Consider the following 72,089-nt stretch of genomic DNA (forward strand, 5'->3'; position numbering starts at 1 on the left):
GTGCCGTACGCGCACCCTCGCAAAAGTTATTTTGTATTTTCCCGACTTTGTGCCCCTCTGGTGGAGTCGACGGTGGTATCGATTCTCTTTGCCAGAGAGTAACTTGTCGTGTGAAGGTGGTCCGCTGGGCTGTGTTTGCGGGTCAGCGAAGAGGGTTTGCGTTAGCAGCGGTACAAGGAAAGTAGCGAGACAAGCCGGTGCTGGGAACAGACCCGTTTATCGGAAAACGTCTTTTCAGGACCTGGAGTGTGAGCACTGCCTTGTTGGGGTTGAAGGCCGTTTGTCTGGAAAGGCCAGCCGAAGTGGCCGTGCGGTTAAAGGCGCTCCAGTCTGGAACCGCGAGACCGCTACGGTCGCAGGTTCGAATCCTGCCTCGGGCATGGATGCTTGTGATGTCCTTAGGTTAGTTAGGTTTAACTAGTTCTAAGTTCTAGGGGACTAATGATCTCAGCAGTTGAGTCCCATAGTGCTCAGAGCCATTTGAACCATTTTTGTCTGGAAAGAACCACCGCTTCTGGATTCAAGTGTTCGGTGGTCGCACTGCGCTGGTGTTCGCAGACGAGTAGATAGTGAAGGGTGTCTACGCTTTGGGATCCTGTGTCGGTTGTCCGGAAAAGACGGTCGGTCAGAGCAAAACTGAAAGGTCTGCATTTACGAACGAGTACTTAATCACTCCATGCGAAGCTGAGTAGTTGTACTATTGCATAGCGGGTGATTTGTTTATTTTACCTGTTCTTGCTGCGAAAGTCATCATTGAGTCTGCCCTTGTGGCCTCCATTTGTGTTGTGTGTAAGTTGGGACCGGTAGTAATTGATTTATGTTACAGAGTTTATCATGTCAGTTTAATGGTCTGCACAACGTATCGCCAAGAAGTGGACGCAGGACTGAACTTTGAAATGAAATATGACTGCAGGCTTATGGCGCTGTATACTCACTGAGGTGGCCATGATGAATTCTAATACTGCGAATGAACCTTTAATTAAATGATCACATTTTGTAATTCATGAATTCGTGTGTGCTTATTTGGCGTTCATCTGATGCCACTCAGCGCCTAAACTTGTTTTGAAATTGTGTGGTACTTCCACACAGTGCTTGCGTAAATCTTAAATTGTGCGACGAGTGAAATTGGTGCGCGTAAAGCTTGTGAACGGGGGTCCCGCTGTAATTGTTATTGAGTATTTTAAGTTCTGTTGCCAAATTGATTCCATGCGAAGATTGTCCTGAAATTTCAATTGATGTCAATTTATCATAATGAATTTTGCTTAAGGATTGGTTCAAATGCCTCTGAGAACTATGGGTCTTAACTTCTGTGGTCATCGGTCCCTAGAACTTAGAACTACTTAAACCTAACTAACCTAAGGACATCACACACATCCATGCCCGAGGCAGAATTCGAACTAGTGACCGGAGCGGTCGCGCGGTTCCAGACTGTAGCACCTAGAACCGCTCGGCCACCCGGTCCGGCTTTGCTTAATGATGCGTTTTTAAGATAACTTTAGGGATTTAAATTTTAATGTCAGGTAGTTACTTAGTTTCATCTGAAACTTTCAGTTGATATCGTTGTAATTGTCTCGAGCTTAAATAAGACAAGATTATATCACCACTATTTGCTAGCACTATTGAATCAGGTTTAATATTAATAAAATGTGTTGTAATGGTTACCTATTAAAAAACAGGGGTTTGGGCAACATGTGTTTTCTGTAAACGTTGACCAGCATTTTCTTGTTGATGCATTTGTTTTAAAAACGTACCGGAATTAATGTTATCCCGGCACCTTACCACTTCCTACAGGTCCTGCCACGCCAGCAACCTGCCACGCTGGCAACGGACCTACGGCGGCTACGTTTAGCACAGGGTTCTTCACACTGTTGCTCCAATGGCGGCCTGACCACGTGGATGGGTTTTCAGACTGACAGGGAACGTTTGAGACACACGGAAGTGCACTTTCGCAAGCTGCAGTACCTGCTGTCAACTACAAATCCGACATCATTCGTGAGCCTGCAGATAGAACTGTAACTGAATAAGGGAAGACAGAAAAGAAACACTCACCCACACAAATAAACAATCGGCCAGATGGAGTAGAACTCGCGCACTAACGATTCCGTACAAATTTATATATGTGTATGGACAGTTTATACTTTCTTGGATTGAAGGGTATTCACGATTTTTGCCCGCTATTCACTTTGATGCTGGCAACATATCGGTTACAGGGATTCTAATGCTTTCCAAAATGTTTTAATTTCAAGTTTGAAGTCATTTGACAAAAGAATGTTGTGTGATGTAATTGCAAATTAACAATTTTCTGATACTTTTCCTTTACTTCTATTATGAAACCTTTCTTCTTGCCAAATTTCATTGTTCTACGTTAAAAAAAGGTTCCTTATACGTTTTGATGAGTGAGTTTTCGAGTATCAAAATACGCGAGTTATTGATTCCATTGACTTACAAGCTTAAAAGTTTTGCAACGCCAAGGAACCACAGACCTTAGTATGTGACATAAATTTGAACTTGATACTATTTCTTTCCCGAGAAAAACAACTAAGAGAACCTATAAGGATCCCATTTTTACAGATTGAGGTGCGGAACCAGAAAAGTAACATAAAGGCTATCTTTCCAGACGCAGTTCGAAACGACTGAAGGAAACAGAATTCCCTTCGTTTGCACGCTAGCATACCTATGGTCTGTAATGAAGGTGGGTGCACACGCACGTTGGATATCGTGTAAATTATAACGTTCCCAATGTTGAGGCACATTTGGTACTATTAGAGTTCTCAAATAAATTTTTCGGAAGAACGCCTTTAAGAGCTGTATTTCTCTGAAATACAGTTTATTGGACTTAATGGTGTCCGCTTCCGTAGCTCAGTGGTTATCGTATCTGGCTGTTATGTGGAGGACCCAATTTCTCTTCCCGGTACTGCCAGCTATGTTTCCTTGGTGGGATGACTGGAGCGGGGAAACGCTCTGCCTCGTGATGCCCGTTGACGAGCTACTTGAGTGAGAACCAGCGGCTACGAGGTCAAGGAAGCTGGCAACGACTGGGATAGCGGTGTGCTGATCCCATGTCTTTCCATACCACATCTGCATGACACCACTGGCAGAAGATGACATGGCGGTCGGTCGGACTCGATCGACTCATCAGAGTTACAACGCGTAGCTTTGCTTTTTGCTCTTGCTTGGGCTGTATTGTAAAACAATGTAGTAAAAAGTGATATAAACAAATTATTATTATATTGAAAAACATAAATTACTGAAACATTTAATGTATTTTTATTGTTATTACTATTTTAAGCATCTGTTCTACGTAAAATATGAGCATAATGGGAGATTACATTTCTGGGGCAGGATGGGGGGAGGATTACAGTAACAACAGGTGACCGTCCACTCTTTCCATCCAGAACCGAATCTTAGATTCACTCCTGTGTTCGCGATCGTACAACATCTCCAATACTTCTTAATAACATTCAATAACCCAAAAATAAAAATAAAACAAATTCTAAGCATAAGCTTTGACGAGTGACTAAATTAGGAATTGTGGCAGAATGGAGGAAATCTCTCTCTAGGCTACATGTTATCCAAAGATTTAGGAATTTAAATAAAAACTCGTCCAGTCTATAGGTCTAAAAAGCCTTTACTGCTGTGGTGATGTTCAGCGTGGTACAAACAGTGACAACTCCAGACTACTCGAGATGGCTGTGAATGTCTGTGTATGATGTGTGCGTACGCTCGGTTAATCCTTCCTGTGCCCCTCAAGGGACGCGCGTAACCTCGCACACTCAAAACCGCACGAAAATGCGTTATATTTTCTTTCTTTGCGTTACCAAAGTTCCTCTTTTAGTCCTCAAATGTTCAAATGTGTGTGAATTCCTAAGGGACCAAACTGCTCAGGTCATCGGTCCATAGACTTACACACTACTTTAACTAAGTTATGCTGAGAACAACACACACACACACCCATGCTTTAGTCCTCGAATAGATGATCATTCAAATGTCTTCAGCGGTATAGCGTGCAGTTTTTGGGTACGAATGGCGTGTACCACTATTTTTGGGGTGAGCTGTTTGCATTCTGAGCATATTTTCGTGCTGTTTTAAGCGTTCGAGGCCACGCAGTTCTCTTGTCAGTTATCCTGGACGTGACCTGACATCCACCGGCTTCGTTTATTTCATCGGTTTTTTCTTAGTCACTGGTGTTCTCAATAATTCTCCTCAAGTGATAAACACCTATCACAATTCCATAACTGCGACACCAGATGGGATTACTACAGCATGCGGTTTATACCTGTTGATAACACTAACTCTGTCTCCAACTGCTTCATCGTTTCACCAATACTCAGAAACTTGCGTCTTACCCAAACCACTGTGCCCTCCAGAGGGTTATCGACTAGCCTTCACAGCTGTTTCCCGCCAATGCAACAGGGAACCACTGCCTGTGTCACACGTAGACCATTCACACTTTCCTCATGCCTCCCCATTTCTCTATCCTTCCTTCCATCTCTCCTGTTACTCTTACGCTACACTGAGGTATCAAAGATCATTAGATACCCCCAAATATTGTGTCGGACCTCTTTTTCCCCGGTGCGGTGCAGCAACGCAACAAGTCGTTAGAAGTCCCCTGCAGAACTATTGAATCATGCTGCCTCTATAGCATTATATAATTGCTAAAGAGTTGTCAGTATAGGCTCAAATGGTTCAAATCGCTCTGAGCACTATGCGACTTAACTTCTGAGGTCATCAGTCGCCTAGAACTTAGAACTAATTAAACCTAACTAACCTAAGGACATCACACACATCCATGCCCGAGGCAGGATTCGAACCTGCGACCGTAGTGGTCGCTCGGTTCCAGACTGTAGCGCCTAGAACCGCACGGCCACTCCGGCCGGCTGTCAGTATAGGATTTTGTATACGAACTGGCCTCTATATTATGTCCCGTAAATATTCGATGGGATTCATGTCGGCCGAACTGTGTGGCCAAATCAATCTCTCGGATTGTCCCGAATGTTCTTCAGTTGCGAACAATTGTGGTGCAGTGACATGGGGGACTGCCATCCATGAAAATACCATCGTTCTTTGGGAACATTAAGTCCGTGAATCGCAGCAAATTGTACCTAAATATCCGGACATAACCATTTCTAGTCAGTCACCAATGTAAACACAGCCCACACCGTTATGGAGACACCCCAGTTTGCACGGTGTTTTGCTGGCAGCTTGAGTCCACGGCGTCGTGGGGTCTCCAGCACACTCAGGCCCTACTATCAGTTCTTACCAGCTGAATTTAGGACTCATCTACCCAACCTACTCTTTTCTAGTCATCTAGGATCAAACCAATAAAGTCAGGAGACCAGCAGAGGCGCTACTGCCGATATCGTGCTGTTAGAAAAGGCAATCGCGTTTTTCCTCTGTTGCCATATCCCATTAACGCCAAATATCGCGGCACTGTAGAAACGAATACTTTCGTCGTATGACCGACGTTGATTTCTGCTATCATTTCATGCACTGTTGCCTGTCTTGTATCACTGACAACTCATAATCATGTCGGAAAGCCTTTCATGAGTCACCTGAGGGCAAATAACAGGTCCGCAGATACACCGCCCTTTTATATGTTATGTACACGATACTGCCACCATATGTATATGTGTATATCGCTTTTCTCTCGCTAGTGTAGAACGCCAGCGCCAACGATGTATCGCAGTCTCTCGAGAAGTCCGCAATAAAGAACGTTGTGTTGCTAAAAGAGATAACACACAGGAGTATGTGTTTTATTAATCAAGTTGTCTGCCGAAGTAATTTTAATTGTCTTCTTATAAACACTGTTCCAAAACTGGACCGTGCCAACTATCAGGTTTCTTGCGAAATTTCATCCGTGTCCCTCACTGAACAATGTTCCGCTACCGCCAATTTTCAGACTGCTGTAACCTCATGTCAAGTATGTTCCACGCAACTGTCCTCAACTATGCGAATCGACCGGTCGATTTGGATATTCCCACTCTGACAGGGAATTTAGAATATCCCACATCATCCTTCACAGAGCCGGGTCGTGCCCTGATCTTCGCACGTTAGCGTAAAACACTCCTCATGTCAAATTTCCTCAGTGTCCTCCCCCAGCATAAGGAGTAAAGACCACAGATCTGCGGTCATCTTCATGCACTCCTAGGGGCGGTCCAGACTCTATAGCCCAACGAATCTGCTTCTCGGAATGATCATTTTCCTTACGCGCAGGTGTAAAATGCGTGCGCGGTTTCCTGTGTTAGGCTATCAGCATCGGAAATAACGTATGCTCTGTTTGATACGGCCCTAAGAATGCCACTGCGGTGGTTCGGTGGGTGGTAAGTGACAATTACCAAATTAAACACAGCAGAGCCGAGGCGCTTTTTCGAATACCCGAAAAAGTGAAATGTGTTACACGAGAGTTAATGACTCCAAAGGAAAGCCAAAACAAATTTTGAAGCAGGCGCAACATATTCGAGCTGGTTTACGCGCCACATATCACAGCGTTGTGCAGCGCTGCGTTGCAAATCACGCTGAGGAGCACGTTCCGTGGCATATGAGCTTGTTACTGAGCGTACACCAACTAAGTTGGGAACCTCGTGTGGCATGCTCCACAATGATAAACACGTTGCTTGTGAGGACGGCATAAGAGTGCGTGCATTTCTCTCGCAACCGTGACACCACGGAATCTCCAAAGACCGACGAGGAAAAACGTTACAGACTTCTTCGGTACAGCTGCCATCCTTTCCACTGGATTATGTTCTGCCAGTCTCTGTTTCATTTTCCATACAGCCATAAGTATGTTTTGTACTACTGTGTGTTCCTAGGTCAGTTTATTTACGTATTTGCTTTCCACTCTGTCCTAATCAGTCCCAGCATGCACCTCACCGTTGCCCGCCGAATGACCCCGCTCTTACACAATTTTCGCATTAGCTGTCCACATACCACAACCATCATTCAAAACAGTTAACACACAGGGAATATAAAGCTTACGTTTCAAATAAATTTCGGAATCTTAGTTTTGAAAACTCAGCTTACTAACGTATTGGTAATTCATACTTAAGGGTTCCTCCTCTAACTTAGTTCCAGACTTGCAAGTGGTCTTTACTGTTTTACCCACTTCTAAATACCGATAGTTCTTTTATCGTATTTGTAATCCAATGTATTTTCTATGCGTTTGGTGACATTTTAAGCGTCTACCTTGCACATTACGGATTGGAAGTTAACAGATCCATTGTTATTCACGTCTTATCTGTCTACTTTCCTGTGAGGGGTAACAGTTTCAGCATTGCTCCAGTTTTGCGGAAGTGATCTCTATCTCAGGCATTCTGTTAGTAGTTTTACGATTTTCTTTTCTTTTCAATATCTTCCAGGTGTAATGATTGCTCGACTAGTATTTTTAAACTTAGACGAATGAAAATAACTTCCTAAATGTTGAATCAGGAATAAAACTTGAACGTTACTGGCCAGAGCTGTACTCAATTAATTTGACTCATACAGAAAAAATTATTTAAGGGGGAACGTATGCGAAGTTGCAATACTTCGAAAAAGTCTTATAAAATCCTAATTTTTCAGGTCAGTGTAACTAAATGAGGCACAGTTTTAAGGAATGTTACAAGGATACACCCATAGATTTTCATGCTTATTGAATCTGTATGTTTTTAATTTTAATCAACTGAAATTTTGTGAACAGGTTGAATACAAATGTTCCTCTCCTGAAAAATCTGTCAGAACGAAATTAATGTATTTTCCTACAAAGTTTGATGTAACATAATTACAAACAACGGTGGAACAGAATATTGATACCTTCTTTTCCTTGATTTTTACAAATTTCTGTGAAAAAATATCAAATTTTAGCGCTTTTCTTTTACATGAGTTCCTTACTAGTGCAGTAAATGAGAATACCTTCCACAGCATGTTTCACTGTAGTATTCACTAATTTCGAGGCAAATTTGAGTACTATATTGTCAATGGTTTGTGAGGGAAAGGTACATAAAGTTGCCAAAATGCGAGTTACGAGAAACCTGAATCAAAGATTTGACAATGTTTGTATTAGTCCTTACCTTACTTGAGTGAACTAGTGCAAACCATAAGCATTCTCCTCTTAATCCTCAAGCAGTCTTTTATTTGCTTGTGCTCTTAGGTGACCCTGATTTTCAAACCGAGTAATAATGTCAGCTCCATAAATTCTCCTGTTATCGATTTCCTTCAAAATCGACAGTGTGAAAGCCCCTGTATCAAATCCTAGCCTCTGTAGTCGGTCAAGATTAACGCAGTTAAAAACGAAAAACGCGTCACACGCTGCAACTTCATCAGCGGTTGCGGAAATAAATGTTGCTGGGGAAATGGTTTTCCTATCAGAGGCATGTAACTTCTAGTAAGATTTTGAGTTTTTCCATGCACACATTTTTGCAGAAGTTCTAGATCTGCTTAACTCCGAAATATTCCTCACATTGTGACTGCGTAAAATAAGAAGAAAACACCGCTGGAATAAATAATATGAGGAAATACAGAACAACAAAGGGATTGCCCCCGTGCAAGCTTTTGTTAATTATTATTTTTATCTTGCTTAGAAGTGGAACTGGAACGTAATATTACGGAATTGAAATTTTAGTACCATGTAGTACATGAAGATCCCCCCTCAAAAAAAAAAAAAAAAAAAAAAAAAAAAATGACAGTTTTGGTCGCTTTCGCGTGCGTTCCCCCTTAAAAACGTGCACTTTATAACCTAATCCGACATGAACTCAGCATTATCTGGATTCACTGAACTCATTATCTAAAAGGGTTTCATTTTAACATTAATTTACTGACGAGTTAATTCTCCGAAACGGAAAGTCTTTCTTATTAGAGCTGTGATTGTGAGCAACGGACGAAGTCTTCGCTCTGTCTGTCCTGCACGTCGTAAACTCGTACAGCGACACATTTACTTCCTACTCTGAAAGCGAACACATTCGTATCCCATGCACACGGTTCTGCATGTTAAAAGAGCGGAGTTATGACCATGGGGAAAATATTCAAAGATATGGGTCTGGGTTTAAAAAACCACTAGAAGATGGGGTAAAAATCAGTTTCTATTGTATGTAAATCAAATTATTAATGGCAAATAGATTCTAATTATGGACAAATATACATTCTAATACTATAGGCACACAGTGTGTGTCAATATGTTACTGAAATTGTAGTCCTCGCGAACTCATATGCTAACAATAATTACAATAGCTACCGACAAAATATATATAGACAAAGCATGAGAGGCTGTAAAGAAATATTGCGAGAGCACACAACGTCCATTAGGGCCAGAACGTGTATTGTATTACGAACTGGCCTCTATACGCGTTAAGCGTCAAGTGCGAGACCCGAGAAAGCCAACTAATCGAAATTCCACGACCATAATACGTCCAGATTATGGTTTTAATTTAGTCTGACAGTTAACACAAATAATAGGGATGATCAAAACCTACGCTGAACCCACACAGGAGTTCCATAACGTGCTTCCCATAAAGCTGCTTACGACAAGTCTATTGCGGTAGTAAGTTGGTATCGTCAAAAAACTCGGCATTCACTCTCTCCTTTTACGTAACAGGTTCGCCTCTCGAAACGTGTACAAGAACAACGAAGGTTTTCGTTATCGATCCAAAGCACGGCCTATCTGAGGCGGCCGCAACCAGTCTACTGTATCTCAGTTCAGCAAACAAGTGTGCGCTGGCACGGAGAGCTATACATGCTTTTCCGCAACGGAAGATGAAGTCGCAATCCCCGACCAGTTTCACGGAGAAAACAAACAAACTAACGTACGTGTGTCTCTGGCGAAAGACTTTCCTGCCTCAGGTATGTCGATAGTGTTACGGTATCTTTGGTTCAACAAATACTTTGCGTGCTGAAGACTGGCGTAGTACTACCAGCATGATGAACATAGGAGTTATAAGTACTGTGTATGTAGGCAGCTCAGCCAACTTCCATCATTTCTGCTCAAATGTCCCTGCATTATTACCGGATTTCAACAAGAGTTTCCTTATATATAGTGTACACGTAGTCGAGAAGACTAACACGACTCACATGTATCATTTTTTGTATTTGAAGTTACATTATAGATCCAAAGGTGTTATATAGAGACAATCAAAGATATAACTTCCGTACTCCGATATAATGGAAATCATAATCCATAATACTTCACCGATTCCTTTCCTCCAGGTGCCTTTACTTTCTTCATACCTGGATTGGCTTTGCAAATATCATGTGGTATTCACAGCCGCATGTAATTATTATTTGTCTGCGTTTCTGATACATCGCTTGAACTACGTAAGCTTTTGAAGAAAATTCGAATTTTACTTACTGGGATCCTCCAAAGGAATAAACTGAAGATTTTAGGGTATAAACTGAAGGTTTTAGAGTATTAAGATGATATTGTGCTCATTGGAAAAACTAAAACAGAGATTTGACAGTTATTATTTGTGGAGCTCGTAGAAGCAGCGTCCAAACTCGGCCTGAAATTAAACGATCAGAAAAAAACACATGGCAGTTCAAAGACGCAGAGATGAACAAGACAACCAATCGTATCTAATAATCGAGAAACATAGATTCGAACGCGTCGAACAGTTCAAATTTCTGGTCGCAGGGATGGACGGACAAAATCAGAGCCAAGCAAAAGTGAAAATGAGACTCCAAAATGCTAACATAGCATATTAGTGCATACAAAAACTTCTAGGGTCTATAACACTGACAAGGAAAATTGAAATGAAGCTATATAGCACAATCGTCAGACCAGCCCTAACCTGTGGAGTTCAATTAAAATGTAAGAACACCAGTTAAAATTACTGGTATTCGAAAATAAAGTTTACAGGAAAATCTTTGGTCCATACTACGATTATGGATCGCAAAGCTGGAAGAGAAGACATAATACAAAAATCTGTAGGCTATCACAACAAGTAACAATAGTGGCCATAATAGATCCAGGAGGGTTCAGTGGGCAGGCCATCTGACGAGAATAAAAGAGGATCAGGTGGTTTCCAGAACGTTCGTGGATAATTTATTTGGTAAAAGATCAAGGACAAGACCGAGGAGTACATGGAAAAATGAAATTAATTTATTAATTAATGCAACAAGATGGCCGTAAGTAATGGACAGGAAGCAATGTAACGTAGAAGGATTTAAAGTAAATGTTGAGATCGGCGCGGGAGCCCCGAGTCCCTAAGAAGAAGAAGGTATTAATTATTGTGCCTTCTGTGCTGACGAAATGTAATGTCCACCTTCCATCGGCTCACGTTTAGTTTCCTTGGCAGTCTTGACCTAACCTTTTTTTTTCTCTTTTACCAATTTTTCACTGCGCTTTGTTACATCCTTTCGACAACATTCCGAATATTGTAGTTTAGTTTCATTCAACATATTCTGTTATCAGAAAGGCAAAGGTCCCGAGTTCGAGTCTCGGTCGGGCACACAGTTTTAATCTGCCAGGAAGTTTCATATCAGCGCACACTCCGCTGCAGAGTGAAAATCTCATTCTGGAAACATCCCCAGGCTGTGGCTAAGCCATGTCTCCGCAATATCCTTTCTTTCAGGAGTGCTAGTTCTGCAAGTTTCGCAGGAGAGCTTCTGTAAAGTTTGGAAGGTAGGAGACGAGGTACTGGCAGAAGTAAAGCTGTGAGTACCGGGCGTGAGTCGTGCTTCGGTAGCTCAGTTGGTAGAGCACTTGCCCGCGAATGGCAAAGGTCCCGAGTTCGAGTATCGGTCGGGCACACAGTTTTAATCTGCCAGGAAGTTTCATATTCTGTTATGTTCCTGTCTTCGATTTGTTGAAATTCTTCCCTTCTCCTTTGAAGTTGCCTTGCTCCATTTGAGATTTTCTTTTCTTTTGATTTCTTGGTATCTACCATATCTTTTATACTCTAAGACGCTTGGGAAGCAATTTTTACTGGGATAAATTATGTTGTAAAGCATATGTCAATAATTAATTTGAACAGTTCCATCATTCAAGAACACTGACCTTATACAAAAGCGACAATTAAGTTACTGAATCTTTCCATGGAGATGTTTACTACAGTGAATGTTACTCGTTTTATTGATCAACGTCCCCTATTGCCTCAGTATTTTTGTGTAATCATCAGTCCTACGCATCTTGTGAAGTAACTAACGATTGTAAAGCTCTGACTGTTGTATCCGCTTCGTAAGTCGACTCTTGCTTTATTTGCATAGCGGCAAGAAACTGTTCACAATCTGGCAGTGAGATCAGACTGTTACCATGTACAGTTACGTACGCACTCGCTGGCCAGGGAGCACGTTTCCCTTCGCGGCTAGCGTTCGTAACCTCGCGCCAGACTCCGGAGAACTCCGCTGCCGAAACGAGGTGTTCGGCGCTGCTCCCTGTAGCGTGCGCCGTGTTTTCGACGTGTTCGTGCGGTTGCGGCGGAAAATCGACCCGTGTTTTGCGCCCAGAACGAGGTATTCATTTCGCGGTAAGACGTGCGAAGGCAGAGGTTCCGTGTTCATCAGGCCAGAAAATTGGTTACCTTGTCCAAGTACGAAACTAATTTAGACGCCGAAAAAAGAAGAAAATGCGAACGCCAATGTGGTCCAGCGTACGCAGGTAGCAGGCCTGAGCGACGACGATCTGACCGGGTACTCAAATAGGAAATGAGAGGTCGTTTCTGGCGCGGGCGTCTGATCCTCCCCCTCTCTCCCCCGCACCCCCCCCCCCCTCCAATCCCCTGGAGTGGCGTGTCGTCACGTATCAACTGCTAGCAGATATAGTATCCACAGTAGCTGTCTTTCTGCAACATGTTTGCTGTCATGCATTTGTGATCATAAGAGCTTTCGTAACAACGACATTCCCTTTGCGGAGACGGTGACTGATTTATTTTTCATTTTTTTTAGACTCAGTCGATTTTTTGCCATACCGTCATAGCCTGTTTCGGCCTTCAAAAGCCGTCTTCAGATGCGATGGGCGGCATTTGATGAGCAAGTGTTCATGCATTGTCAACGTTGATATGGTCTTTGAAGGCCGAAACCGGTTATGATTGTATTACAAAAACGGGATTGGGTCAAAAATAAAAAATTAATGAAAGTTTTTGTTCTACGGATGTAAATGAGAAACAGGAGCCACTAATTACAGAATAGAAGGCAGCTGCAGCATTCAAAATATAGTTAAGAAAAACGTTGTGCATACTGAGATCTAAATCTGTTATAGAAGTTGAAGATGGGTCAACGCCTGAAACGCGTTCTTGCAGTTAATAAAGCTATCAAAAGAAAAAAAAGGTTGTGACAGTTCGAGTAGTCTAGAGCAAGCCCGGGTATGCAGAGCTCACCAGTGGGAGAAAGGGGGGGGGGGGGTGAGGCGATTGGAGAGGACAAAATGGTGACTATATTGAACAAAATAAGATGGATATTACATTTTTTCGGAAAATTCATTATAAACCTTATAAAATTTACAAAATGAAACCACTCCATAACATGAGACGAATTCATTGCGGTTTAAAGTGCGATTTTGAGATCAGTTTTAAGAATTTTAGAATTATTTGCAATTTTGAATAGTATTCTAGAAATCAGAGATTAATCAGAATTAAACCGTTAGAATGAACACATAATATGTGTTATCAAATTAAAGCTGACAACCTCATCAAACACTAAAACACTCTAAATTTCGACTCCTGCATCTGTATGAAAAGTTGCAAAGAATTTTATATAATATACACTACTGGCCATTGAAATTGCTACACCACGAAGATGATTTGCTACAGACGCGAAATTTAACCGACAGGAAGAAGATGCTGCGATATGCAAATGATTAGCTTTTGAGAGCATTCACACAAGGTTGGTGCCGGTGATGACACCTACAACGTGCTGACATGAGGAAAGTATCCAACCGATTTCTCATACACAAACAGCAGTTGACCGGCGTTGCCTGGTGAACATTGTTGTGATGCCTCGTGTAAGGAGCAGAAATGCGTACCATCACGTTTCCGACTTTGATAAAGGTCGGATTGTAGCCTATCGCGATTGCGGTTTATCGTATCGCGACATTGCTGCTCGCGTTGGTCGAGATCCAATGGCTGTTAGCAGAATATGGAATCGGTGGGTTCAGGACGGTAATACGGAACGTCGTGCTGGACCCCAACGGCCTCGTATCACTAGCAGTCGAGATGACAGGCGTATTATCCGCATGGCTGTAACGGATCGTGCAGCCACGTCTCGATCCCTCAGTCAACAGATAGGGACGTTTGCAAGACAACAACCATCTGCACGAACAGTTCGATGACATTTGCAGCAGCTTGGAGACCATGGCTGCGGTTCCCCTTGACGCAGCATTATAGACAGGAGCGCCTGCAATGGTGTACTCAACGACGAACCTGGGTACACGAATGGTAAAACGTCATTTTTTCGGATGAATCCAGATTCTGTTTACAGAATCATGATTGTCGCATCCGTGTTTCGCGATATCGCGGTGAACACACATTGGAAGCGTGTATTCGTCATCGCCATACTGGCTTATCACCCGGCGTGATTGTATGAGGTGCCACTGGTTACACGCCTCTGACACCTCTTGTTCGCATTGACGGCACTTTGAACAGTGGACGATACGTTTCAGATGTGTTACGACCCGTGGCTCTACCCTTCATTCGATCCCTGCGAAACCCTACATTTCAGCAGGATAATGCACGACTGCATGTTGCAGATCCTGTACGGGCCTTTCTGGATACAGAAAATGTTCAACTGCTGCCCCGGCCAGCACATTTTCCAGATCTATCACCAATTGAAAACTTCTGGTTAATAGTGGCCGAGCAACTGGCTCGTCACAATACGCTTGATGAACTGTGGTATCGTGTTGAATCTGCATGGGCAGCTGTACCTGTACACACCATCCGAGCTCTGTTTGACTCAATGCCCAGGCGTATCAAGGCCGTTGTATTAAATCTTAATGGACGTGCGAATAATAAAAAGTAAGACATTTGCATGGAGGAATATGTATTTAGAGGGTAGAAGGACGCAGTCTCGTAAAGCAGGCCCTACATATTTTCTGAATTTAACGTAACTATTTCAAATTATAATCCCTGATGTAAGGATGTTCAGGAAATTTTCTAATAACTTATATAATACTGTATTGGTTTTGCAATCAGAGGTAACAAAATGGTCGTAATACTTACTGGATTGCTTTAACATCTTGTGTGTGTGTGTGTGTGTGTGTGTGTGTGTGTGTGTGTGTTAATTTTGAATGGCGGTCATTGTTTCAGTATTTAACATGGATTCAATAATGTATGACGTCACAGAAAGTATTGAAGGGCTGGCAGCAATGCATACGCGGTGCTTGGTCTTTGGTTCCCAGTCCTTCGTCTGGGTAGGCTTTTGTCTTTTACGAGCGACATTGTGTCGGCGGCTGAGCTTGGTGCAGTCAAGACAGTCTGGGCGCTGAAGCAGCCGCGGCTAGCAAAAAAATCCTGTCTTGTTTCTGGTCCCGATCTTTGAAATAATTTTGGTGAATACAGGCTCATACTTTAAATTTTCCTTGGACTTCGTATATTTGACAATGATTTATAGTGATTATTTGGAATAAGAAGTTCTAGTATTTATGTTGTGGTTAATAGTGAAAGACTATGCTGTCGGATTTTGAGTATTTGGTTACAAATTTCATGATTAATGGGGTATTAAACGATATTTGTACGAATTTACGTTGCTCTGCTGCACTACTTTATAATTATTTGTCTATGTTTTCATTTGACTCCACAATAAACTGTGTCAGGGCACTATTTGCAGATGTCAGAATTATTTGCAATAAACATTTGTTAGTGTTAAATGATAATTATTGTGCTTCGACAACACTATTAATCACATGCAGCTTCGTTATTTTTAAATTAGTTTGTTAATCAGTGTACTACATTATAAGGGTCTAAGGGACAGATACTTTATAAATGCATTGGCCTTAAGCCGCTAGTGTACAGCCTACCTCTACGACAATGCAACAGCCGAAGCTAATAGACTTGGTTGTGCATTGACCACTGCAAAAGCGGATTATAAATCCCCCAGTGCAGTTGTAAGCCGATTGCTGTTTTACTTCAAGTATTTCAGAACTTTTCATTTGCCCCTGTGTGAGACGTTCGTGTATTTATGTTTTAATTAGTCTGTGTTCAAACTTGTTGGTGTGCACCTTACAACCTCTTTTCAAGACATTATCCACTCTAGTCAACTGTTCTTCCCTGTGTAACAGAATTACAGTGTAACTGGTAAATCTCATAGGTATTTATTTCTTCTTGCTAAACTTCAATTCCCTTTCCAAATTTAGTTTCTCTTACTGTTTGCTCAATATACAGATAAATGGTTCAAATGGCTCCAAGCACTATGAGACTTAACGTCTGAGGTCATCTCTCCCCTAGACATAGAACTGCTTAAACCTAGTTAACCTAAGGATATCACACACATCCATGCCCGAGGCAGGATTAGAACCTGCGACTGTATCAGCAGCGCTGTTCCGGACTGAAGTGCCTAGAACCGCTCAATATACAAATAAAATACATCTACTCTTACTATGAATGGTGTCCGAAACTCTTTAACGTCAAGCGTGTATGGAAGTTGAGGATTCAAAATTCAGTACTTTCAGACACGAAACTAGAGATCTAAAATTAATGTTGATTTTTTTTTTACTAGTGTAAACAATTTACACGTGTTGCGAAATGAACTCCAGTCAGGTCTTTGCAACCAAACAAGTGGTGACTGGTCCAGATACCGCGGTGATTCTGCATCTGGATGCTGGAAGACAGCTGGCACAGGACCTCGCGATGTGGCGTGCTGCTGTCAGCGGCTGACTGGGTCGCTGCACGGTGTAGCACAACGCGGAGTTTCCACAGCCAGCCGAGTGATGGGAGCCTTCCATCTGTCACAACACTGTTGGCTGTAGTGGATATAAATTCTTCCACCTCTGGTGGTAGCAGCATTCCTTTGGCGTCGTGCATTCGACCGACGCGGCCTCTGCGCCAGTCGTTGATCGAATGTATGACTAAGCTGCCGCAGCCTCAACGAGCAGCATACATCACGAGGTGAAGGCGCCGATTTACGAGCCGTCAGGCAGCTATTATGGTTCCGGGCTTCGAACTGGATCTGCTAAGGTGAGGCCCCCCACTGGGAACGTCAAGGGCTGCCTACTTGCCACGACTGGTCCCTGGGCCGCTAAAACGCAGTGATGGAAACAACCGAATGGAAACAGTCATTCGGTTGTTGGAAAATAATCGGAGTATTCGGCTGTAGTTTTACGAATCGGTCGAATTATTCATTGTTTTGAGTACAACCAGTCTGTGAGAGCAACCGAAGGAAAACAGTCGTTCAGTTGGTCGGACTACTCATTCTTTTGACTGAAACAAATCTGTGGGAGCAGCCAAACGAAAAGCATCGAGTAAGACGGTTGTAGTTTTACGTGTCAGGTGGATTACTATTCATTTACTTTTCGAGTGAAAGCAGTTGAATGAAAACATTGTAACCTCCCAACAGAAAAGTTCCGCAACCTCCCAACAGTAAAAAATATAATTATGACATTGACATTTAGTGTAACCACCCAACAGATAATTTCCGTAACCTACCAATAATGAAATGTGACTAATGTCTCAATAAAAGAATGTGACTCATAGATAACCTTTCAATAATTGACTGTGAATTTAAACTGGTGAATTTTGGACGTCGGCAGCGCTGCGCCATGGCCCTGAAAGATCATTCTGAATAAATTGAAAATTCTTACCTCAATATGGTCACCGAATAACGCGTATATATCTGCTCCTATAAGAAATTTTTTTTGCACAGCCCTTTGCAATGCTGGCCGATAGATTTGTCATGTATAAAAAGAAACAACTGATTTTTCTTTACAATAATCAGGATGACCATGGATTGGAGAAATTAGTAAATTCTTTAAATTGAAATGACTGATTGTCAAAAGTTACTTTTTATGAGAAAGATTATTATTAAGAGATTTTTTAAAACATTTACATGGGACTTAATATAACAATACTACATATGCGCGAGGCTGCTTTTATCTTATACTACAACGCTCAGGCTCCGCCATCGCTCCACCACGACCGGCCCAGCCAACACGATACACCAGACTGCTAGCTACTACTTACTCCTACTGCCACACAGTTCCTACTGCATACAACACTGCTCTCTGGTCTGACATTCTCTTATACCTTACATATCGCAGGCAGCGCATGAGCAGTCCATCGAAATTACATCTGCTCCAGTGCGCTAGCGACAAATTCTTTAATCATGGACCTCTTACATAACCCTCCACTGGGGGGGGGGGCAAAAATTTGGCAGCGATGGTGAGTCAATTGGACTTGCCATGAGCAACAAATTTTTCTGTAATCTATTTAGTTTTCTAAGTCTACAGTCACAAAATATATACATATATAAATATTATTGATAAATAATGTTAGTACAGAATATATTAAGAAATGAATTAGAGTGCACATGCACTGAGTACAGAATATATTAAGAAAGGACAAAGTGTATACGCAATGAGTACAAAACATATTAACAAATGACATAAAGTGCACACACACTGTGTATATTTTTACCATTTTACAAGAACTAGGATAGGGAAGGGAAGGATTGTATCATGGTTATAGCACAGTAGGTTGCACATAGCTGCACTGAAAGTCCGTATCTTTCTACAGAAGCACAACACCAACTGAGACAATCTGAAGTTCTCTTCCTGAAGTATTTATCAGTGTAGCAAAGACACTGAAATGTTGCATTAATATAGTATGTTATCATTTTGGTAGTACATTAGGTACACCAAACAGTAGGACCATAATAAAATCTCCATCGTTCAAGGTGGTGGACAGCTTGATATGTCAACACCACATTCTTGTAGAATCCATATTCTTACATCAACGTAGAATTAGTGCAAAAACCAAATATAGTGCTCCATGATCATGAGGATGGACAGGACATACGGATATTGCAGAAATTGCTGGTAATTAGGTCAGAAGGTGATGGATACGGTAAGCCTTATGCTAGTCATCATTCAGAATTACACTAGTGTATCAAACGATTTGATTTATTATTGGCACTCATTGGCTAGTTACTGAACATTTCTGTAATATGTATGGAGTATTACCGAACATTAATCATGAGTCATCTAATTACAGTAATTATTGGCATAGCATTTATGCATAAGTCATCTTATAACAGTAATCATTGGCATTCATTTATGCATAAGTCCTCTCATCACATAATCATTGGCATACATTTATGCAGTGTTACAAAACATCATTCATAAGTCATCTCATTACAGTAATCATTGGCATCATATGTCATCTCATTACAGTAATTATTGGCACTCATTGGCCAGTTACAAAGCAGTTTTATGCATTATTCAGAAGTCATCATTCAAAACAAGAGTTATTGTGTATAGCAACAAGCTGTTAGTGTTTATATATGATATCATGTAAGTGACATAAGACATATTTAAAATGAAAGACATTGTAACTATTACTCAAGGTCTGTAGTCCAATAACATAGACAGAATGGAATCAATATATCAGAAAAATTTGCATTAAATCTAGGAATAGAAATATATCTTTAACTGGTAGCATTATTTAGTTATGTACTGATAATAGAAGGGACTGGTAATAATTTTTTGTGTGCTAGCAATGCATTGTATTGGGAACTAGGGCATGAAAATATTTGTTTTTGACTTATTGCTGGAGATAAGGATTAATAACATCATTCGTCATGAGTCCACTGTAGCAAGATTATGAAACAGGTAGAGGATATGTTATCACATTCATGAATGATACACACAACTGGTTAAAAAAATGCAAGTATTAGAACAGGTTTCATAACTAAGTGCTTATAGAATATTAATATCATGAAAAGATTCTCCTGGAAAAAATAGAAAATGGATTATTGACCTGAAAGAAAAAATGTATATTATGCTGAAAAGTAGTGAACTTCGATTTAACAGGTAATGAAACGTGTACTCTAGGAGTCTTTCCCAAAACATTCAGTCATTATACTATGCGACATAAGACATACTGTCAAAAGGAACTGCAACAAATACTTAAATAACTACATAGCATTTCTTAACTAACAGAAATTATATAAACTCCATCATTATCATCATCTGCAAAGAAAAACTTTATTATTCATATTACCATAACATCATGATTACCATCATCTGCAAAGAAAAGCTTCATTATTCATATTACCATATTCTTCATATAGCTATTCATCATCATTTATTATCATCTGCAAAAAACAGACACTTCATTATTCATATTCATATTACCATTTACTTCATAGAACTATTCATTATCATTCATTACTTCCTATAGTATAGAGTTTCTTACTTCTAACATATTTCATCACTAAAATTAACATGTGTAGTTCTGTCTGACAGCCTGCAATAATCGCCTCGTATTCTGAAAGAAAAATAATTAGTCAAGAATGATATCATACGATGCGTATAGTATATTCTTGTTAATGCTTGTTAATTCTGATCCATGTACTCTTCATGACAAGTTATTGCATTTTCTTTCGTTCATTCCGAAAGTGAAATTCCCATTTCATAGTCAACCACTGTGGTTTCTTTAATTTATTTCTTTTACACGTCATTGCTTTCTGAAAATGATGAATATGGATTAATATCTTGCACTTAAATCATATACCCATTAAATGAAAACTTGTTTCTATTGATATAACTAAACACACAGCATAGCATGACAGAAAACATATTAGGTCAAAAACATAGACAGTTTTCAAGTGCAAAAATGTACACACGGTATCATAATGTAGTAGAAAAAAAATGTAGAATAGTCAAGAAATAGAGATATCATAAGGAAAAACGTCAAAGTCAACTGGTGTTTGTTACATCTTAAAGATTTCATAGTGAATACAGAGAAAAATTCTACTTTCGATAAGAAAATCATCATATATACATAAAAAATGGAAAATGTGCACTGTCTGATATATAACGACAAGAAAAGCGACCTGCTAACCTTACCTTGCCGGGCACTTTGCCAAGAAAAAAATATGATCATCATCAGTAAGTGGTCATATAAATATCTGGAAATGGCATTACAGTGTGATAAATCATAAAGTATGTTCACTCAATAAAGGATTTAATATTGGAGATATGGTGATTGCTCTTGCTTTTTCTGGTTCTCAAAGTTTCCACATGTACTACATTGGGGTGAGGAATGCTGCGAATTCGATATGGACCTGCGTATAGAAGCTCAAATATACTGCATCTACTCTTTCCTCTGTTGGATAAATAGTGTGTACGTACTAATATCTTCTGTCCTATGTGAAAGTCACGGGGTGTACAAACCTGTTTTTGCTGTCTTCTCCGGCGCTCTGCGGCACGTTTGATGTTGTTGAGTGCAATGTCAATTATTTCATGGTGGCGTAGTCGACGCGATGTAGGAAAGGATACTAATTCTTTAATTTTGTTAGGTGGTTCAACATTTTTCAATATAACAGTCGGAGATAACATAGTAGATTCATTTGGTATGGAGTTAATTACATCCCAGAATGAGAGTATGTGTGCGTCCCAATCAATATGTTTTTTATGGCAGTATATTCTACATAGTTTACCAATTTCTTTCATCATTCGTTCAGAAGGGTTCGAAGAAGCATGATACCTGGACGATCGGAGAAATGTTTCTAGCTCGTAACATACATGTCCATATCGCAGATCGAAGTTGTGGTCCATTGTCGGAAATTATTTTCAATACATGCCCTACATGAAATAAAAAAATGTTTTACAAATGCATTCGAAATAGATTTAGCAGTAGCTTTGCGCAACAGAGTGAAGGTAACAAATTTCGAAGTGAGTTCAACAGCGACAAAGATGTAGCAAAAACCTCTATTAGTTCTGGGAATCGGTCCAAAAATGTCTACAGCGGCCATGTGTCTCAATTTAACGGTTATAATGGTATGTAACGGAGGAATATGTGAAGTCGTGTCTGATTGAGCTTTCTGGCAGATTTTACAAGACGCTAAAACTCGTCGAAGACGTTTCTCCATGTTCGCAAAATATCAGTTCTGTCTCAGTATAAGAAAACATTTTCTGGCTCCGTAATGTGCGTAACTTAAATGAGTATACCAAATTAATTTGTTAACAAGTTCGTCAGGAATACATAGTAACCAGTTGTTGCTGTCAGGGTGAGAGCGGCGAAACAGAATGTTCTTGCGTACAGTATAATGGTTTCTAATGGTAACGTTATTCCTATCTTGCCAAAGGTGTTTAATTTCTTTCCATACGTTGTCTTTGCTCTGCTCTTGTGCGATGTCTCGTAATGATGACGAAATGAAATTTTCGAATACAACTTGTTGAATATACATGACGCTAAAATTTGCTTGGCAGAAGTTGGATCCGATGTCTTGCTGATTGTTGCTGAGAGAACGGGATAGTGCGTCTGCTACAACATTTTGTGTACCGGGAATGTGAACAATTTTAAAATTAAATTCCTGTAAATAAAGTTTCCATCTGCTTGATCTGTCATGTGTAAATTTAGCGGTAAGTAAAAACTGTATAGCTCTATGGTCTGTGTAAACGGTAGTATGTCTTCCATAAAGAAAATACCTAAATCTGGTAAATGCCCATACAACACATAATGTTTCAAGTTCTGTAACAGAATAATTGAGTTCAGCAGGTGACAGAATGCGACTTGCAAAGGCGATGTTTTTAATTACTGTATTACCGTCTTCTTCAATTTCCTGAAAAATTTGTACGCCTAAAGCTGTGTTAGAACTGTCGGTGGCAATGGAAAAATTTATGATAAGATCAGGGTGTGATAAAAGTGCTGCATTCAACAAAGCTTGTTTTAGATTGACAAATTCAGACTGTGCTTGGCTATCCCATGACCAAATAGCGTTTTTACCCGTCAACTGACATAATCTAGCGGTGTCTAAAGCAGAGTAATGAATAAATTTACGGAAAAAGTTAATTAAACCCAAAAAGCTGCGTAGTTGTTTCTTCGTCGTAGGAACGGTAATGTCACGTAAAGCCTGAAGTTTTTCCGGGTCAGGCGCCATGCCTTCTGCTGAAATTACATGTCCAAGAAATTTTATGGAAGTTTTGCCAAAGTGTGATTTGCTAAGATTAACTGTGAGTCCTTGTGCACGAAAAATTTGCAACAGTTGTTCAAGAATCAGATTGTGTTCAGACCAGTTAGCTTCTGCGATAAGGATGTCGTTTACATACGTTGTGATTCTGTCTTTAAGTTCTGTCGGAAGTATAGTATTTAAGCCGTGAATAAATGCTGCCGAAGAAATTGTTAAACCGAACGGTAATTTGCAAAATTGATAACAGTCACCAAAACAGAGAAATGCTGTGTACTTTCTGCAGTTCGGATGGAGCTGAATTTGCAAAAATCCCGATTTCAGATCTAATGTGGAATAAACAGCAGTACCATGAAATTTCTGTAGAAGTTCTCCTAGTGTCTGTGGGCGATCTGTTTCATTAATAATAATGTCGTTGACATGACGAGAATCACGTACGAGGCGAAGTGAGCCATCCTTTTTCTTAACAATATGGAGCGGGTTTATGTACGGACTAACTGCCGGTTCAATAATTCCTTGGTCTAGCATAGCTTATAATTCTTTCTTAATTTGTTCTCTGTAGATATACGGAATAGGATAATGTTTGGCTTTATACGTGTGATGCTGTTTCACTTGAAATTCATACATAAAACCGGACATAGTACCAGGGATGTTGTCAAAAACTGGAGCTTGCTGTAAAAGAATTTTGCGTAGTTGCGTACGTTCGTCGTCTGTATTTGCGCTGCTTTGTTTTACTTTATCAGAAATCATTTGCATAACGTCATAGTCAGCTTCGTCTGGTGTATTATAGTTGTGTACGTTCGTATCTGTGAACAATGTGGAATGACAGTCCGTGTTACGCGATGTAGAAATGACCTCTGTTCGATTAATTGCCTGTTCATCTGCAGATAAAGCGTGCTGAAATTCTAATGCTAGTTGTACATTCTCATCCTTTAGCATTAAATAGGAATTTTGAAAGTCAATAATTGCGTCATGTTGTACCAGAAAATTCGTACCTAAAATAACGTCTGTTGTCAATAAGGGAACAATCCAAAAATTTGAGTGGAACGTATGACCTGCAACACAAAATGATAAGTGTGTCTGTAATTTTATATCTACTCCTTTACTAGATACTACTCCTTTTACTTTAGTTTTGCCTAATGATAACGTAGGATAAATATTCTCTTTGTTACATTCGTTGAAGGTTTCTTCATTTATAACTGACACAGGTGATCCAGAATCTATTATTGCTGAAAATGTGGATGATCCAATCTTCGCTTGAATGACAGGATGGGAAATGGTTTTTTGAATAACTGGTTTTTCATGCAAAAGTGTGTCTCGGATGTCGTCAAAAGTAATAACATTTTCGTGAACAAGTGTCTGAGTATCAAAAGTATTGCTTACGTTGCTGGAAGATCCAATCTGTACTGTATCTAGTCAAATTCTATCTGACTTGCTGTTATTTGCAGGAGGATGCTGTGGCATTTCGACTATTTGTACTGTTCTGTTATTTCTTCCTGACGTATTAGGTTCGGGATGATACCTACTGTCTGGTTCATTCATGATAATCTGTTGTTGCGGATGATTCTGCTGCTGGTAAGACCTACTGTTATTACATGTACGCTGAAATCTGTGCTCATTACTTTTACGTCTGTCATGGTAGTCGTTGCTGTACGGCGCGTTGCGATAGGAGTTGAAATGATGTGTTTTCTGTACGTACTGATTTCCTTTTTGCGGTGCATTACTACTTGGTGGAGCCGACGCTATACGTGTAGGCGGCGAAACATTAAAGCTTGGTTGACCTTGCACATTACATTGTTGGTTAGGTATGCTAACCGGCTGGTTTTGTTGCTGTTGTGGGGAGAAACCTCTATTGTTACCAAAATGTGTTTCTTGTTGCTGATAATTTTGACGATACTGACAATTAAAATTTTGTCTGTTATTAAAGTTCTTCTGGTGGTTGTCGTTCCTGGAGCGTCTATTACCTTTGCTATTGAAACAGCGTGGCTGATCGTAATTACTGTATGTTGGTTGGCCTTGGTTATGATTCGAAAAATTTTTGTTTATGAAGGAATAATCTGATTGCTGAACTTCCAAAAGCTGTAACAGATCTCTAAATGCCGAAATATTTTCTTTCTGCTGTCCTGTTAAAAGTGATATTCTTAACGATCGTGGCAATTTAGAAATACATAATTGGATAAATGCTGATTCACTGTATGGCTCACTTAAGTATTGGTTTTGTTGTACCATGTGTTCAAAAAATTGCGTGACAGTGGGAAAATTTGAGTTCTTATAATTCGGTAAGCTAATTAATTGATCCTTGATTCCGCGCTGTGTCGTCTTCGACCAATACGCTGACAGAAAAGCATTCTGAAATTCTTCCACCGAGTAGCATTGTCTCGCGATCGGTCTCGTACGAGTTGCCAGTTCGCCTTCCAAAGAACTGCAAATAAATTCAAGTTTGTGTGTTACGGGTTAAGTTGGTGGAACAGCAAAGCTAAATTGTTGAATCCAATCCAAAGGGTGGATCTGTGTTCTGCCATTTTTAAATACCTTAAATTTCCTAACGTATAGAAAGTGCTTGTGATCAAAATTATCGTCTCGAAATGTCTGAACAGGTTCAGGATTGTATGATAATCTGTTTTCTGTGACTGTTCGGAATCTAAGTCACATATTCTCTGTAAATTACCTAAATTATACTGGCTGTATGAGTGTGAGAGATGTTCGGAGAGTGGCGTATGCTGTGTCGTGATAGAGGCTGAGACATTTTTTATCTCTGTCACTTCTTGCTGTAAAGATGACGATTTTCTACGTAATATATTATTGGACGAACCTATCTCACTGATTGTCTGCTGTATGTTCTGGAAATCGGGTGTTTGATTAAACGAAACTGGTGACTTATCGTCTGATTTGGTGTCATTGTTATTTTCGATAACCTCAATACGACTGGCCAATTCATCAAATTTTCAGTCAATGCTTTAACCTGATCATCACTTTTAGTGTCACAAGCATTAATTTGTTTTTGGATTTTACGTGTGGTTTTGCTGAATTTCTTAACGTCTGCTTTAATGGCATCGGGGTCCTGTATTAATTCCAATTGTTGAAGTCTGCTGGTCACTGTCTGAAAGTCTACTGTGTGTGTGTCTGTTTTTGTTTTAAGATCGGAGATTTCATCACGCAATTCGGTGTTCAACTGTTTGATTTCGTCTGATACTGTAGCAATATTGTTGTCTACGTATGTTTTTGCCTTCGTAAACATTTTACGCTTATCTTCCTGTCTCTGTGCAGTAATTGTTTCCATGACTTGTTTCTTTACTTTGTTCTGTTCCTGTATGAATTTACGGTCACGCGTTTCACTGTTTTGTAGGTGGTGATTAAAACGTTCGTCAATTAGGCTGTTTTGTTGTTCAAATTTCTTGACGACTTTCACATCCAGCGTGTGTGAAAGTGCTGCTGACATTAATTTAAACTCGTCGCGTAACTGTGTTGCGTTTTCAGAACATTGTTTAGCTACTGCACTAATTTCATCTCTAAGTAATTTAGTTGTGGCAGCATGTGTATTGCGTATCTCTTCACTATTATTCCTGGCACAGGCCTTAATTTCCTCACGTAATTGTTTTCTAGTTTCATTACATTGCTCCACTACGGCTGTAATCTGTTCAGTAAGCTGTTCAATAGATGTGTCAAGTTTTTCATTAATTTGTTTGAACGACCTGTCGTGGTTTCATTCGTCTGTTTGAAATTTTCATTAATTTCTTGTTTGAGATTTTCATTAAGTTGTAGCAATAGTGCCATAATTTGATCCATGCCAAAATTAGCGACTCTATTTTCTGTGCTGTGTGATGGTGTATCTGCAAGTGTCACGTTTTGTGTAACCATTTGGTCATTGTCTGATTCACGAAAAGGTTTGCTAATTGGATGTGCACTGTTGGTCACTACATCGGAATCAAACAATTCTGACGTATTTTGAGTACATTGTTCATCTTCGCTAGAAACATTTATGTGCTTACTGTGTAAATTCTGCAAATCAGGTTTGTTAAACTGGGCAGCGTTCATTGTAGCGGAAAGTGCGGCGTCAACAATTATCTTTAAATTTAGTGTGGACATAACTGAATTTGTTTGTTCATCATTTGGATTAAAATCATTACTGGTGGTCGGCACACACTGATTGTATGTAACTCGAGGACTATCATTAAGACACTGAGTGTCGTTAGTATTATCAGTCAAATTATTCAAGTCGGCTTTTTCACTCATTACGGATCGCGATGTACTGTTAGCAGTTTTTCGCGGCATTTTCACAAGTCAACGATAAGCACAAAATCAAACAAAGACAAAGCCAAAAATGGAACAAATACAGTGACAACAAAGAGCAATAAATTGCCGATGATCTGTGAAAGAAATGGTGACAAATTAGTAAATGCGTTGCGCCAGATGCAAACTACATTTAACAATAGTGTAAATAAGAGCAGACATATGACTACTTCTCAGAAATTCACAAGAAATACGATCCTGGCCGGTTGTCGACAAGTGTAACCTCCCAACAGAAAAGTTCCGCAACCTCCCAACAGTAAAAAATATAACTATAACATTGACATTTAGTGTAACCACCCAACAGATAATTTCCGTAACCTACCAAAAATAAAATGTGACTAATGTCTCAATAAAGGATGTGACTCATAGATAACCTTTCAATAATTGACTGTGAATTTAAACGTGAATTTTGGACGTCAGCAGCGCTGCGTCATGGCCCTGAAATAAACTGAAAATTCTTACCTCAATATGGTCGTCGGATGACGCGTATATATCTGCTCCTATAAGAAATTTTTTTTGCACAGCCCTGTGCAATGCTGGCCGATAGATTTGTCATGTATAAGAAGAAACAACTGATTTTTCTTTACAATAATCAGGATGACCATGGATTGGAGGCCGAGCGAGGTGGCGCAGTGGTTCGACACTGGACTCGCATTCGGGAGGACGACGGTTCAATCCCGCGTCCGGCCATCCTGATTTAGGTTTTCCATGATTTCCCTAAATCATTGCAGGCAAATGCCGGGATGGTTCCTCTGAAAAGGCACGGCCGACTTCCTTCCCCATCCTTCCCTAATCCGATGAGACCGATGACCACGCTGTCTGGTCTCCTTCCCCAAGCAACCAACCAACCATGGATTGGAGAAATTAGTAAATTCTTTAAATTGAAATGAATGATTGTCAAAAGTTACTTTTTATGAGAAAGATTATTATTAAGAGATTTTTTTAAACATTTACATGGGACTTGATTAACAACAGTACATATGCGCGAGGCTGCTTTTACCTTATACTACAACGCTCAGGCTCCGCCATCGCTCCACCACGACCGGCCCACCCAACACGATACACCAGACTGCTACACAGTTCCTACTGCTGACAACACTGCTCTCTGGTCTGAGATTCTCTTATACCTTACATATCGCAGGCAGCGCATGAGCAATCCATCGAAATTACATCTGCTCCAGTGCGCTAGCAACAAATTCCTTAATCATGGACCTCTTACAACATTCGTCACCGTCGCAGCTTTGCATATTGACTGAATTACTCCTTCTTTCTTTTCAAAGGGAAGATGTATAACATTAAAACATTTTCTTTATTCAAATAGTTGTTTTCTGCTTTTTAGCCTTGTGTCTGTGAAATTTTTCAATTGATTTCAAACATTTTGATGCCATCACAACAGACACTTGTGGTAAATTTCAGGTTTATTTCAGTTTCTCTTCAAATGATTCAACCAATTTATTGCTTCCTCCTAAGAATATCTCGCTAAAGGAGAGAATCGAGCTCACACGAGAGCTTAGCAGCTGTCGTTTTCATCTGCGAAACATTCGCGACAGGACCAGTTAAACAGGGAAACAGCAGTGCTACACCACGTGCTCTCCGCCACACACCAGAAAAGAAAACGATTTAATACTGCATTGTCTTTCGGTTATGAGCCAAGTTGATAGTTTAATTTCCTTAGCTTATTGGGAAGGTAGTGTACAAACAGTTGCAAAATTTGTGCCGAACCGAAAACCAAAGTACCCTCCGCCACACACCAGACCCTAAAGCGACTTCGCATTGTAGTGTCATCCCTTTTTGAGCTACGTTGAAAGTTTAAAGTCTTTAGCTTATCTGGAAGTTAGTTTAAAATCAACTACAAAAAAGAGACAAGAAACAAAAATGTGTTAAAATTGATTGTTCATTTTTTACAGTGCAGCACGGGGTCAGTAACTTTCGAAACAAACCAGAAATTGATTTTTAATGCCACAAGTACGAAAATTCGTATTTGAGCAAGTAAATACTTACATTTTGAAAATACTTTATTTTTAGAAAACATTATTAATTCACATGTCCCTGAAATAAATTACTTAATTTACCTCTAAAAAAAAGTTGTCAGCCCCAGTCACGGTTTACGTATAACCAAAAAGGCTGAAAAAGTGTATAAATAAAATCACTCAACCCAGAAGACTGAGTGAAAACATTCATATAACGGCCGCAACCGGCAATTAATCGCTGGCCGGAGTGGCCGAGCGGTTCTAGGTGCTACAGTCTGGAACCAAGCGACCGCTACGGTCGTAGGTTCGAATCCTGCCTCGGGTATGGATGAGTGTGATGTCCTTAGGTTAGTTAGGTTTAAGTAGTTCTAAGTTCTAGGGGACTGATGACTCTTTCAAGTAAAAATTTCTCTTCAAGTGCTTTATATCCAACCAACAGTGTGTAATAATCGGAGGAAAAAGATCAAAATTTACCTGCAGTTTCAAGGACACCCAAGGATCAGTACTTGATCTATTACTGCCGGCTACTGTGGACGAGCGGTTCTAGGCGCTTCAGTCCGGAACCACGCTGCTGCTAGGTCGCAGGTTCGAATCCTGCCTCAGGCATGGATGTGCGTGATGTCCTTAGGTTAGTAAGGTTTAAGTAGTTCTAAGTTCTAGGGGACTGATGTCCTCAGATGTTAGGTCCCATAGTGCTTAGTGCCATTTTTTAATCTATTACTTTTCTCATTATATGTTAATGATACTTCAAAAGTTCTATCATATGGCAACTGTGACCTACATGCTGACGCACTTCAGATCCATCTAAGCGAAAATCCTGCAAATCTGTGCACAACCATCAACTGTGTAAAGGATGAGTTACTTGCTTTCTCAGGATGGCAAATTCATCTAAAACGCAAGCAATTTTAGTCGGTCACAAAAGAAGTACTACCCCTTTGTGCCGAGAGTCACTTCCAACGCTAATTCTACACGTTACGCAATTAACGTTTTCTTCTTTAGCATATATGCTGGGCGTACTTATGGGCCATTACTTAGACTGGGCTGAACAGACCATTACAGTCTGTACGAAAGTGTCTCATTCTCTTCACGCACTTCAGAAATATAAAAAAAAAGTTTCGTTTGGTTACTAAAAGAAACCACAGTACTTCCAATTCTTGATTACGGTTAATATTCAAACCGTTTCATATGAGAGCTCGTGGCGGATGAAACTGACGATTAACGATTGTGTGATGTTCGTTTTTTCGATCGTGTAGCTTCTGTTTACGAACAACACCCATCTCTTCCACGTACTTGTCTGCAAGCTCACTTTAGTTAATTCTACCTGATCGTCTCTATACAGACAGTCTACTTTTTTTGGGAACTATTTCAGTCTTGTTCCCTGCCTGTTTATCATTATGTTAAAAATAGCTTCAAACGTGCTAAGCCCGTTAACATTTTTATTGCTCTTAACGTTTTTTTATACAGGGTGTTCCATATAACAGATGACCGCCTGTGCGGCGCAGTAGATGCCGGGCAGCAAGCGCTCCGTTGGCCGGCGATCACACGCCGCGTGGCCCGTCTACTGCCGAAGTACATGAATGCATTTAAAATACAAGCAAATAAATTTCATACTCACCCATGTCACTCAAAGGAGATGCTGCAACTGCCTGCCATTATTTTCGACGCATTTCTGACATCTACCCAAGAAATTATTAATCACACGATGTAATTCTCTCTGAGATATTGAATTAATTGATTCACGGGTATTGTGCTTGAGCTCCTCTGTTGTGTGGGGATTTGTTGTGTACACTTAATCCTTCGGTGCACACCACAAATAAAAATAGCACGGAGCTAAATCACGACATCTAGCGGGCCAGATATTGTTACCAATCACTCTTTCATCGAACACATCATGAATTGCCTGAAAAGAAACATTGGCCGTGTGAGCCCTAGCCGAATCCTGTTGAAAATGCGAAGCTTCGTTCTCTTTGACTCAGTTTATTAGAAAACGGTCGCAAAATGTTTTGCACGTATGTTTCACTTGTAACTGTGTGATTAAAAAAGTTGAGCGTATTATTTTGTCACCACTAACTGCTCACCACATCCCTATTTTCTGATCATGAGGCCGGCCGGTGTGGCCGTGCGGTTCTAGTCGCTTCAGTCTGGAACCGCGTGACCGCTACGGTCGCAGGTTCTAATCCTGCCTCGGGCATAGATGTGTGTGATGTCATTAGGTTAGTTAGATTTAAGTAGTTCTAAGTTCTAGGGGACTGATGACCACAGATGTTAAGTCCCATAGTGCTCCGAGCCATTTGAACCATTTGAATCTGATCATGAAGGGGTTCCTCATGAAGCACAGCAGGTCTGTGTGCACTCCAATGTCGACAGTTTTGGGAATTAACACACCCGTGTAAATGGAACCAAGCCTCGTCGGTAAACAGAATGAGGTAAGGATCCATTTCACCATCATGCACTTGTTTCATTCGCAAAACGTAACGTGTGCACTGGATCATGAGGTGGAAGTTCTTGTACTACGGATACTTAGCACAAGCAGTTTAGCACCTCTTTGATCAGAGGTGCACGATATTTGTGCGAAAGACGTCAGATAGACTTTTTAGGGGAATTTTCCAGGCAGTATGCATTGTCACGCAGACGGGCTTCTGTGGACACTGTACGTCGCTGATTTCGCTTCTTGTGTTGAACACTTCCCGTTTCACGAAATTTATTCACTAATTTGTGAACTGCATCACGACTCGGAACTCGAATACCTGGAAACTTCTGTTCAATCTCCGAACAGTACGTGCGGACTCTGTACGCCCATAAGAATCTTAAATAAACACTCATTGTAGAATTCGCTCTTGCCGGTTGCGTTCGCAAACTTCACTGTTACGCTCGTGATGCTTGTTTCACTGCTCAAATGACGCTAGCCGACAAGGCGCGTATGTCTGTACGGCCTTCAGTCTAAAACCCACAAAATAGAGAAAAAAGAATGAAATGGGGGAGCTAAATTACGGTCGTGCGGGACCCATGCAACCAGCAGTCGCGGCATCCTTGGCTGGCCCGCAATACCCGGGGCAAGCAGTCATCAGAGAAATATTTGTCCGAGAGAACTGACACCATTTTGATTCAGGAGCCTCTATGAATTGAGACACAAAGGAATTACAGACATCGGCTGCAACTAGGTATTGATTTATATCAGTGGGAAAGCTGAAATTTTGTGCCAGACCGGGATTCGAACACAGTTCTCTTGCTTACAAGCAGATGCGCTGACCACTGCACCATGCAGCTGCTGAGATTACCTTAGCACGCCTCCCGCCAGACCCAATTTCTCAAGTTGTCCATACAGTACTAACGTACTGCCCCTTGCCCATTATCCTCATTAGTCGCGGCAGTTCGCAGATTCCCGTAAGTGGGCAGCGCATCTGCAAAGTAAGCGGGAGACTCTTGTTCGATTCCCACTTCGGCACAAATTTTCAACTTTATCTACATCTTCATCTACATTTATATTCCGCAAGCCACCCAACGGTGTGTGGCGGAGGGCACTGTACGTGCCACTATCATTACCTCCCTTTCCAGTTCCAGTCGCGTATGGTTCGCGGGAAGAACGACTGCCGGAAAGCCTCCGTGCGTGCTCGAATCTCTCTAATTTTACATTCGTAATCTCCTCGGGTGGTATAAGTAGGGGGAAGCAATATATTCGATACCTCATCCAGAAACGCACCCTCTCGAAACCTGGACAGAGCGCCTACACCGCGATGCAGAGCGCCTCTCTTGCAGAGTCTGCCACTTGAGTTTGCTAAGCATCTCTGTAACGCTATCACGCTTACCAAATAAGCCTGTAACGAAACGCGCCGCTCTTCTTTGGATCTTCTCTATCTCCTCTGTCAACCCGACCTGGCACGGATCCCACACTCATGAGTAATACTCAAGTATAGGTCGAACGAGTGTTTTGTAAGACACCTCCTTTGTTTATGGACTACATTTTCTAAGGACTATACCAATGAATCTCAACCTGGCATCCGCCTTACCAACAATTAATTTTATATGATCATTCCACTTCAAATCGTTCCGCACCGTTACCCCCAGACATTTTACAGAAGTAACTGCTGCCAGTGTTTGTTCCGCTATCATATAATTATACAATAAAGGATCCTTTTTTCTATGTATTCGCAATACATTACATTTGTTTATGTTAAGGGTCAGTTGCCACTCCCTGCACCAAGTGCCTATCTGCTGCAGATCTTCCTGCATTTCGCTGCAATTTTCTAATGCTGCAACTTCTCTGTATATTACTCTGTATACTTATCAGTACCCATTGATTTAAATCAATGCCCAATCGCAGCCAGTGTGTCTAATTCCTTTGTGTATAATTATAATTTTTATTGATATTGTTGGTCACTGTTAGTATCTGTGTCGCTAAACTAACAATGATATCACAGATTTACTTAACTGGGGTTCAAGTACATATAGAAATTTAGACTGGTAAGTAATTTTTTGTATGAGGAACCTGTATTGGTACTTCAATTACGTAACCACTACGGCACCTCAACTTGAAACGTCCCCTTTGAGCAATTATACGTGACTGTGCTTAACCTGTCACACAATATTTTTAGCGCAACGCAATCTGACTTTCAAAATTCCCTACAAAAGAATGGCCCTGACTATCATTAAACTATACCTTTCACAAATCACTTACCTCACAAAAATCTTCGCTGCTCAAGCTACTGCAATACAGCGAGTGCCACTACTGCCAGCTAAATAAAAGAATCAAACTATGGAAGGCACTAACTACTGATAGGGATAGTTAGCAAATGAAAGATATTAATAGAGAACAAACAATGTATTTACCTTGATATCATCATATATAAATATAGCAGTTCATGACAAATTTCAAAACTCCGCCATCTCTCTCCCCACATCCACCACTGCTGGCGGCTCACCTCCAACTGCGCAACGCTACGCGCTGTTCACATCCAGCTGCCGCTGCCCAACACTACAATGGCAGACAACAATGCAAACTAGCCACAGACTGCACACAGCACAGCCAGTGATTTTCATATTGAGCGCTACGTAACGTTGCCAATAAGAAAACATAAACAGCCTACTTACATAGAGAAAACATAAACAGCCTACTTACATAGCCTCCATGCTCCCCACAAAAAATTTTACAAAATATTTTTGGGCAGTGGCCAATAATGATTTGATAAAATTTTTCATAATTACAATAACAAAGAAATCAAATGCACACACTTATTGATACAATGTTGGTCAAAAGCTAAAATTTTCTCACAGTCCATAAAGACAGTCCTCATCATTCGTCACAGTAAAATTGCAGTGTTTTTCTCAAAGTCTGAGCAGTAAAAGACGATGCACACAGACGTAGTGGATTTCCATGCAGTCTTGAAGAAGTAGTGTTGTCCTTCCAACGGAAAGACAGTGCTGACTTGACATGCAGACAGGTAATGGGCCACAACAGAGCAAACCCACGGCAGAGTCATTCGAAGTTTTGAAGAATATTGGTAGGTAGGTCATCACAGAGCAGACCCACCGTAGTCCTGGTAGAGATTACGATATTGGTGGGCCACCAGAGGTGCAGACCCACTGCAGGCCTTGTAGAAATAATGGTACTGGTGAGTTAGCAAAGGTGTAGACCCACTGTAGTCCTTGTAGAAATGGCCAGCAGCCATCTGTTGCGATCTGTTGCGACTGTGCAGGTGCACAATCACCATCGAAGAGTCTTGCGAATAATATAGCAAGTCCATAACCACCACTTGTGCATTCACAAAGTTTTTGGAATTGTCCTTAGAACCAGCAATGCTGTTATCCAGTCCCTTGCTGAATTAGTAACACACGTGCAAACACTAACAGTCCCAACTTCTCACATATTGTCCATATACTATGACCAACAGAAATGTGTGCAGTGAAATGTAACTTACAAGTTAATAATATGATGAACTGGTGTCATTTACAATTTTATAACATAAGAATACAATTACAAAGGTACAAAATACATCATTAAAGAACATAGCAATATAGATAACAATTGTAGTAACACAGGCTTTACAAAAGAATAGAAATAAACATGCATATCAGTGTTACAAGAATTATGACATAAGTACATACATAAAGATCAGAATAACTTTTGAAACATCAACTTCACATATGAGCATTAAAACAAAACAGAATAAATAATATCTAACATCTTTACAAAGTAAATAACATATTATTAATACCAATTATATTCGAGGATAACAGTATTCCTCATCATAGTGAATGTAGCTTAATATTAAAAGAAGAAAAAAATTCTATGAAATTACACAGAGACAGGAAGAAAACAAATACACAAGGGTACACAAACATATAGTGGGATAACACCAATAGGAAAGGACAGGGTTCGTTTTCAGTGTAACATGTGGTACTGCAGTCCAACCCAAAACTTCATATATCTTTCCTCTTATTTCATCCTTTGTTTCCACCAAAAAAATTCTATCTAAGCATGCTTTCTGTATTTATATGTTCACACAATTCTTACCTCAACATTTATTTCCAAGAAAATCCTACCTAAACCTGTTTTCTCAATGCATTTCTCCCAATTCATCGCAACTCATTCTCTTAGAGGCTACCCCCTCTTAAGCTAACTTAAATCTACTGAGCTCAGACGCTAAACTAAGGGACGAGGCAATGCAGCATCACATAACAATTAACACAAACAGCAATGAGAAAAAAAATGGAAATTTGAAAAGCAAGCTACAGTAAATCTAAATTAACAAGCAATGCAACATTACAACTAATATGAGCCAATGTGCAGTAAACAAAAAATTAAATCTGGCTTAGCAGAGTAACACAAATTAAAATTCAGTAACACTATGCCTGGCAAACAGCAGTAACTTATACCTAAACATGACATAGCTCAAGCAGAAAAAATAGTACACTAAAGATAACAATGCAGATAAGGGAAATGTATAATCACATCTTAATGTCTAAGTAATTAAAGTGGTGCACCACAACAACTGATTGTGAAAAGAAATATTACCATGTACTTGAAAAGAAAATTATGTGTTACTGTTACTAGTTCCTTCTTATTGTTCTTTCCTTTCCAAGTGCTCCTTTTTTAAAGAATGTGGATCATAAAATAATTATTTAATAGATCTGTTGACAGAAAGTGTTCACATTAGCAAATGCATTTCATTTTATAAAAGCAATGCTGCAACACAGCTGGAAACCAGATATCAAATGAAATAAGCAACTATGAAAAGCAAAGCATAAAAATATCATTCAGTAGTCATGTGACATTTCATAAGTTAGTAGAAATTCTCTCAACTCTCATAGAAAGACGCTTGTCATAATCAGGTGTGCAGATGTAAAAATATTTCTTGTCATTTTAGTAGGCATTTCAGTAAATATCATAAATTACGAGCTCCACAGTATGCTTTCAACAAGGAAATGTCAGTAGCGCGGACAATGGCCTTCCCTTTCTTTTTTTTTCTACCTGTGCTTCTGATGAGGCACTCACTAATGACTTGGTCTCCCGGCGTCTGACACAGCTGCGTGCCCACGACGCATTACGTGCAGGTGGTCACTTAACTTTCTTACGGAAATATTTACGACGACAGCAGTTTTCGCTACAGTGACAGTCTCATATATACAAAATTTCACAGGTCGAGAATTTACGTTGCAAATGTGTAGAAACAAAATCCTATGAATATAACAGTGTCCAAAAAATTTTCGCCAGCATTGTGATACATTCACTCATTTCATAACTCTTAAAGTACGTTTCTTGGTTTCCAACATCCTTTTCATAAATCAGAGTCCCTAAACACTACTCGTTACTCCTTACCTCATTATACATATACATATTCGTCGACACTTCTTCAATATTTCATCGTGAGAAATACGTAGCATAATAAACATTCCTCAACAACATAATACACATCGTCGTCGTAGTAATAACATCATAACACTTCAGTCAAATCTCAAAATCGTCGTAACTTCCTCCAATAATTTCTTAGCCTAAAAAAATTCTCTGCTCATGTCAAAAGTGTCAGCTGCCTAAAACGTACTTTAAAAATCATGAATCCATACCAAATACATCATTCAAAGCTCTCATAGTATCACAATGGTTCCGAAAAAATATGAGCATTTCACAAAGTACAGACAAAATACAATTTCATAAGTGTGAAGTTATCCAACTGTGTAATTGCGTAAACATCTGTCACTGATGTAATAAAAAAAGTTTATCTCTCAGTTACATGATCAGATAGCTGTGTAATTTGTGTGTTAGAGAAATATGGTACCGATGTGTAAAGTTATATAAGCAAATACCATATTAGCTAGGGTTCCTTGTGGTTGCCACACACATGGTACACAAAGTAAGCGTGTACCCCCCTGAGGACTAATGTAATTATACCCTCAGGTGTTACAGATTACAGCAATGAAATGAAATGTATCACTGAAAACCTTTGTATCATTGTACTTCAAATATCTTTAAAAATAAATGTCTTAAGTACAAAATTAATCACTCAAATACGTGTCCTGTAGCGCTAAATGTGCGTCTTGTTGCAACATAATCTCTGTGGAAGTGTCGTAGTTATCGTCCTCCGAAAGCTAAGTTCTGCAGAAGACATTGTACTTACCTCATGATAAACGAAAGTGAAATGCTTTGCGTATAGATATCTTAGTTATTACGCTTATTGTTGTGGTGAAGAACGTACTGTGCTGTAACGTATTGTTGTGCTACAGAAAACCCTGTCTCATTGTAGCTATACTACAAAAGTTACTACTAAAACATGTTTTACTTTCCAGAATAAAACAGAAAAACTGTGCAGATATAAAACAGAAACACCACAAAAGCAACACTGTATATTGTCACTCATTAGTAGCGTCGTGATAAAATCGTGTAGCTGTCACATAAACTAACCTCTGTGTCATCTGGTATCTCTCAGAAAGCACATTAAATTCAGAATGTATTTTCAAATAAACCAAAATGTTGCATTAAAATCTCCTTAGCAGTACTGGTAAATGTTCTAATTATGTGAGCCTTATAGTCGTTATGTAATCGTGCAACAAACAAGCAAGAATGTACACACACAATAACACTGTGACTTCTGTTCACTATAACAATGCATTCGTCATTTCTGTTTAAATAAGTTCTCTTGGTTCTTGATTGGATATTTAACTTCAAACATTGTTGTATGTTAACAGATTCTTAAGTCTTTCAAAGCATACTAGTAATGTAAAATGAAAAGTTTTATGGCAAAGACTAAGTTAAAAAGCAAATTATCTTTCAATAAATGGTTTTACATGTGAAATGTGGTGTAAACCTTTACTCTTCCTAGTACTCAGAGTTTGAACTTGAATGCAATTGTCATGCGGTATACGTCGGCAAAGAATACTGGAATTTTTCTCAAGGTTAGCGTCTATGTTATTTTTCTCTGAGCCAGCCGGCGCACGTGGGTGCCTGCGGCGCGAGTCATTGTCTGTCTCTTTGTTGGCGCGCGTTGTTATTGGGATTAGGAGACCTAACTTCTACAAATTCGCCTTGCCAAGAGGGCCCAGCTCTGTTAGAATCCCGCCAGTTCTGATGAAATTCACGTCTGTCGTTTTGTCGGTAGTTTACATAGTTTCTTGTTTGTCGGTCATGTGGTGGAAAATTTCTCCCTGAATCGTAACTCTGCGCCGAACTGTTGCGTCTGAAGTTATTCTGTCTCCCTTGATAATACTTGTTTTGGTTCCCATATTGTCTGTTTCTCTGATTGTCTCTGTGATAGTCATTACTACGGAAATGCGATCTTTCTCTGTAACTATTATTACTCTGCCAACGGTTGTCGTACGGGTGGTGTCTATTTTGGTCAAGATTTGCGTGGTGAGAGTAGCCTTGTCGCGTCCAGTTATCGTTTCTGTCGTCACGGAATTGTGACAGATGTGACCTGTAATTGTTGTGTTCCTGTTTTCGCGTTCCGCGATTGTCAGTGTCAATTTCCAGTTCTTGTAACAGTCCCTGAAAGGCTTCAATGTCGTCTTTGCAACGTCCTGCTAAAATAATATGCCGTAAATGTTCAGGCAATTTGAGTAAGCAAATGCGGATGAGTTCTGAGGGGCTGTATGGGTTTGAAAGATACTGATTCTTATGCAACATGTCTTCAAAATATTTGGCAAGACTGGAAAATTCAGATTGTTCAAAGTGTTTCATCATCATGATGCTATGTTTTATACGGTCTTGTGTGGCTTGAGACCAATATGCTGAGAGGAAGGCATGGTAAAATTCTCCCTCACTGTGGCAATCGTGAATGACCGATCGCATTCTTACAGCTGGTTCATTCTCTAAGTAGCCACACATAAATTCTAATCTGTGTTCTAACGACCAGTTGGGAGGAAAACAATGAGAGAATTGATGGAGCCACGCTTGTGGATGAATGTCGTTGCCAGAATTCTTAAATGTTTTGAATTTACGTGTAGTAATGAACAGCTTATAGTCAAAATCGTCATGTCGGCGAGTCGCATGTTGGTCATTGTTACTTCGTTTCGGCGGTTCCATCTCAAAATCCAATGCGCCTTGCCAATTTCTTTCATAATTTCCGAAGTGTCCTGTGTTATTATTTTGTGTTTGTTCCGTATTTTTATGTCCCTCTTCCCGTATTGGAGCGCGAGTGTCCTCTGAAATACGTAATTCATGTATTACCTGTGTCAGCTGATCTTGTACTTCCCGGATTTCTCTTTGGTGTTGTGTATTAATTTGATTCTGATTTTGTTTGAATTTTCTTATTTGTTCATACTCTTCTGTGTCAGTGAAGGCTACGGGTCTTGTGTCATTCAGATCATCATCTACCTTTGTAGATAAGTTAGTGACCTGATCCGAAAGTTCGGCTACTTTCTCCGATAGTGTACTTATTTCCTCCATGCGTCTTTCTGAACCAATTTTCAGGGTATCTACTGTGTCCTTTAAGTTTTCCTGAGTTCTTGCAAATTGCGTAACCGAATCGGTAGATGCAACTGAGTCAATTTTAGCTTGCAAGGTCTCATGATTTTCATGAACAATAGTCTGCAGTTCTTTTATGGCTGCTTCGTGATTCTGTAATACATTTTCATGACGCGAAAAAATAGGTTGGAAATGCTCACAAATTTGTGTTTTTACGTCATTACAGACCTTTTGACATTTCGATTCGATGTTATGTAACTCAGTGGTTAAATCTTCACGTGTTTGTTCAAGTGTAGTGTCTAACTTTTTGAGATTTTGTTCCACTGTGTCTAACTTTTTGAGATTTTGTTCCACTGTGTCTAACTGTTGCTGTGTTTGTCTCTGGTGTTGTTCCATTGTGTCTAACTTTTCAAGCTTTTGTCCCATTTGTTGCATTAATTGTAATAACAATGCACTGGTGTCTGAAACATGTTCCTCAGTGCTTTTCGGCAGTGAAGTTGCACCGGCAACATTCACATTTTGACAAGCAGAAAATGTGTCTTGACTTATTTGAGAAAACGGTGATGACCCAAAACCTGAATCTACAGTATTTGCGAAATTGTGTCCTGTCATTTCGGATTCCTGAGGCGAGCTGTTGCCGACCGATCGATCGATAATGCTTCCCTGTTCACTACCTGTTTCACTGTCTACACCATTGTTTGCAGCCCGCTCCATTTCCCTATTCACAATTACCAAATTACTACTTTGAACATCAGTTAATTCACTACTCGGTGGCGCTAACACACTGCTTTCATTTTCAATGTCATTTCTCAGTTTACTTTGGAGCCTAGTATTACGTTTTTCACACGCCATAATTGTCACAATATTTCACACGATAACACAGAAAAACACAATTTGAAGAGCAAAATAAGAGAACACATTAACATAGCACTGAAAATAATATCTAGTTAATTGCAGCTGCGAAATACTTGGTGCAAATCTACATGCTTGCCACAACTGTTTTACTGTACAACAATGAAGGACTGCAACTACAAAGGGGATTCTCTCTACAATTACGCGCTAGCAATAAACAAAATCTACACTAATTACACAAACTACAAGAAAAAATCAGAAGATTCCAGTGAGGTATCCTAGGCTAAGGGTCGACATATGAAACGTCCCCTTTGAGCAATTATACGTGACTGTGCTTAACCTGACACACAATATTTTTAGCGCAACGCAATCTGACTTTCAAAATTCCCTACAAAAGAATGGCCCTGACTATCATTAAACTATACCTTTCACAAATCACTTACCTCACAAAAATCTTCGCTGCTCAAGCTACTGCAATACAGCGAGTGCCACTACTGCCAGCTAAATAAAAGAATCAAACTATGGAAGGCACTAACTACTGATAGGGATAGTTAGCAAATGAAAGATATTAATAGAGAACAAACAATGTATTTACCTTGATATCATCATATATAAATATAGCAGTTCATGACAAATTTCAAAACTCCGCCATCTCTCTCCCCACATCCACCACTGCTGGCGGCTCACCTCCAACTGCGCAACGCTACGCGCTGTTCACATCCAGCTGCCGCTGCCCAACACTACAATGGCAGACAACAATGCAAACTAGCCACAGACTGCACACAGCACAGCCAGTGATTTTCATATTGAGCGCTACGTAACGTTGCCAATAAGAAAACATAAACAGCCTACTTACATAGAGAAAACATAAACAGCCTACTTACAAACTTAACCTCTCGATACCAGCAATATTCTATTGTGTTTCTGTAAAGTAGTTGACATATTTCTGAGGCAACATTCAGATTTGATTTCATTAATGTAGAGATACTTTGATGCATCGATATGTTTATGTTGCAATGATATTATTCTTATGTGTATTCTTTCTTTTGTCACTATGATCTTTGACGTACTTGTAACTCTGATTTTTGGGCGCGTAAGCAGTAGTTAGAGTCGGACCTTGGAAAAGTCAAGTCTTGGACGTCATGTTGGAAAGACGCATATTGTATCCAGTTTATAAAATGTGAACTTTAACAGTGAGGAAGATGTTTTCAAGTATGTTTTGTATTGTGAAGTGATGTTTTGTGTGTTACGTGATATTACAATAAAAGCAATAAAAAAGAAGTGTAACTTAAATTCGGAGTGCTGATTGTTTTTTTGCATCACCATTGTGCTAACGTTGAAAGGTTTAATCTTCAAGAATGGTTTGTGAAGCGCATCTACAAAACTTTTGAATACAGCAGAATAAAACCTAGGCCTATTTGCATCCGAGCTTGGAATCATCACCACCTAGATTTTCGACGATTGAGCCATGATTTTACAACGAGACCAGCGTTGGAAACACGAAAAGATGAGTGCCTAGTTTATTCATTATTACATGATTTGACTTTATTAACTGTGCTCTAATGACACCTGCCACATAATAACTTAGTTGTTGCCCGAAAATGCAGTATTTAGCAGCGTGAGCAACACCACAATCGTTATTACATTTTGACCTTTGTTGTGGTAGGGTTGTTAGAATCTCCTTGGTCGAATGTGAAGAGAGGACCTGAAACACCTAATCGGGCTATGCTACGTGACACACAGATCAATCACGTAAGATCTGTAAAAAATTATTTTATAGTCTAACTCACGATTAGCGTTAACATCAAGACAGAGGGCCCTGCAACGGTATGTCCCAACAACCATATAACGAAATCGGTACCCAAATATCGAATAAGTCGATATTCCCAGGGCGGTGGTTGCGTGTGAAACAGTTTTGGAGCGGATGACGTAGTTGCGGCGACATTCCTGGGGCGAGGAGCGGACAGCGTCCGCCTAGGACGGACCACCCACACACTCGGCTGGGCAGAGCCAGTGGGCAGCCAAGGCGGTGAGGCGGTGCGTGCGCGCACACGGCCGCCGCGGTTGCCGGTTGCCACAGGGAGGCCCCCTAAATCCCTCTTCTCTACGCCTCTCCGCCTCATTACGCGCGGCTCCGCGCCTCACACGCAGCGCCGGGCAGCCGTCGCCGATTTATCTGGCCGTCGGCCACCGCTGCCGTGGCGCGGGTGGACCGACCCCCGTGCTGCCCACCGCTCTCTTTGTAACCTTTCTAATGAGTATTTATCTGCCGGCGGCTTCACGCCGTCGCTTCGCATTACTGGCACTGTTACAAGGCCCTGGTAATCAAATATGTTCAACTGCGATCGATAAATAGAGGAGGAAATCAGAAAAAGAGATAACTGAAATAACTACAATTCGAAAAATGAGTAAAATTAACCAAGTAACTTCAGGAATCCCATTTTTCTTCTTTGTTTTTTTTTTTGCAGAAGTTCTATCATAGTACCAACAGTCTCAATATGGAGCATGGTTATCGGAATTCAACATGCTTCGTCACAGACAAAATTTTACTTGGAGAAGCAGAACGTTTCTCCACAAGATTGAATTTTACGTTAAATTTGCTTCCATTTTTCGAATTCGTCCCTCTAAGGCCATTACCTTGTCAAATGTCTTTTCCAGTCATTGGTTTCCATCCTTGACGTGCAACGGCAGTGGGTTTGCAAAATGTTAATCTAGGCGGCCGTATTTTCTTCGGCTGGTTGAAAACATTTTCAACAAACAAACTTCTTTAAATGTGAGAACTGGTGGAAGTCAGAGGATCCCAAATCGAGTGGATGGCGTTGGTGAACCAGCAGTTCGTGCTTCAACTGCCTCATTTTTCTCACTATAACTGCGTGGGCTTGTGCGTCGCAATGCAACAAGCCTCCGAACACCACAATGTGTGAAGAGTCGTGTACGTCGAGCAGTGTAGCGCTTAGCGGTAGTTTCACTGTCCTTCTGCCTCTTTCCGTACATGCCGACAACAGTAGCACGTGAACATTCGACCAGGTTCGGCGTTTTCGAGATACTCGCTCAAAGGCTCTGCGTAATCATAATCTGTCCTTTGTCAAAGGATAGATGGATTTCCCCATTTGCAGCCCGTACCTACGCTAGGGTGATGCCCTGTCCGTGTCAGCTCCGCCTACGTACTTTCATTACCGCGTCACGTGCCCGCAAAGCCACAACGCGGCATCCAGCATCGCGGTGGACAATGGTCATAATGTTTTGGCTTATCAGTTGCGTCAAATAAAGAACTTTCAAAATATGTGACACAAATATAATATTACTTCCATGTAAAGAGGTAAATCAAAACTTAAATAGACCATTCTAGCAAGGAATTGACGTTTAGTCAAAATAGTGTTAAGAAGGTAGTTGTACTCTGACTGATACAATGACGTTAGAGTGTCACTTTTGCGTGCTCGCCATATGTAGTTTTAGTTACGCAGTGGTATATGTAGTGACGTGCAAGTTGTAGATTTGCGCCTTTGATGGGAAGCTACGTTGCGAAAGTTTGAAGCGTGTTGTGAAGAACCAAAGAAGGTGAATTGCAAATATTTATTGAAAGGAGTCTACTGGGGCACATTTGTGTGTGGCACCCGAATGTGATTTTATAAGCTATGTATGTCTTTGATAGGCTATATATCACTGACTGTGTAAGACCGCATACCCAGAGATATTGCTTCTGGTCTGAGATTATTATAGTCTTGGAGTATGAGCACACCAGAAAAACTGTGTACTCCATCGACTTCCCCTCACAGACAGCTACCTACAACTGAGCGCCAAGCACTCTCTTACTCAAACACTATGAAAATCTCAGACTAGAAGCAGTATCTCTAGGTCTGCGGTCTTACACAGTCAGCGATATAAAGCCTACAAAAGACATAAATAGCTTATAAAATCACAATCGGGTGCCACATACGAATGAGCCCCAATAGAGTCCTTTCAAGCCCATCAAAGAAATACTTCGTTTATAAAACCACATTCGGGTGTCACATACAAATGTGCCCCAGTAGAATGCTTTCATTATTTAATCGAATTCATGGAGGCACTAAAACATGGACATTCTCTTACAGCAGTAATTCCCAAACTAGACCACAGAGCAGAGTTTTGCTCCAGTGACCGACGAAAGAATTACGACAAAAGGTAAATAACAACCGAAAACTTCAATTATGTTAATTCCTAATTATTCGCATCTTTCTTGTCAAATCATAACACATTAACCAGCAGTGTACCTCATGAAAATAAGACGTTTTCTGAATATATCAGTGAACTGTAGTTCTAAATGCTACTCAAGAACACTGAAAATGAAAAGGGTAAATTTGGAATAAAAGGAGTAGTAATTAGGAAAGGCATCTATGGGACATTCAAACAATAATAACTGACGGCTTTCTGGCAAGCATCCCACAACCAGGTCCGTACCGTGGGCATGATGGAATAGCCCCCAGCCAAGGGCACAGTTGAAGTGGGGACGCAAAAATGTGGAAAAAAAATCCAAGACAGAAAGGTGGCTTAAGAACTAACTGGAAAAGGTTGTTAGTTCACCTGTCTCTCGTGTTCTCGTCTTCTGCTTACGAGAAAGAAACATTATCCTCCGCAAACGACAGCAAACCCACGCTTTGCTTTTCTCACATTGTCATTTCTGCTGTGTCATGTCGCGAGAGTAGTACCCGTATCATAAAGAAACGACTTCTACCGAACTGACGTCCATCGCTAACATGATTTAAGTTACCCAAAATTTGTTACGCTATAAAATTACAGTGCAGCATTGCAGCGATACTACAAATTACTTACCAAATACGTCATGTCAAAATTTTATAGAAAGCTAATGAAAATCTCTTTAACCCTCATCCGCCTACCGCCCACCATAAGAGCTGGCACGGCCACTAGTGGTCGGTAGGGAACGGACTGACTACCACTGCGGCAATACTTGGCCTCGCACGCAGCTTGCTCGTGTTCTACAATGAAGTTCTTGCTGCTACTGCGATATGGTACATTTATGTTTTCAAAGGTTACCTTACAGGTGTCGAAGCCTGTGTGCTCTTTGTCCGAAGTCTTCTAATTTTCCCAGATTACTGATGACTGCAACCAGACGCGACAGTAGAAAAAGCGAGTAGAAAAGGCGGAAGGTACTTGTAGTTTACTAGCCCCTCCAGCCGGTGTTTTTGCTCTTAAACTTGGGCTTCTTCAGTAATTAATGTTCGAATGATTTACGACAACCTATTAATACCGGTAGGTAAATACTCCCTCATTTTTAAGGCACAAATGAAACGTGAGATCATTCTGCCTGGCAACTGATACCAACAAATTTTTCAATAAGGCATCGTTTTTATTTAGACCTACACTCATGCTCATAAATTAAGGATAATTGCAGAATGTGGTGCCACACAACGTGGCACTACACAAAACTGGCGCTAATAGCATACAGACGTAGGGAATACACACGACACGGATCTGTAAGTCCACGGTATTCGTGATAAGTTGAGAAAACTGTCTCGAAACACATGTGCTACAAAACGCCACTGTTTCCTGCGCAAGTTCCTCGGCATCAATATGGGATATGATCACCAAGCACGTGATCACAGGACGGACAACGGGTTGGCATACTCAGGATCAGGTGGTCGAGCAGCTGCTAGGGTATAGCCTCCCATTCCTGCACCAGTGCCTGTCGGAGCTCCAAAATGTCGTATGGGTTTAAAGACGTGCAGCGATACGTCGACCGAAAGCGTCCCAGACGTGCTCGATGGGGTTTACGACTGGAGAACAGGCAGGCCACTCCATTCGCCTGATATCTTCTGTTTCAAGGTACTCCTCAGCAATGGCAGATCGGTGGGGCCGTGCGTTATCATCCATCAGGAGGAAGGTGGGACCCACTGCACCCCTGAAAAGGCGGACATACTGGTGCAAAATGACGTCCCGATAAACCTGACCTATTACAGTTCCTCTGTCAAAGACATGCAGGGGTGTACATGCACCGATCATAATCCCACCCCACACCATCGATCTACAACCTCTATACAGGTCCCTTTCAAGGACATTAAGGGGCTGGTATCTGGTTCCTGGTTCACGCCAGATGAAAACCCGGCGAGAATCACTGTTCAGACTATACTTGGACTCGTCCGTGAACATAACCTGGGACCACTGTTCCAATGATCATGTACTGTGCTCTTGACAACAGGCTTTACGGGGTCTCCTGTGACCAGGGGTCAGTGGAATGCACCTTGCAGGTCTCCGGGAGAATAAACCTTGTCTGCTCAGTCGTCTGTAGACTGTGTGTCTGGAGAGGTCCCGAGCAACGGTACCTGCAGTACTCCGTGGCCGTCTGTGGGCACTGATGGTGACATATCGGTCTTCTTGTGGTGTTGTACACTGTACCATAGCGCCTGGACACGTTTCCTGTCTCCTGGAATCGTTGCCACGATCTTGAGATCACACATTGTGGCACACGGAGGGCCCATACTACGACCTGCTGGGTTTGACTAGCCTCCAGTCGCCCTAGTATTCTACTCCTCGCCGGGCAGAGTGGCTGTGCGGTTGTAGGCGCTACAGTCTGGAACCGAGCGGCCGCTACGGTCGCAGGTTCGAATCCTGCCTCGGGCATGGATGTGTGTGATGTCCTTAGATTAGTTAGGTTTAATTAGTTCTAGGCGTCTGATGGCCTAAGAAGTTAAGTCGCATAGTGCTCAGAGCCATTTGAACCATTCTACCCCTCATAACGTCATCAATGTGTGTTCTTTGAGCCATTTTCAACACACAGTCATCATTAACACGTCTGAAAACATCTGCACACTTACTCGCTGCACCGTACTCTGATATGCACCAACACACCTCTGCGTATGTGCTGCCAGCGCCACCGTGCGACGACCGCAGGTCAAATGCACCGCATGGTCATACGCTGAGGTGTGATATAAACCCTGAAACGTTCCCTTAGAAAAATTATAAATGACTGTGCTTAAACTGACAAACAATATTTTTAGCGCAACGCAATCTGACTTTAAAAAATCCCTACAAAAGAATGGTCCTGACTAACAATAACCTATACCTTTCATGAATCACTTACCTCACAAAAATCTTCGTTGCTCGAACTACTCCAATACAGCGAGCGCCACTACTGCCAGCTAAATAAAAGATTCTAACTACTGAAGGCACCAACTACTGATAGGCATAGTTAGCAAATGAAAGATTTCGACAGAGAACAAACAATGTATTTACCTTAATAGTATTCAAAAGTCATAATGTATACATCAGATCATGACATCCAGTCTTACAAATTTACTGTCTCTGATGGACACACGTCCAGATCATCCGCTCTCAAAACTCCTCCATCTCTCTCCCCACATCCACCACTGCTGGCGGCTCACCTCCAACTGCACAGCGCAAAGCGCTATTCACAGCCAACTGCCCTACACTACAATAGCAAATTCCAGCAATGCAAACCAGCCACAGACTGCACATAGCACAGTCAGCGATTCTCATACAGAGCGCTACGTGGCGTTACCAATATAAAAACCTATACAGCCTACTTACATAGCCCCCATGCTCCCCACAAAAAATTTTACAAACTGTTTTGGGCAGTAGCCAATACAGATTTGAAAAAAATTTTCATAATTACAATAACAAAGAAATCAAATGCACACACTTATTGATACAATGTTGGTCAAAAGCTGAAATTTTCTCAAAGTCCATAAAGACAGTCCAGATCGTTCATTACAGTACAATTGCAGTGTTTTTCTCAAAGTCGGAGCAGTAAAAAAAAAAAAAATGCACACGGAAGTTGTGGATTTCCATGCAGTCTTGAAGGAGTAGTATTGTCCTTCAAACAGGAAGACAGTGCTGACTCTCGACATGCAGACAGGTAATGGGCCACAACAGAGCAAACCCACAGCAGAGTCATTTGAAGTTTTGAAGAACATTGGCAGGTAGGTCATCACAGAGCAGACCGACTGTAGTCCTGGTAGATATTATGGTATTGGTGGGCTAACAGAGGTGCAGGCCCACTACAATCTTTGTAGAAATAATGGTATTGGCGGGTCATCAAAGCTGCAGACCCACTGCAGTCCTTGTAGAGATGGCCAGCAGTCATCTGTTGCGTCTGTGCAGGCGCCCAATCACCATCGAAGAGTCTTGCGGACAATATAGCAAGTCCATAACCACCACTTGTGCGCTCACAAAGTTTTTGGAATTGTCGTTAGAACCAGCAATGCTGTTAACCAGTCCCTTGCTGAATTGTTAAGCAATGACAGTCCCAACTTCTCACTTATTGCTCATATACAATGACCAACAGAAATGTGTGCACTGAAATGGATGTTTACAAGTTGCTTAATTTGATGAACTGGTGCCAATTACAATTTTATAACATGAGAATACAATCACAAAGGTACGGAAAACATCATTAAAAAACATAATAATACGGATAACATTTGTAGTAATACAGGCTTTACAAAAGAATAGAAATAGACATATACATCAGTGTTACAGGAATTATGACTTAAGTAAATAAATAAAATAAAGAAAACAGTTTTCGAAACATTAATTTCACACTTGAGCATTGAAATAGAACAGAATTCATAATGTCTAAACATCTTTACAAAGTAAATAACATATTATTAGAAAAATTCTACAACATAACTATTACCAGCTAAACACATAAAGACAGGAAAAACACAAATACACAAGAGTACACAAATACATAGCGGAATAACACAAAAGGAAAGGACAGGGTTCGTTTTCAGTGTAACATTTGGTACCAGTCCAACCCAAAACTTCATTCCATAGATCTTTCCCGCAAAAAAAAAAGAAAAGAAAATCCTGTCTAATTCTGTTGTCCCTAAACCCTACTGTTTTATTCGTAACATCTTTCAAAATAAATATTTCTTACTGTACAATACTCATTTTTGTCCAAATCTTTTTCATATAACTTCTCAATGCATTCTTTCCCTATTCTTCAAGGTTAGTTTCTTATATAGTCTACCCCTTCTTAAGCTAACTTAAATCTACTGAGCTCAGATATATATACCAAGGGACGAGGCAATCCAACAGCACAAAACAATTAACACAAACAGCAATGACAAAAATGTAAATTGGCAAAGCAAGCAGCAGTATATATAAATTAGCAAAGCAAATGCAACATTACAACTAATATGAGCCAATGTGCAGCAACAAGAAAAATAAATCTGTAGTAAAATTGGCTTAACAGAGTAATACAAAGTGAAATTCAGTAGCACTATGCCTGGCAAACAGCAGCAGCAAATGCAATAACTTATACCTGAATATGACGTAACTCAAGCAGAAAAAATAGTACACTAAAGACAACAATACAGATAAGGGAAATGTCTAATCACATCTTAATGTCTGTCATTAAAGTGGTGCACCACGACATCTTATTCGACAAAAATATTACCAAATAGTTGAAAAGAAAATTATGTATGCAGTTACTGTTATTAGTCACTTGTTATTGTTCTTTCCTTTCCAAGTGCTCCTGTCTCTGATTTTGTTCCATTGTGTCTAACTTTTGAAGCTTTTGTCCCATTTGTTGCATTAATTGTAATAACAATGTTCTGGTGTCTCAAACATGTTACTCAGTGCTATTCAGCAGTGTATTTGAACAGGCAATATTCCCATTTCGAAAATCAGAAAATGTTTCTTGACTTATTTGAGAAAACGGTGAGGACGCAAAACCTGAATCTACAGTATTTGCAAGATTGTGTCCTGTCATTTCAGATTCTTGAGGCGAGCTGTTGCCGACCGATCGATTGATAATTCTTCCCTGTTCACTAATTGTTTCACTGTCTACACCATTATTTGCCACACGCTCCATTTCCTTATGCGCAATTAACAAATTACTATGTTGAACATTAGTTAATTCATTACACGGTGGCGCTAACACACTGCTTTCGTCTCCACTATCATTTCTCAGTTTCCTTAGGAGCCTAGAATTAAGTTTTTCACACCCCATTATTGTCACAATATTTCACTTGATAACACAGAAAAGCACAATTTGAAGAGCAAAATAAGAAAACACATTAATATAGCACTGAAAATAATATATAGTTAATTGCAAGCGCAGCTGCGAAATACTTGGTGCAAATCTACATGCATGCCACAACTGTTTTACTGTTTAACAATGAAAAACTACAACTACAAAGGAAATTCTCTCTATAATTACGCGCTAACAATAAACAAAAGCTACACTAATTACACAAACTACAAGAAAAAATCAGAAGATTCCAGTGAGGTATCCTCGGCTAATGGTCGACATATGAAACGTCACCTTAGAAAAATTATAAATGACTGTGCTTAAACTGACACACAATATTTTTAGCGCAACGCAATCTGACTTTAAAAAATCCCTACAAAATAATGGCCCTGACTAACAATAACCTATACCTTTCATGAATCACTTACCTCACAAAAATCTTCGTTACTCGAACTACTGCAATACGGCGAGCGCCACTACTGCCATCTAAATAAAAGATTCTAACTACTGAAGGCACTAACTACCGATGGGCATAGTTAGCAAATGAAAGATTTTCGTAGAGAACAAACAATGTATTTAGCTTAATAGTCTCCATTATAATGTATATATCAGTTCATGACATACAGTCTTACAAATTTACTGTCTCTGATGGACACACGTCCAGATCATCCGCTCTCAAAACTCCTCCATCTCTCTCCACACATCCACCACTGCTGGCGGCTCACCTCCAACTGCACGTACTCATTAGCCCCATTATTCACGGCATCTCGCCAATTCCTGTAAGAGTTAGGGTTTTGTGTGCATCTGCACTGAAGAGACCGTGGGCTGTCATAGCCTTAATTATGCAGGGTCTTCCACAATTCATGTTACACACTTCCGGATGTTGTAGAGGGGACTTTGTAGATCAAGTTTTACATAGGAACCCATGTGCGGAAACGTCATCCAACGACGTTACATAGCGTCAAAGTTACAAGCGTCGCCGCCTGTAAATGTGTGTATATACGAGTGATTCCGTAATGATGTTACAAACTTTCATCTATAATGGAGACAATGAATGTGTCAATTTGAGGTAAGGGTCCCTGTGACGGGAAAAAAGAGTCGAAAGTTACCAGAAAACACAGTTCTCATTTCTCTGACAGTGGAATACATCTACCGGTACTTTTGTTGCCAAGATCGCCGGGTAGGCAACTTTCAGAGGCATAGTATGGACCAAGAAAAGATAAAATATCTAGTAAACATGTGCTGAAAAATTCATACCTAAGGATCTGAAAACAAATGGTTGTCGTGTAGAAAAATTACTTTGTCATGCCTTCTGCCCCTTTCTGGTCTTTTTTTTTCGATCAATGCATAGTTCAAATTGATCATTTGTTGTCTGTAGCGATTAGTATTCACAGTTTCACCGGGTTTTAGAAGCTCATGATACACTACACCTTTCTGATCTCACCAAACACAGAGCATTTTCTTCTTGCCGAATCGATCTGGTTTTGCAGCCGATGTTGATAGTTGTCCCGGATTAACTCATGATTTTTTCCATTTAAGATTCTTAAAATAAATCCATTTTTCATCACCAGTAACAATTCGGTGCAAAATTGATTTTCTTTCATGTCTTTGAAGCAAAATTTGACAAATGGTGCCGGCAGCGGTGGTCTCGCGGTTCTAGGCGCGCAGTCCGGAACCGTGCGACTGATACGGTCGCAGGTTCGAATCCTGCCTCGGGCATGGATGTGTGTGATGTCCTTAGGTTAGTTAGGTTTAAGTAGTTCTAAGTTCTATGGGACTGATGACCACAGCAGTTGAGTCCCATAGTGCTCAGAGCCATTTGAACCATTTTTTTTTGACAAATGGTTTTTCGCTTTTTCATCTTTCATTCAATTCGTGTGGCAACCATTTTCCACACTTTTAGGACATTTCCCATAGCTTTCAAACGGTCAGAAATTGTTTGTTGTGCAGCATTTAGCATTGCTGCCATTTGCGTCTGTCGCAAAGTATCATCTTCATACAATATTGCTTACAATTCGGCGTCTTCAAACTTTTTTGGTTGTCTTCCACATTCTTCATTTCTTAAATCAAAATCATTATTTCTGAAACGTTGAAACCATCTTTTGCATGTTGCTTCAGATAGAGCATGATCACCATATGCCTCGACAAGCATTCGATGCGACTCTGCAGCACTTTTTTTCGAATGAAAACAAAAAATTAATGCTTTCCGCAAATCATCACTTTCTGGTACAAAATTCGACATTGTTAACTCGATGAAAAGATATGATATTGTTTGTTCCATGAGTTGATGTATACTAAATACCTTTGATAGATGTCATACCAACAAAACAAAAAAAAAACAAAAATAGGCTCGTTCACAACAAATGTTTCCTATCGACACTTTTGTATCTTAACGCTCGTTTGATACCAGTACACCTGTTAACTTTCGAGTTGGTCGTTTCCGGCGCAGGAACCTTAACCTCATATTGATAGATCAATCCGTCCCTATCATCCTTGAAAGTTTGCACCATCATAAGGCAAGGACCCTGCATATACGTACATTTACAGGCGCCGGCATCTATAACTTTGACGCTCTTTAGCGTTGTTGGATTACGTTTCCGGACATGGGTTCCCATGAAAAACTTGATCTACTAAGTCCTCTCTACAATCTCTAGAAGTGTGTAACGTGAATTGTGAAACATCCTGTAAATGTAGTGTCTGTTCTTTCGGACATTATAATATTTGCTAAATCTGTAGGATAAATTACCGAACGTAAGTTGAGCTTTACGGTGAGGAGGGAGAAAGGAGCAGCTTTGATAACCTGCCAACTACACAGCCTTCCCTCGGTGCGGCTCTGCCTAGGACACTTCGGTACAAGTTCGGTAGACAAGGTACTGTACCAACAATAGGAAAGCCACCCAGTGCATTCTGGAAGTATGCACTTCTGGAGCAGGGAGCAGGGAACAGGGTGTGGTGAGGGGTGGGAGGGATTGGGGGGGGGGGGGGGGGGGGGGAATCAGGCGAGGCCGCACGGTGGCTGGTGGCTGCTATCCGTGGATCAGAATCCGCCGCCGGTACAGTAGGGCTACCCCAGTTCCTCGAAGCCGGCTGGGAGCGCAGCGCTATCAGCTTACTGATTAATGCCGCGCCATCTGTTGCGCTCAGATCGCACGCCCAGATGCAACCCGGTGCCGCTCTTAGGCACTCTAATGGCCGTTTAACTACGCGCAGCACCTGATAGCACCAGAATTATGAGCCACGTTTATCGCACGATGTGTTTAATTCGATGCTTAGAGGTGTAATTGCTGTTTTCTGGAGCTTATTAATTAAGACCTTATCTGACTGAGAAGGGCTTTGTTGAATTTGCTTGAATGGTTGGGGGGCGGGATAATTATGTTATAGAATGTCTAGCGCCTGCCACTTCAGCATACTCGGAGTAAAATTTGTCAGAACGTTGTTCGCAGTAACAGAATGTAAATAGTGATGATTCCTGAGGCAGATTGGCGAACAAGTTGAAATGGTTCAAATGGTTCTGAGCACTATGGGACTTAACTTCTAAGGTCATCAGTCCCCTAGAACGTAGAACTACTTAAACCTAACTAACCTAAGGACATCACACACTGTAAGTAGGCTGTTTAGGTTTTTTTTATTGGTAACGCCACGTAGCGCTCTGTCTGAAAATCACTGGCTGTGCTGTGTGCAGTCTGTGGCTAGTTTGCATTGTTGTCTGCCATTGTAGTGTTGGGCAGTTGCCTGTTAACAGCGCGTAGCGTTGCGCAGTTGGAGGTGAGCCGCCAGCAGTGGTGGATGTGGGGAGAGAGATGACGGAGTTTTGAAATTTGTAAGACTGGATATCATGAACTGCTATATATATCAACACTATTAAGGTAAATACATTGTTTGTTCTCTATTAAAATCTTTCATTTGCTAACTATGCCTATCAGTAGTTAGTGCCGTCCGTAGTTTGAATCTTTTATTTAGCTGGCAGTAGTGGCGCTCGCTGTATTTTAGTAGTTCGAGTAACGAAGATTCATTGCCCGTGGCAGGATTCGAACCTGCGACCGTAGCGGTCGCACGGTTCCACACTGCAGCGCCTAGAACCGCTCGGCCACTACAGCCGGCGACGAACAAGTGAACTATGATTTGGACGAAGGGGTTGGCGCTAGAAGCAGTAAAACTAGAGTGTGTGTATATGCAGAAAGAAGCGACAAGTATTTGCACGGAAGCTGGGATTCCAGCCTAGAGCTCCTGCTCATTAGGCTGTGTTGGGACAGCACCTCAGTTTCGAACAAAATTTTCATTCGTCACTTCAGTCTGCATATACAAACCATAAGTGTTTGAGACTTGGAAAGCTGTCGGGAATCATACACTTTCATTTGATTAAAGTCCCTACTCCTGGGTTTCAGGCAGCATTCCCCCTTTCATTCGATGCTGAGGTGCTGCTCCAATACAACTGGAGACGTTCTGCGGTGTTGTTCGAGCTTAGGGGGCCATACAAAGTGGGCTGCGGCGTGAATGGGAATTTGCGTTGAGGAGGTAGGCGTCAGCAGTTATGCAAAGCCACTGTGTCAGGGCGGCGTAGTGGTTAGCGCATCCGCCTAGTGAACAGAAGGTGTGGGTTCGAATCCCGGCCTTGTGTGTAGGTTCCTTACATGGCCTACACATATAAATACATATTTGCGTCGTCCCCATGCGGCAAACATATCGTAGGGAGATATCATTATATCTGCGCTTACAGAAATTTGAAGCTCAAAACTATGAATTTTTTATGTATCTTTTTTTTTCAGCGAACTCTGTGTCTGTCGGTCTTCTGAGAATGTATTTGCGCTCTCCCAGTTTTGTTTTACTTAAAAGATAAAATACGCGGGAGTTGCAAGTCTTCATTTCGTACCCAGCTTCGTCTTACTCTCCACCTCCCGATGCGGCGAGGGGTTTCATTTTGAAGTAGACCTTTTCGGAGACGAAATCAACACGAAGAGAGAATAGCCACTGGCACCACGCCGGCATTGTTGTACATCGTTGTGGAGAAAACGTTAATATCAAGACACACATCAAAACTACAAGGAATTAACATTTATCCAATGTTCCAAAACTGCCACACCGTTTTTAACACGCACGCATCTATATATGCGCGCATTTCTGGGAGGACAATTTTTGGTGCGGCTCAATGATAATTACTTCAGCTCTGCGGAAGGATTCGCATTATCTCTCTAACCAACCACTATACTTAGTACAACTACCATTCCTCGCGTCAGTCTCCATATAAACATCTACATATCTGAGGCTTGGAAAAGTCTATGAAGCCGTACAGATTCATGTGAAAACCTGAATGTTATGATCTGCACGATAGTGAGTTCCAAAGATTCACCTAAGCCGCCCAAGACGTATTATTGTGTACTGAGGCGAGGAAAATGGAGGAAAGTAGTGGAAGGAGACACTTCATAGCCTTCTGGGATTTGTTTCCGGATCGTAAAATCAATTTGATTCGATATTTCAGTCATCTCCAAGACAGATGAATCGCCGAAGTATCGAATCATGTTGATATTATCATTCGGCAACAAATCCGAGGAGACTATCAAGAATAATTATGCCGAGAAATGATATGAAGTCACAATTGTACGAGCTAACGGAAGGATACGATTTGTTCTTAAAGGACTTTAATCAATCGTAATATTAGGCATAATACCTTACGTTACTCAGAATAGGATGTCAGTGAATAATAAGGAGATTGTGTTCGTTCTAATACAACAGCAGTTGGTTGATTCCTTCACATCGGAGATCGTAATATTCTGCAACTCTTAACACGTTGCTGGTTGCATGTCTCCAGTCTTCTGGGGAGTATCCAGTCTTTCCCTTTACTGGTTTCTGGGTACTAGGTAATGCGTAGTCAGCAGGGTCAAATAGCGAACAGCGTAACAGTGTGTGGCTTTAAAAAGATCCGTCAGTGTGTGTCCTGTCAAAATCAAGGGTGTCCAAAAACTGACTATAATTATTTTCCTATGGGCAGAGCGACTATAGTAGGGTGCTGTGCAGCTTTTCCTTCTTGTTAAGTCACAAGCCTTCTCACAGGTTTAATGCAGCCCGTCTCATATTCGTCTACTGTATCAGCCTCTTCATCTCAGAGTACAACTTGCGTCTATTTTAACCTCTGCCACCGCCTATAATCTTTATCATGCACAGCTCCATCAAGTACAATGCAAATTCTTTTTTGATGTCTTACCACGTATCCCACCATGCTGCCCCTAATTTTTGTAAATGTTTCCCACGAGTCCCTTTCCGCGCCTGTTCCGCAGAGCATGAAGCAACTCGTGAAGATTGCAATTGTAGTCTGTGAGAGAAGAAAAACTACTTCCAAGCACGATTGAGGAAGGCATAAAAGTTTGTAATACATGAAATGTATTCGCAGTTGCGAGTATGGACAACCATAAGCTGTGTAATGGAATGACTGTGATGAGAATGTTTGCTGGACCGGTACTCAAACCTGGATTTCCCGCTTTACGCGAGCGTTCGCCTTAACCCCTTTGGCTACCGCTGCGCGTCTCGCGGCCAGACCCAAACTTTCATACGCTGTCGCTCCTGCGTCACAACCAGCGTTAGTACATACATTATGTAATTCCTGTACGGTGGAGGACATTTTAATTGAAAGCTGCTCCCCGATATCGGCGGATAAATACGATTTTGCTATGCCTGTTTTCTTAAGAAGAACTGTTCAACTTTCCTTCGGACATGCATGCATTAACAACACAGGCACTGCAACATTGTACATAAAAAAGTCTGTGGGCTTTGGGGCAAAATAGTACTAAGAGATGCTGCTCAGGGAAGCCAACGAATTACGATGTGATGGGTTACAAGCAAATGAAACTGGCGCATATTTAGAAATTACTTAGTATAATCCAGAATGAGATTTTCACTCTGCAGCGAAGTGTGCGCTGATATGAAACTTCCTAGCAGATTAAACCTGTGTGCCGGACCGAGACTCGATCTCGGTTGGTAGAGCACTTGCCCGCCAAAGGCAAAGGTCCCGAGGTCGAGTCTCGGTCCGGCACACAGTTTTAATCTGCCAGGAAGTTTCAAGGTTTGTTTTATTTAAAAAGCCTTAAGAGTTTTCGCAGAAAAAAATTCGGAGCCATTACTTTTCAGCGCATTCTCGTAAGTCTCACTGCTATAGCGCGATTGATATGACACATCGCTTTCTGCTTTGTGAACTACAATGATGCGCAGAAGAATGACAAGACGAACAGAAGAAGAAGAAAATAGATATGTTTTAGAAATTAGCGATTTTGGCCCAATGCTTAGCAGTATTTATGAAGGTACGGAACAAACCTTCAGTAATGTTAAGTCCAAGAAGATACTAAAGATTATTTTCCACAGACATAACTAAAAACTTGTTTAAGAAATCGTGTCATTTAATTATAGCTTCTTATTGCAGGTAAATATTAAGTAATAAATTCATCAGCTTTATGAAATACGAGCATAATTTGGTTCCACACTTGTACACACTGTGGTGTCACAGCCAGACACCACACTTGCTAGGTGGTAGCCTTTAAATCGGCCGCGGTCCGCTAGTATACGTCGGACACGCGTGTCGCCACTATCAGTGATTGCAGACCGAGCGCCGCCACACGGCAGGTCTAGTCTAGAGAGACTTCCTAGCACTCGCCCAAGTTGTACAGCCGACTTTGCCAGCGATGGTTCACTGCCTACATACGCTCTCATTTGCAGAGACGACAGTTTAGCATAGCCTTAAGCTACGTCATTTGCTACGACCTAGCAAGGCCCCATATTCAGTAATTAGATTGAATTCTGAACAGACAATATTGTGAATCATGTACCGTCAAGAGCGACGTTCATCATTAATGGATTAAAGTTAAATATCAAACTAATTACACCCGCCTTCTGAATTCTAATTCCTTGTCATGCTCCAGACCTCACGTCAGTATAGTCCTTCTCTCCTCACGCCAGCCTGCGTGAGCTAAAACGCGTGCATTTCGGCTTCTACTAGTAACACGGTGTTGGCTCTTCTGCCAACACAATACACACCATGCATGAAAGCATTTTACCTTTACGGACTTTTGGTACTATGACTTTCAGCATGAAATACATATTCTTGTAAACTACTGATGCAGTCATCACTTGTATTTGAGAATTTCAGTTTTATTTCGACCGAATTAACTTTAATATAAGTCTCTTCAGAGTTTACCATTTCGATGACGGAAGTCTATACAGGAAGACCACGATGCGATGTATTAAAAACAAAAATAAATGATACTTTCACTTCTTCAGGAATCGTAAGCAACTGGATAATTTTGTATGGGTGCCAGCAATTCTTGCGCAGCCGCATTCAGGAGACCTCTTTTTGTGAATGGAATAAGGTACGGCGTATTACGGACGTTACTTCACCCGGTTGCGTCCGAGGTCAGCGTAGATTTCCCACTGCCGCTAGCGTCCCGCAAATTGCACGGGGTACGCAGTATACGGCACTGTAGGTGCCTCATATATGCAAGCATTCTGATGAGCGACTTTTCGGAATTGCCTCTCTGATTGCGCACAGCAGGCAACAGGTTCCGCCTGATTACGGTTATAAACCGAATAGGTGAGTGCGTTACGACCGCCAGAATTCACCGGCCCTTGGTCGCGAAGCCGCCTGTTGTGTTCTGCAGACGAGACAGTAGCGAAAAGACGCACACCGCTAGGCGCTAACGCATTCAAAACGGGGCCCAAAACGAATCGTAAATCACGCGCGCGGATGAAGAGGCACCGAAGCTGGGGCCACGACGTCTCCGCCGCTGACGTAAGAGAAAGCGAGTCCGCGGCCGGCGGATTAATCCCGCGTTTTATACGGCTGCCGGTTGCGAAATGCGCGGGACGCCAGGAATGAGAACTTATTATCGCCGCTGCCCACGCGGAATCGATATGGACGACGAAAGCGGCCGCCGTGGGAAACGTGTAACGAGCGCTTGCGTAACTCTGCTGCGTTTGAAAAACCACTTATACCGCAAGATGCAGTCTTACAGTAGGTATCGCAGTGGGATAGACGAGATTCCGCGCAAGGCTATTGGTTCCCAATACTACTTCGCGTGGTTCCCCCACTGGTGTCAGCCATTGTAATCGTCACGACTTCTGCACTTTACGTTTGAGATCAAAGTTTATCAGCCCAAAATTTGATTGCGTTCAGCGCCTCCTTACTTCCCTGCCATAATTCATTGGTTCTACATCTTCTGGGACATTTAACACAGGACAGGAGACGTTCCATATCCTGATACTCGCTGTGATCACATCTGTCGTCATATTCATCTACAAGGCCCCAACCAGCAAGGTTTGCCTTCATTGGTGATACGAACGTTCTGATCGGTTTAGCCTCATTGAAATCTTCCATCTCTATCTCTCGCCGCTAAGCATCTCTTGAAATGAAGGGTAGCCATTTGAAGGCTCAGTAATTCCTTTGTTCAAGAATCCCTTGCCGGATTCAAGTCAACCAGGTACACAGGAAGCTCCAGATGAGGACTGACGTTCGTCGAAGTTGACCTTCTTGGCAGGTACAGATCTGAACCACATCGAGCGAGCATATTCTGCTATGGGGAAGCACAATGCCTGGGCTGTGGGCCGTATAGGTCTCAATCACATCTAGCGAGCATATACTGTTGTGGCTGTAGGTCTGAACATCTATAATCTAGCTCCTTGTTCGCTGTTAACCAATTTTCGCCAGTTGTATCTTGCTGTGACATTATAGTGGGTGTTCTTACAGTGATGTCTGTATATCAGTGACCAGTCTAATACGACATCCAAGTATTTCGGTTTCTCTTTGAATTTCAGGGTGACATTTGCTTGATTTAGGCGAAAGTGGAAGCCATTGACTTGTGTCTTTGAGGGATTTGATTTGAGGAAATATTTCTGGTAGTATTCTGACATGGTGCCTAGAGCGTGTACCAGATTCGGTTCTACACCCTCACTCCTCAAAACTCTTTCCTTCAGCTATGATGGCCAGATCGTCGGCTTGCGGGAAGCTGCTTGTATAATTTGGTTGGTCACTGGTACAGATGTTGGACTGGAGGGAGACCATGACGCTACACTGGACGAGGACATTTCTCTGCCGTTGCTATCACCTTTTTCTGCCCTCCTATTTGATACAGAACATTATGTTTTGCAGAAGACATTCAGTGATTCTTACAAGGTAATAATCTTAATGTGTGCCATTGAGATATCTAGAAGTAAATCTCCCTTAGTCTATGTCAATAAGAAGCATATGCGACGCTACCACTCCTTTATTTATACACATTTATGCATGACCGTCGCGACAATGTGTACTCTGAAACTCAAACTTGGCCGTGTTATTGTCAATCAGATACAGACGTAATATTTTGTCCCTGAAATAAAGTTTGCAGTAGATTGAATTTTATACGGTAAAGCTAGCTCCCTAGTAACCGCGCTTACGTGCACCCGACACCGAGAAACAAAGAAAATACAAAAACCACATTCTTTTTCCTGAATCAGCTATTGACTGTATTTAAAAACCTTGCCATATGTAATATTTGGAAGCCCACTCCTTACCTAAACGCTACTCGCTGGAAACTGACAACTTATGTAAACAAGTACACTTAACAACACATTTTTCCGTTTTGTTAGGTTTCTGTTTTTCATTCAATTTTTTCCTGACGACGATTCTCATTTTACGAAGAGGCAAACCATACGAATTTTTTCCTGCGTACTCTAATAAGAGATTGGCGCATTCTATTTCCTCTTTGTGCGTGATTAAGAGTCACGCGCGTAATAATGCATTCGGAAAGAAATTATTCGTTCCAATTGTAACGTAGGTCTTCAGGCTTATTTTTTTTAGTTATTTAAAAAAATCATCGACCGCTACGGTCGCAGGTTCGAATTCTTCTTCGGGCATGGATGTGTGTGATGTCCTTAGGTTAGTTAGGTTTAAGTAGTTCTAAGTTCTAATGACCTCAGTTCTAATGACCTCAGATGTTAAGTCCCATTTTGCTCAGAGACATGTGAAATGTAGGTCACATCCACGGTGGCACTGTGCAGAACTGTGATGAAATTTGGTGCCAATGAGACATCATACACGCACCTTAAACGTCGCATGACGTTCTGAGCTGTGGCCGCTTCTTCGCAAGTGTCGACACCTTGCTGTATGGAGCGTCGTTGAGTCCGCGGATGAGCTCACAGGGCATCACGTTTTGGCATCATTACAAAAGAAGGTTATACGCACCTTTGCGCCAGATTTCAAATTTAAGCGTCACAATGAGTGGGAGTTGCGGAGTTCGAAAACGTGACCCTTTAATCTGTTGCACACTGTAGCAGCAGTACCGCTACCAGTTAGCAAACTACACTCACGCTCATAAATTAAGGATAATTCTGATACATGGTGAAACAACGGCCTGGTGGGCGGTTTGCGGGTTTAAATCACCTCGGGATATGACCATGCGGTGCATGCGGTGGCAGTGGCAGCAGTTCACATACGCAGAGATGTGTTGGTGTATGTCAGAGTACGGTGCAGCGAGGAAGTGTGAAGACGTGCTAATGATGACTCTGTGTTAAAAGTGGCTCAAAGAACACACATTGATGACGTTATGAGGGGTAGAAGACTAGGGCGACTGGAGGCTGGTGAAACACAGCAGGTCGTAGCACGGGCCCTCTGCGTGCCACAAAGTGTGCTCTCAAGAATATGGCAACGATTCCAACAGACAGGAAACTTGTCCAGGCGTCATAGTACGGGACGTCCATAGTGTACAACACCACAAGAAGACCGATATCTCACCACAAGTGCCTGCAGACGGCCACGGAGTACTGCAGGTAGCCTTACTCGGTATCTTACCGCAGCCGCTGGAACAGTTGTCTCCAGACACACAGTCTACAGACGACTGAACAGACATGGTTTATTCGTTCGAAGACCTGCAAGGTGCATTCCACTGACCCCACATAACAGGAGACCTCGTGAAGCCTGGTGTCAAGAACACAGTACATGGTCATTGGAACAGTGGTCCCAGGTTATGTTCACGAAAGAGTCCAGGTGTAGTCTGAACAGCGATTCTCGCCTGGTTTTCATCTGGCGTGAACCAGACCCCTTAATGTCCTTGAAAGGGACCTGTATGGAGGTCGTGGTTTGATGGAGTGGGATGTGATTATGATTGGTGCACGTACACCCCTGCATATCTTTGACAGAGGAACTGTAACAGGTCAGGTGTATCAGGGCGTAGTTTTGCACCAGTATGTCCGCCTTTTCACGGTTCAGTTGGTCCCACCTTCCTCCTGATGGATGATAACGCACGGCCCCACCGAGCTGCCATCGTGGAGGAGTACCTTGAAATAGAAGATATCAGGAGAATGGAGTGGCCTGCCTGTTCTCCAGGCCTAAACCCCATCGGGCACGTCTTGGATGCTCTCGGTCGACGTATCGCTGCACGTCTTCGAACCCCTACGAAACTTCAGGAGCTCTGAGAGGCACTGGTGCTAGAATGGAAGGCTGTACCCCAGCAGCTGCTCGACCTCCTGGTCCAGAGTATGCCAACCCATTGTGCGGCATGTGTACGTGTGCATGGTGATCATATTCCATATTGATGTGAGGGTACATGCGCAGGAAACAATGGCGTTTTGTAGCACATGTGTTTGGGGACGCTTTTCTTAACTTATCGCCAATACCGTGGACTTGCAGATCTTTGTCGTGTTTGTTCCCTTTGTGCCTATGCTATTAGCGCCAGTTTTGTGTAGTGCCACGTTGTGTGGCACCATATTTTGAAATTATCCGTAACTTACGAGCATGAGTGTATGTACCACTCCGTCTATCCATCTCATCCGCAGTCCACCAAGCCTACATGAGGAGTGAGAGCCACTAAGTCGATGCAAGGAGTGAGACAGAATCATGGGTAAATGGCACGTTCTCTAAGTAAGCTCTTCTTAAGAAGCGCAAGCCAATCACAGCCAATCGTCTCGTACTTTTTTAATATTATTCTTCAGTATTTGCTTTTATTATAGTACCGTTTCCTTGTTTCAGTAAATCTCATCTCTGTCTGAAGCCACAATTACTTCCTAATAAAATTTAATTGCAATTTTCGGCGTATTGCTCTAAGTATATCTGTCTTTTGTTTTGCTGAGATAGTCTTAGCTCGCACTCTGCGCTAGCCGACCCCTGGGAACAGCGTAAGGTATTCGTACTGCTTGGGAAGCCCATATGTGCTACTGTTCAGGCATCGTGAGTGGTCGTCTTAAGAAAATATGCAGCTTCTGTGGTCTGAAAGTCGTACCGCTATTTCACTGCACCCGCTCTGGCCGGCACAGAGAAGAATTCAGGTGTCCAGCGCCTTTAATTTGTTTTTACTAGCTGCACAATAGAACTGTACCGTTATAAGCGGCGCGGTGTATTTATACATTAGATCGGACGCATTGATGGTTGAAATTTGGTCGCTTTGTCGTGAACTCCTTTCACACATCGAGCAACTGCGCTGTGTGTTAATCACATCTCAACTCATAGGTGGTCAGTCATTGGCCGTCCCTCTCTGCGACAGCGGAACACCTTTGCCAAAGAGAAAAGAGCGAGTATCCTACGTAGAAATTCCAGAGCTTAGATCAGTGCTAGACAATCTGAACGTTAGGCGCACCTAATTCTCTTGTTCGCCTCATGCAGTTGAAGCACAAACGCACTTTTCGTCCCACCTGTCGACCTGGGCAGTACATGGGAACAGAAGCGAGTCAGACTCTTTCTTGCCTTGTGTATTTGATATCGGTGCATTAGACTACCAACTTTCAACAGAATGGTGGAACTCTAGTAAGAAGCGTGTGTTCAGGTTGAACTCATATGATTGGGAATCACGTTAGTACTGAATTTATGTAAAATAGTGTCCACTATCCCGATGCTTGTGGGCTTGCCATGGATCATGTTGTATCTTTGTTACAGTTTTCAGTTGCTTCAGAATACGTGGCAATCGGTATCCGTCTCTAAACTTACCATCTGTAAATTCAAGTGACTTACAGGTTCTGTAAATAGTTTGTACAGTTATTTTTACGTGGCTTCGTGTCATGATGTTTGGAAGGGATGTTAAGCGTTCGGTTTCGATGACTGTCTTTAACCATACTGGTTTACATTATATATCTGATACTTTCACGTATTGTACTGCATTTTTTTAAACATTTGAGGTTCGTGAATTCATTATCTTACATCTTCAGTTTCTTCCCAGTGTCTACTACGTGTATGTTTAAATCTTCTTCTGTACTACTAATATATTTGTTTGAACATGCTTCTCCAAAACAATTACACGAATTTCCATGGGATTTTCAAAGGTAAGCTTAACTTCGGGAACTGCTTTAGTTCATCAAAATCGGATCAGGGGAAAAAAGATATGGTAATATAAAGTTTTATCTATATTTTGTCTGTTTAAACACGCTACTCTTTTTCACAGTGTTTTCAGAAGTAACTTAAGCATGTTCTAAGGCACCGAATCAGCATTAATTTAATTAGAATCATATAACGGATGAAAAAGATATCGTGATTTAAAGTTTTCTCCCTATTAATATTATAATTGCGAAAGTAACTTTGTCTGTTACGTTTTCACGACTAACGTACTTCGATGATACTTGGTGTGGAGATAGCTTGAGCCTTGAGGAAGATCATAAACTGCTTTAGAAAGTGATAGTAAAAGATACTTATTAATTTGAAGAATATTACGCAAATACAGGCAAAAAATTTTATTCTTTCAAAAAGCTATTCTCCCTTTGACTTTTGAACTTGTGGAAAGGCAATTATTGATTAACAAGTGCCACGTGACATGATTCAAAGTAATTAAAACAGTACTTATACAATCTCCAATGTATTTAATCCATGCTTGCACACTGTTTGTTGTATAATGCACACGTTGTACAACGTATAGCTACTTGAGCAGCACAGTGCTTAGACGTGCGCTCCTTCCTGTGTCCCTCTGTCTGCACGCACTGCTCGGCAGCAACACTGCGCGTACTGACGCACCGTGCGTTGTAACAGCTTAGGATAGAGAGAACACCACGAGCTATGCTAACCGAAATAGGCAGACATGTCAAGGCAGCCGATGTAATTGCGCGTACAGTAGCTTGCTTACTCACCATCACTCATCATATGAAAACTACTATTATGTGAGTGCAGCTGTGGGTAACAGCTAGTATTTGCTATTTGTTTCTTAACAAAACCTCCCCCAATCAATTCTACTGCAATTTCCTCAGGAGTTACGCTACGAATGCTGACAGTGCTTGCAATTATTTTCCATGAGACATTTTCAGCATGACAGGTAAGGCAACGGCGATGCGTTTCTGTGAGTTATACGACGGTAGGGACAGCGCCATTCCATTCATCACAAAAGATCTCTAAGATAGCGCTCGCAACTGATGACAAAAGCATCTGTCCTGCACAGATAAATCACATAAGGTGGATTCTTCGATATGATTAAACGCCGTGAAAGGTAAGGTGAAGATAGGAAGTAAAACGACAGAAAGTTTTCTGGGAATAGGTTTAAGACCGGAAGATTATCAAATGGTTCAAATGGCTCTGAGCACTATGGGACTTAACATCTATGGTAATCAGTCCCCTAGAACTTAGAACTACTTAAACCTAACTAACCTAAGGACAGCACACAACACCCAGCCATCACGAGGCAGAGAAAATCCCTGACCCCGCCGGGAATCGAACCCGGGAACCCGGGCGTGGGAAGCGAGAACGCTACCGCACGACCACGAGATGCGGGCGGAAGATTATCACTTGACGTTTTAAATATGGCACTTGTAAACGCAAAGCGAGAGTTCAACGAAGGGAACTTTTAGGATGTTCCAATCGGCAGCGAAAGTATTACCTATCTGTTCTGTGCAAACGACATTGCCCTAATAGTATGCACACAAGACGAATTGAAAAGAACTATTAAGCCCCTGGAATTAGTGGTATCGAGGTAAGAGATAAAAAAAGAAGTACTGAAAAGTTTGAGAACATGACCACGGGAAGAAAATTCCATAACTCGCAAGATCTAGCAGTGAACTTCTCCAGCCGCGCGGAGTGGCCGCGCGGTTAAGGCGCCCTGTCACTGACTGCGCGGCCCCTCCCGCCGGAGGTTCGAGTCCTCCCTCGCGCATGGGTGTGTGTGTGTGTGTGTGTTGTTCTTGGCATAAGTTAGTTTAAGTAGTGTGTAAGTCTAGGGACGGATGAACTAAGCAGTTTGGTCCCTTAGAAATTGACACTCATTTCAACACTTGAACTTTTCCAGATATTTTCGTGTGAAATAATTCAAATATCTTAATAAATTTTTCCTGAAGCAGATATTAAGGAAAGACTGGTATGCGGTAAACAGATGCAACTGCTCTCAACACCCTGTAGTACTAGCTAGCAACATATCTCAAGAACTAAAACCAAGGTTATATAAAACAGTAAAAACACCAGTGGCGCTACATGGTTGTCGAACCTGGAGAACTCGAAAACAAGACCTTAACCGGCTGTTTATATTTGAAAGGTGTTCTTAAAAACACATGCACCAGCCTGGGATCCGACTACTGGAAATAGAAAAGGCATTACAGTACAGAACTTGTAAGAGCTGCGGAATGAGCTTAACATCGTTGCAGTCATGAAAAGCGATAGATTCCACTGCGATGGAGTGATAGTGAGTATGGAAGAAAGTAGATGACCAACTGCAATGCACTGGATCCCATCAGGCAGCAGACCACCGGCAAGCCCTAGGAAAGAGACGGGTGGACCTGGTACGGCAAGACTGGCTGCAGGTCGGAGCCTTTGAGAACTGGAAACAGAGTACGGAAGACGTAATCAGGTGGAGAGCCTTAATTGGTGAAAGGAGACAGTATTTCCGGCTTTCATTAATGCTTCGTACAACTTGTGACACGGTTTGTTATGAGCAACTTGTTACTTCCATTTTTAAATTTTCTTTCACTTCGATGCAACCCTAATCGCCTAACCGGGTAAAGAATAACGTACATAATGCAGTCCTTTATCACTTCCATTCTTCCCTCTTTGTAACTCTATAATTGGGAAATTTGCAAGTTTTGAAGCACGCACCAGTATAGTCGTGGAGTGAGACCAGTGACATAGCTCAATAACTGAAGTGAACACTTCGCTCTGGTGCAAGGTGCATGTATTGGCAACAAGTGCCGATTCCTTCCCCGACGAGCCTCTTGCGGCAGCGGCGCGCTGCCAGGCATAGCTTCTGGCTGGTCATTCAGGGTTTGTAAGTAATGGATGTGCTTGGTTTGCTGTGCTCTGAGAGGTTGAACAAAGAGTTTTGTAAAGCTGTTTCGGCTTGGTGGTAGTGGCAAGTTCCTATGGGACCAAACTGCTGAGGTCATCGGTCCCTAGACTTATACACTACTTAATCTATCTTAAACTAACTTACGCTAAGGACAACACACACAGCCATGCCCGAGGGTTGACTCGAACCTTCGACGGGGGGATCGGCTTGGTATATCAATTAGTTCAGAGCGGTTGTTCATTGCAAAAATGTATAGTATTTGCGAATCTTGATTATTCATTATTTTGGTAGAAATTTACACGACTGAAAGAACTCTGCGCATCGTTCTTTATTCCGTGACATGTCCTTCAGGTTTGGCGCTCTGTACTAGAATAAGTTTAAAGACAAGGGGGACTGTTTCTGAAGAGATTCGATTTTCCTCGCATCTGCACACAGCATTTTATTTATTTGTTTGGTCTAAATTCTGATTATGTAACTAATAGTTTTTGGTCATCACCCACAACGTGTCGTCCAACGTAAAGCTAGTTGATTTTAACCATGTTCAAAGCATAGATCTCCTCTTTTTGAGTTCAGTGAATTCCCAATATTTTCGGAGTTAGAGAATTTTTATGAGACTAATAGACTTTGAACACCAGCCACCGCATGTTCTGTTGTGAGCGTGCACGGCCCACATCCTAAACGGAGCGTCTAACAGGGTAGAGTTAATGAGGAAGATGATTATATACATATATGCAAGGTTTCTGCCCCTCAGTGAATATTACATTTTTGTACCTCGTGGTAGTGACGAATTCGCGGAGAATAGAAACGCCACATCCGTTGTACCCCGCAGTGCTCTCTAGGCCCTATCGAACGTTCGGTTTAGTCAGGTCGCTGCAGATAAACTGCTAAATGTATGCTTCGTGTATGTCTCATGCTTGAGTCTAACTCTGACTTATATTTCAACAGTGCTACATCTGTTTGGATCACAACCCAGCCAGTTCGTTGTTCTGTACTGAATAACATCAACCAAATGTCACATTCGTACTGAATTTTGTATCGGATGTTTGTGAGATACTAATAGGACTCTGTGGAGTGTACGTAATAAATCAGCAGCATAATAAAATAATTCTGAAATGAATAAATGCACCCTAAATTTCACCGCCATTTCTTTATGGAACCTCAAAAGATGATGATGATGATAATAATAATGAGATGATGGTGGTGGTGGTTGTGATGGTGATGGTGATGAACTTCAGTGGTATTGATAGCTAAAGCAAAGACTAGCTCCTCTCACATCCAACCTATTATTTGCGCTGCTTACGACGTTGTCTTCTTCTTTACCCTGTATTCCTATCCTATGTCCAGTCGAATCCTACTTTGTTATCCTTTGGGCTACAGAAATTCATGATTAATTATTTACTCGGGCCATACGTGCCACATGTTGTCTTCAAATCCTGTCGACAGACATACAAGCTACGGAAGATCACGGGAGTGGCCCAGACGTGACCACAAAATCGAGCCATAGCAGATCCAGATATCGAGCAAGCGTTCCTGATATCATTTCACATCCAGCGTCTGTGTTCACAATCGAAGGGACTTTGTCATTGTGACGTCGCTCGATCCTCTGTGCTTGATCGCTAAAAGGCCGTGTAAGATGAGTTTCGCAGTTAATGTTCTAGTTCAGTAATCAATCGTGTTACTTCCGACTAATCCCCGCCCCCCCCCCCACCTCCACCCCCACCCGCCCTCTACATTAGTTTCGTTTTTCGTAATCTTCGCTGTCTCCAAATTGCACGAATCCAGATTATATTATTAATGGATAATATTCTCAGTGTCTAGCAATATTCTGTTTGACGGGGGCTATTCGGAAAGTAAGGTCCGGTCGTTGGCGAAATGGAAACTGCGGAAACTGCAATGAAAATGCGGTTAAACTTTGCATCGATGTGTTCAACAGTGCGTCAAGTCGATCTTTTCAGTTCTGAGAGCATAGCGAACACGTAACCGGTATACCCGCCTTATATCGTGTAGGGCCCCCGCGAGCACGCAGAACTGTCGCAACAAGACGTTGCATGGACTCGACTAATGTCTGAAGTAGTGCTGGAGGGAATTTACACCGAGAATCCTGTAGGGATGCCCATAAATGCGTAAGAGTACGAGGGGGTGGAGATCTCTTCTGAGCAGCATGTTGCAAGGCATCCCAGATATACTCAATAATGTTCATGTCTACGGAGTTTGGTGGTTAGTGGAAGTGTTTAAACTCAGAAGAGTGCTCCTGGAGCCACTCTCTAGCAATTATGGACGCGTGGGGTGTCGCATTGTCCTGCAGGAATTACCAAAGTCCGTCAGAATGCACAATTGACATGAATGGACGCAGGTGACCAGACAGGGTGCTTACGTACGTTGAAAGGTCTCTGTTGGATTCCTTTCATGTTAATTTCTTAAATCTGTTGTCATTTACGGCATATATTCCACTTCTAAATTTCCTGTGGTGTTTCTGACTCTATCTGGGAGGAGACTGAGCAGTGTAACGTGTTACTTTTACACATAATCGAGAACGACCTGTCACACTTCTGCACTTTAAAACACAGCTTATATGTAATTCATGTCACACAGTCTCATACGGAATCTATATCCGCTTTCTTTTATATACTGTATATGATAAGATACTGTCATCTCCCTTCCCTTCTGTGTGAAAGGATGAATGGGCAAATGTATTTCTGGTTGCATGCTTGATGGTAGCAGACAAGCCTGTCTGCTAGAGAACAGTAGGACCAACGTCGGAACAAGTACCTACGTTTTCTAAAAGCAAAGAGGTTTCTATTCTTAGTATTGTCCTCTCTGTCCCTTGTCATGTTGTCTGGAGCCGAGCGACTGCTCCGGTCGCAGGTTCGTATCCTGCCCCGGGCATGGATGTGTGTGATGTCGTTAGGTTAGTTAGGTTTAATTAGTTCTGAGTTCTAGGTGACTGATGACCTCAGAAGTTAAGTCGCATAGTGCTCAGAGCCATTTGAACCAACCCTTGTCATGTTGGTACAGGAAGCTGCCTCTCTGGTCACTTCCATTTGTATCTGTGAAGCACCCTCAGTAGGTGCCCACGCCAGTCTGTCCGCGGCGAGCGTCTGAAGTGGTAAGATCTCCGGGTAGGCGCGTCTCTGCTTCAGGTTTAGATCTAAAATATGTTATCTTAAATTTCAACACAGTGTAATTCGCGTGTGAAGTTCAGAATATCTTCCAGTAGTTGCTTTGTCACTACTTTGTGAGTAAAGTGGAACCACGTGTTGATGATCTGTAACTCTAAGATCATCAATCTTAAATGCGAATGTGCGTGAGATTATAACGTCTCATCTTGACAATATTTTTCAATATAGCAACTTTTCTTTATGTTCAACCCACGTGAGGTGTACTTTGTGAGACCAGTACAACATGTTTATACTATTATTTGACCCATCAGGTTAATAGCAAGACGATAGTAACCAGTTCGAGGTTTTTCTTTTATAAATTGCTTTTCGATGTAATTTATTTTAACTATCAAAATTATTGTGGAGTTACACTCTTTGTGTAAACCAAGTTGACCACGTGAATCATGTGGTGTAATCATCAAAGTAGCCCTCAGCTATTCTTTTCGGGAAGATTTCACAGAGAGTTAGTATGAATTTAGTATACCAGTGTGTGGTAATTTCATGACAGACAGGATTGCGCTACGAACGTAACTTCTCTGGGTGAAAATTGAATCGTTTGGTTGTGGTTAATTTCCTCTTGCATATGTTTCAACGTTCTTCGTGCGTTGTTTTATGAATGCAGTGTTGTATGCAGTCTCCCAATCTTGGCTCCATATTTGATGTGTTCCGTAAGATTACAAACTCACATTTTCACAATCCTAAATAAGGCACCAGTAGCCGGCC

Source organism: Schistocerca americana, chromosome 5 (genome assembly GCF_021461395.2).
Source record: "Schistocerca americana isolate TAMUIC-IGC-003095 chromosome 5, iqSchAmer2.1, whole genome shotgun sequence".
In the NCBI taxonomy this organism is placed as follows: domain Eukaryota; kingdom Metazoa; phylum Arthropoda; class Insecta; order Orthoptera; family Acrididae; genus Schistocerca; species Schistocerca americana.